General features: G+C 36.5%; 1 protein-coding gene across 1 annotated transcript; it reads right to left on the bottom strand.

The window, feature by feature from the left end:
• Nucleotides 1-26109: 26109 nt before the first annotated feature.
• On the bottom strand, nt 26110-60609 carry ZSWIM2 (zinc finger SWIM-type containing 2). Its single transcript, XM_077780227.1, has 9 exons — nt 60388-60609; nt 59147-59223; nt 57071-57111; nt 50691-50901; nt 42588-42839; nt 39117-39201; nt 38303-38415; nt 27841-27994; nt 26110-26926 (listed from the first exon to the last, which is right to left on the bottom strand). Exons 1-9 carry the CDS (start codon nt 60550-60552, stop codon nt 26123-26125), a joined length of 1902 nt encoding a protein of 633 aa, XP_077636353.1. The 5' UTR covers nt 60553-60609; the 3' UTR covers nt 26110-26122.
• Between the last annotated feature and the right edge of the window lie 11480 nt (nt 60610-72089).

Here is a 72089-nt window from a genome sequence, read left to right as displayed (position 1 = left end):
TAACCCTAGCTACAATAATCTATTGTTACACAATATAAAATATATAGAAACTAATAGAGACAACCTAAAACGTGAGGTGGAGTAGAAGTAAAAGTGTAAAACTTAGGCACCATGTTGAATTTAAGTTGTTATCAGTTTAAAATAGGGTTTACAATTTTAAGACATATATTTTTTAAATTTAATTTTTTAATGTTTATTTTTGAGAGAGAGAGAAGGACAGAGTGTGAGTGGGGGAGGAGCAGAAAGAGAAGGAGACGCAGAATCCAAAGCAGGCTCCAGGGCTCTGAGCTTTCAGTATAGCTCCTGATGCAGGGCTTGGACTCATGAGCCATGCAACCATAACCTGAGCTGAAGTTGGACGCTTAACCAACTGAGCTACCCAGGTGCCCCCAATTTTAAGGTATTTTATATAGTCCCCATGGAAACCACAAGGAGAAAATCTGTAGTAATTACACAAAAGAACATGATAAAGAAGTTAAAGCATACCAATAGCAAAGACATCAATCTAAAATAAAATTTTAAAAAAATTAAAAAAATAAAATAGGGGCACTTGATGGCTCAGTCAGGTAAGCATCTGACTTTGGCTTAGGTCATGAGCTCAGGATTTGTGAGTTTGAGCCCCACATTGGGCTCTCTGCTGTCAGCATGGAGCGTGTTTTGGATCCTCTATCCCCTTCTCTTTCTGCCCCTCCCCAGATCATTCTCTCTCTCAAAATAAATAAACTATAAAAATAAAACCAAAAAAACCCCAAAATTAAACAAAAAACGCCACTATGAGATATTGCCTTATGCCTTTTGGAATGGACACCACCAGAAGAATAAGAGATGACAAATGCTTACATGTTGTGGAAAAAGGAACACTTGTGCTCTATTAGCAGAAATGTATATTAAAAATGTATATATGAAAAAAAGTATGGAGGATCCTCAAAAAATTAAAACTAGAACAACTATATAATCCAAGCAATTATACTTCTGGTAATAAGGCAAAGGTAACAAAAACACTAATTCAAAAAGATATCTGTACTTCCATGTTCATAGAAGCATTATTTACAATAGCTCAAACAAGGAAACAAACTATGCTTCCCTCAATGAATGAATTGATAAAGAAGTTTGTGTGTGTGTGTGTGTGCACGTGCGCGCGCACACACACACACACACAGGAATATTATTCAACCACAAAATTGAAAATTTCCTATCATTGTCAACCACATGGAAGGACCCTGAGGACACTATGCTTAGTGAAATAAGTTAGAGAATGACAAACTCCATGATTTCATTCATATGTAGAATCTAAAAACAAAAGCAGAAAACAAAAAAATCCCATCCCAAATGCATAGAAAAAAAGATTACATTTGTGGTTGCCAGAGGCAGGTAGTGGGGGAAGGGGGAGGTGGAGGAGGGTACTCAAAAGTACAAACTTCTAGTTGTAAGATAAATAAGTGCTTGTGATGCCATGTGCATGATGATTATAGCTAATGTTGCTGTATGATATATAGGAAAGTTGTTTAGAGACTAAATTCTGCGTTCTCAGTACAAGGGGAAATTTTTTTCCTTGTTCTTTCCTTTCATTGTTTCTAGATAAGAATGGATGTTAGCTGAAGTTAGTGTTTTTATCATTTCACATTATATGTAAATCAAACCATTATTTTGTATGCCTTAAATTTATACAGTGATGTGTGTCAACAATTTTTCAGCAAAACTGGGAAAAAAAAGATTGAAACCATACCACATTTCTTTTCTGGCCACAATGATATGAAACTAGAAATTGTTAACAGGAGGAAAACTGGAAAATTCACAAATACATGCAATTAAATGACACTCTCATGAATAACAAGTGTAGAAAAAAAGAAACGTAAAAAAAAAGTATCTTGAGACAAATGAAAATAAAAACACAACATGGCAAAGCTATGGAATGCAGTAAAATGAGTCCTAAGAGGGAGGTTTACAGCAATAAACACCTACTTAAGAAACAAAAAAGATCTCAAACAACATAACTCAATGTTTAAGGAACTAGGAAAAGAGAACAAAACAAAACAAAACAGCCCTAACTTAGCAGAAAGAAAGAAATAATATAGATTAGAGCAGAAAGAATTGAAATAAAGAGCAAGAAAAAAATAGAAAACATAAAACTACAATGTGAGATTCTTTGAAAAGATAAAAAAACATGACAGACTTTTAGGTACACTAGCCATGGAAAAAACAGAAAGGACTCAAAAAATTATAAATAAAATGGAGATATTACAGACTGATATCACAGAAATATAAAGGATCACAAGAGGCTAGCTACTATGGAAAACTATACAACTATGAATTGAACAACTTAGAGTAAATAAAAAATTTACTTAGACTGAACAAGAAATAAAAAATCTGAATAGACCAATTACTAGTAAGAAGATTGAATCAGTAATAAAAAAAATCTCCCAATGAAGAAAAGCTCAGGACCAGATAGATTTACTGGTGAGTTTTATAAAACATTTAAAGAATTAGCAACAATCCTTCTCAAACTTTTTCAAAAAAATCAAAGAGGAGGAAATACTTCAAAATTCATTTTATGAAGCAAGCATTACTTTCATGTTAAAGCCAGAAAAGACCACCACTGGAAAACTACAGCCAATATCCTTGATGTATATGGATGTAAAAATGCTCAAAAAATTAATAAAATATAAGAAAAAAATCATATGGACATTTCGATAGATGCAGAAAAAGCATTTGACAAAATACAACTGATTCATGATGAAAACTCTTAACAAATATACACATAGAGGGAATCTACCTCAATATAACAAAAGCCATATATGACAAACCCAAGTTAACATCATACTCAGTGGTGAAAGGTTGAAAATTTTTCCTCAAAGATCAGGAATAAGACTAAGATGCCTACTCTTACCACTGCTATTTAATATAGTAGTAGAAGTTCTATCCAGAGAAATCTGGCAAGGAAAATAAAATGCATCACAATTAGAACTGAAATAAAATTGGGGTGCCTGGGTGTCTCAGTTGGTTAAGTATCTGACTTCAGCTCAGGTCATGATCTAATGGTTTGTGGGTTTGAGCACTGCATCTGGCTCTGTGCTGACAGCTCAGAGCCTGGAGCCTGCTTCAGATTCTGTGTTTCCCCTTTTCTCCACCTCTCCCCAACTCACATTCTCTCTCTCTCTCTTAAGAATAAACATTAAGAAAAAGTTAAAGGGCATGGATTTAACATGGTGGAGAAGTAAGGGGACCTGAATTTCCCTTATCCCTCAAACACAGCAGGATTAAGGCCAGAAGACTTGGAATTTCAGGAATCTTAGCTAGAGTGTCAGAAACATCTCCAGGGGCCCACAGGGAAAACTTGGCGGGCCATAGGCGCGTGCTTGTACACTGGGAAAGATAAAACAGGCAGTGCAGGCATGGAGGGGAGGGATCTCCTTCTGTGGAAGGAAAAAAGGAAGAGAAAGAGTCTGTGGAAGTGTAGGACTGAATTTGGACAAGAGAAAAACCACAGACTGGGGAACTGAAAAAAAATGGAGAAAGAATCGATTTCTACCTCATTCTAGGGTTGTGGGGCTTTCTCTGGACTGCGGCTGGCTGCCCTGGTCCTGGTCCTGGGGAGAAGGCGAGCCAGCTCTGGGCTCAGTAGTCAGCTCAGAGGCACAGTTGGAGAAAGCAGTCCACTCTCTTGAGTGCTGTGGGAAGAAGGCATATAGCCTGCAAGGACAAGAGGCCCTACAGGTGCCCACCAGCCAGAGACTCTTAGTTGATGAGCTGGACAGACTGGCACTTCCCTAGAACCATGGCATGTGGAGCTGGACCCTTTAAGACATTGAGGTTTGATTGGGGGGAGACGATGTGGGGTGATGGGCATGGAGGAGGGCACTTCTGGGGATGAGCACTGGGTGTTATACGGAAACCAACTTGACAATAAACTATTAAAAAAAAAGACACTGAGGTTTAAATCCCAGTTGAGCACCTGGGAGGCATGGAAGACTGTGGAACAGAACAAACCAGCACACTTGTGCCCACAGGGCACTGTGAGGACTGACTGCCTGAACAGAGTGGTGTGGGACACCTGGTGTGGTAGGGAGAGACTGGGGTGTCACCATTTTTCTCCCCATCACCAACAAGGTGGGGCTTCAGGGAACAGACAAAGGGCCCACAGTGGAGGTGGGACCCACCTACACCAAATCACACCCCTCCATGCCTGGTAACTGCATATCTACCAGAGCAAGATAGAAACTGTCCAATCCAGACAGCCCCTCCCCCAGATCAGCACAGCCACTGGTTCCCAGGCACCATCATATATCAGTCCAGTGGTTTTGCATTTTCTGATTTGATTCTTGGTCAATTCTTGTTTTAAATAATAATAATAATTATTATTACTATTATTTATTATATATTATAAATTATTATTATTATTTTCTTCTTCTTCATCATCTTCTTCCATTTCTTCCACTTCCTTCCCTTCTCTGTTCTGGTTATTCTGGTTGTTGGTTTGTTTAAGCAGAAATTTTTAAACTATTCTTTTTACACTCTTCTGTATCTCCTCCTTCTTTATTTTCCTTTTTCTCTCTAGATTAAGCCCTATACATTCTCTGATTGTCTGCCTGGTCAATTTTTTTTCTTTTCTTTTTTTCCACCCCTGTCATTTCTCTCTTTGTATGGGATAAGGCTTCTTCCATCACTCTCCCACCCTTTAAAATTTTTTTTCCCCAGGGTTACTTCAAAGAAGAAATCAGAGCACACCTGGTGGTAACCCCAACCCACCACCATGAATAGGGAGATAAAGAACCAGAGTCACAACATCAGAGAGCATACAACACACTCCAAAAACACCTCTTGAAGGGTCAGGTCCTGGACAGTGTATGACCCCCTTTTAATATAATAGTGCTCACAGGTGCAAGACACACAATAAGCTACTAAAACACATAAGGGATAGAAAACTGGCCAAAACGATGAAATGGAAGAATTCTCAAAAAAAATTCCAGGAAGAAGTACCAGCTCAAAATGGATATAAACAATATATCTGACCAAGAATTTAGAATAATAGTCATAAGATTAATAGCTGGGCTTGGAAAAAGCATAAAAAGACAGCAGAGACTCTATTACTACAGAGATCAAGGAACTAAGAAATAGTCACGACCGATTAAGAAATGTTGCAAATGAGGTACAAAATAAACTAGATGCTGTGACATCAAAGATAGAGGAAGCAGAGGAGAGAATAAGTGAAATAGAAGATAAAATTATGGAAAACAATGAAGCCAAGAAAGAGAGAGAGAAGAAAATACCTGACCATGAAGGGAGAATTAGAGAATAAGTGATTCAATGAAACATAGTAATATCATAGGAGTTCCAGAAGAACTACCAGAGAGAAAAGGGCAGATTTACTTGAACAAATTATAGCTGAGAACTTCCCTAATTTGGGGGAGGGGCAGACATCCAAATCCAGGAGGCACAGAAAACTCCCTTCAGATTTAACAACAATATATCTCCTCCACAGCATATCATGGTGAAACTGACAAAATACAAAGAAAAAGAGAGAATTCTGAGAGCAGCTAGGGATAAATAGGACTTAACCTACAAAGTTAGACATATAAGGGTAGTAGCAGACCTGTCCACTGAAACGTGGCAGGCCAGAAAGAAGTGGCAGGAAATATTCAATGTGCTGAATAGGAAAAATAGGCAGCCAAGAATCCTTTATACAGAAAAGCTGTCATTCAGAATAGAAGGAGAGATAAAGACTTTCCCAGACAAATAAAAACTGGCAGAGTTCATGATCACTAAACGAGCCCTGCAAGAAATCGTAAGGGGGACTCAGTGAAATGCTGAAAAGACTACAAAGGACCAGAGACATCACCTACAGATAACACAATGACACTAAATGCATATCTTTCAATAATAACTCTGAATGTAAATGGACTAAGTGCGCCAATCAAAAGACATAGAATATCAGAATGGATTAAAAAAAAAAAACCCACAAGATCCATCTGTATGCTGTCTGCAAGAGATTCATTTTAGACCTGAGGACACCTTTAGATGGAAAATAAGGGGATGGAGAACCATCTATCATGCTATTGGAAGTCAAAAGAAAGCTAGAGTAGCTATATTTCTATCAGACAAACTAGATTTTAAACTAAAGGCTGTAAAAAGAGATGAAGAAGGGCATTATATCATAATTACAGGATCTATCCATCAAGAAGAGCTAACAATTATAAACATTTATGCCCCCAACTTGAAGGAACCAAATATATAAATCAATTAATCACAAACATAAGCAATCTTATTGATAAGAATACAGTAATTACAGGGGGCTTTAATACTCCACTTACTGGACAAATCATCTAGGCAGAAAATCAATAAAGAAGCAATGGCCTTGAATAATAGACTAGACCAGATGAACTTGACAAATATATTCAGAACATTTCATTCAAAAGCAGAATACACATTCTTCTCCAGTGCACATGGAACATTCTCCAAGATACATCACATACTGTGTCACAAAACAGCCCTCAATAAATATAAAAGAATTGAGATCATACTATGCATATTTTCAGATCACAGTGCTATGAAACTTGAAATCAACCACAAGAAAAAATTTGGAAAGCCTCCAAATGCACGGAGGTTAAAGAACATCCTACTAAAGAATGAATGGGTCAGCCTAGAAATTAAAGAAAAATTAAAAAATATATGGAACCCCAATCAAAACATGACAATCCAAACCCTTTGGAATGCAGGAAAGGCAGTCCTAAGGGGAAAATACATTCCAGGCCTATCTCAAGAAACCAGAAAAATCCCAAATACAAAACCTAATTGCACACCTAAAGGAACTAGCTGCAGAACAACAAAGAAATCCCAAAGGCAGGAGAAGGGAAATAATAAAGATTAGAGCAGAAATAAACAATACAGAATCTAAAAAAACCCTGTAGAATAGATCAATGAACCTAAGAGCTGTTTTTTTAAATAAACAAAATTGATAAATCCCTAGCCAGATTTCTCAAAAAGAAAAAAGAGGACCTAAATAGATAAAAACATGAATGAAAGAGGAGATATCACAACCAACATCACAGAAATACAAATGATTATCAGAGAATATGATGAAAAAAAAAATGCCAACAAACTGGACAACTTGGAGGAAATTGACAAATTCCTAGACACCCACACACTACCAAAACTCAAATGGGAAGAAACAAAAATTTTGAACAGACCCATAACCAGTGAAGAAATTGAATCAGTTATCAAAATCTCCCAACAAATAAGAATCCTGGGCCAGATGGCTTCCCAAGGGAATTCTACCAGTTATTTATTTAAAATTTTTTTTAAGGTTTATTTATTTTTCAGAGACCAAGCATAAAGGGGGAGGAGCAGAAAGAGAGGGTAACACAGACTCTAAAGCAGGTTCCAGGCTCTGAGCTGGCAGCACAGAGCCCGACATGGGGCTTGAACTCATGAATTGCGAGATCATGACCTGACCTGAAGTCGGATGCACAAGCAACTAAGCCACCCAGGCTCCCCTCTACCAGATATTTAACACAGAGTTAATACCTATCCTTCCCAACCTGTTCCAAAAATAGAAGAGGAAGGAAAGATTCCAGACTCATTATATGAAACTAGCATTACCTTGGTTCCCAAACCAGACAGAGACCCCACAAAACGGAGAATTATAGGCCAAATATCCTTGATGAACATGGGTCCAAAAATTATCAACATAACTAGCAAATCGAAATCAACAGTATATTAAAAGAATTATTCACCACGATCAAGTGGGATTCATTCCTGGGCTAAAGGGCTGGTTCAATATTTGCAAATCAATCTGATATATCACATTAACAAAAGATAAAGGATAAGAACCATATAATCCTGTCAACAGATGCAGAAAAAGCATTTGACAAAATGCAGCAACCTTTCTTAATAAAAATTCTCAAGAAAGTCAGGATAGAAGGAACATATCTTAACACCATAAAGGCCATATATGACAAGCCCATAGCTAACATCCTCAATGGGGAAAAATTGAGAGCTTTCCCCCTGAGATCAGGAACATGACAGGGACGTCCATTCTCAACAGTGTTGTTTAATATAGTGTTGCAAATCCTAGCCTCAGCAATCAGACAACAAAATGAAATAAAAGGCATCCAAATTGGCAAAAAAGTCAAACTTTCACTTTTTGCAGATGACATGATAGTCTACATGGAAAATCTGAAAGACCTCACCAAAAAGCTGCTAGAACTGATACATGAATTAAGCAAAGTCACAGGATACAAAAATCAATGTACAGAAATCGGCTGCATTTCTATAAACCAATGATGAAGCAACAGAAAGAGAAATAAAGAAACTTACCCATTTATAATTGTAACAAGAACCATAAAATACCTAGGAATATCCTAACCAAAGATGTAAAAAATCTGTATGCTGAAAACTATAGAAAGCTTATGAAAGAAATTGAAGAAGTCACAAAGAAATGGAAAAATGTTCCATGCTCATGGATTGGAAGAACAAATATTGTTAAAATGTCAGTACTTCCCAAAGCATCTACACATTCAATGCAATCCTTATCAAAATAACACCAGCATTCTTCACAGAACTAGAAGAATCCTAAATTTTATATGGAACTGCAAAAGACCCTGAATAGCCAAAGTAATATTGAAGAATGAAACCAAAGTGGGAGGTATCACAATCTCATACTTTAGCCTCTACTACAAAGCTGTAATCATCAAAACAGTATGGTATTGGCACAAAACAAGACACATAGACAAATGGAATAGAGAACCCAGAATTGGACCCACAAATGTGTGGCCAGATAATCTTTGACAAAGCAGGAAAGAGTATCCAATCAATAAAAGACAGTCTCTTTAGCAAATTGTGCTGGGAAAACTGGACAGTAACATGCAGAAGAATGAAACTAGACCACTTTATTACACCAAACACAAAAATAAAGTCAAAATGGATGAAAGACCTAACTTGAGACAGTAAAGCATCAAAACCCTAGAGGAAAAAGCAGGCAACAACCTCTTTGATCTTAGCTGCAGCAATTTCTTGCTCAACACATCTCTGAAGGCAAGGGAAATGAAAACGAAAATGAACTATTGGGACCTCATCAAGATAAAAACTTCTGCATTGTAAAGGAAACAACCAACAAAACTAAAAGGCAAAGGACAGAATACAAGAAGATATTTGCAAATGACATATCAGATAAAGGGTTAGCATCCAAAATTTATAAAGAATTTACCAAACTCAACACCTGAAAAACAAATAATCCAGTGAAGAAATGGGCAGAAGACATGAATAGACAATTTTCCAAAGAAGACATCCAGATGGCCAAAAGACACATGAAAAGATGCTCAACATCACTCATCATAAGGGAAATACAAATCAAAACCACACTGAGATAACACCTCCCACCAGTACAAATGACTAAAATTAACAACTCAGGAAACAACAACTGTTGGTGAAAATGTGAAAACAGGAACCCTCTTGCACTGTTGGTGGGAATGCAAACTGGTGCAGCTGCTCTGGAAAACAGTGTGCAGGTTTCTCAAAAAATTAAAAATAGAACTACCCTCTGACCCAGCAATAGCACTACTAGGTATATATCCAAAGCATACAGGAGTGCTGATTAATAGGGGCACTTGCATTCCAATGTTTATAGCAGTGCTTTCAACAATAGCCAAATCATGAAAAGAGCTCAAATGTCCATCAACTGATGAATGGATAAGGATGTGGTTTATATATGCATGGAATATTACCTGGCAGTGAGGAAACATGAAATCCTGCCATTTGCAACAGTGTGGATGGAACTGCAGGCATTATATTAAGTGAAATAGTCAGAAAAAGACAGATACGTTCTTACTTATATTAGAACTTGAGAAACTTAACAGAAGACCATAGGGGAAGGGAAAGGAGAAAAATAGTTTCAAACGGAGAGAAAGGCAAACCCATAAGAAAATCTTAAATACAGAGAACAAACTGAGAGTTGATGGGGGGGGGCAGGGAAGAGGGGCTAATGGGTGATAGCCATTGAGGAGGGTACTTGGGAGGAGCACTGGGTGTTGTATGTAAGCGATGAATCATGGGAATCTACTGATGAAACCAAGAGCACACTGTACATACTACATGTTAGCTAACCTGCTGATACATTTTTTAAAAAATTTAAAAAGTTAAAAAAAGAACTAAAGTAAAATTGTCTCCATTTGCAGATGATATATTTTATATGTATAAAATCCTAAAGACCCCACCAAAATACTAGACCAAATAAATGAATTAAAAAAATTTTCAGGATACAAAGTTAAATTGAAATCAGTAGCATTTCTAAACACTAACCATAAATTATCTAAAAAATATAGAAGTTGATCCCCATCAAAAACAATAAAATACTTAGTGATAAACTTAATCAAGGAGGTAAAAGATCTCTATACTGAGGACTGTAAGACATTAATGAAAGAAAAGGAGGATACAAATAAATTATCCCATGTTCATGGATTGGAAGAATACTATTAAAATATTTATACTATGAAAAGCCACCTATAGGGGTCCAATGAAATTCCTATATAGATTCCCATGGCATTTTTTACAGAGTAGAAACAAATCCTAAAACTTGTATGGAACCAAAAGAGTCCTAAATAGCAAAAGCGATCCTGAGAAAGAAAAAAACAAAGCTGGAAGCATCATTCTTCCTGAAGGCATCATTCTTCCTGATTTTAAGCTATATTATAAAGCTATAGTATTCAAAACAGTAAGGTGCTGGCACAAAAACAAATACAGAGACCAATGGAATGAACAGACTAAAGGTGTCACAATGGAAATAGATATTCCATGCAAATGGAAACTAAAAGAAAACTAAAGTTATATTTATTTCAGGCAAAATAGACTTCAGGATAAAGACTGATAACAGAAAAGAAGGTCACTATAAAATTGATCATTGATCCTGAGAATATAGAAATGACTCCCCCATACTACATGGTTGATAAGTGATAAAGCCAGCATCTGAACTTCAACTTGGTGACATTGCCTGGGATGGTTCTTTTGCACCATGTTCTACCTTGACTCTTGCCTTGCCTGGGCTATAGCAACAATCTCACTGGTATTCGTATCTCTTGTATTCCACCATCCCCAACCTATTCCCCAGACTCCTGCAAGCTGAACTTCCTAAAATACTACATTATTTACCTTGACTCAACATTGACTGGCTTCTCTTTTTTAATAAGGGTCAAAACTGTTTGACATTTAATGATGGCAAGAATTTTTGTGACCTCAAGTAAATCATTCTCTAGTAAACTGTTCCATGACAATTTGCACAATATTATTGTATTAATTTCTAATAATATTAATTATGTTATAATAATATTTAAAAGATCATTATTATCCCTGAGGAACATTGATGCAATAATCATCAACCAAATATTAGCAAACTGCATTCAAGAATACAGTGAAAAGTATCATTCAGCAAAGTGGTTCAGTATTTGCTAATCAGTGATATACCACATTAGCAACGATAAAAATCATATTATTTCTTCAATAGGCACATAAAAACATTTGATAAAATTCATAGTATTGATAATAAAAACTCAAGAAAGTGGATTTAGAGAGAATATACCTCAATGTAATAGAGGCCATATGTAAAAAAGACACAATTGACATCATACTCAATGGTGAAAAACAGAGCTTTCCTTGCTAAGATCAGGAATGAGACAAGAATGGCAACTCTTGCTACTTTTATTCGTCATATTATTAGAAGTCCTAGCCACATCAATCAGACAAGAGAAAGAATTAGGAAGGCATCCACATTATTAAGGAAGACATTAAATCATCGCTATTCACAGATAACATGGTACTATACAGAGAAAGCCCTAGATTCTGCCAAAAAACAACTTTAATAAATGAACTCAGCAAATTTGCAGGATACATAATTAATACACAGAAATTGGTTGTTTTTCTATATTCTAATAATGAAATATCAGAGAAATAAAAAAAAATTCATTTACAATTGCACCAAAAAGAATAAAATGCCTAGGAATAAACTTAGCTAAGGAGATGAAAGACCTCTATTATGCAAACTTTAAAACACTATTGAAAGAAATTGAATATGACAAATAGAAAGATATTCCATGCTCTAGGATTGAAAGAATTAGTATTAAAATGCCCATACAACCCAAAGCAATCTATAGAGTCAAGGCAATGTCTGTCAAAATACTAACAACATTTTTCACAGAACTATAACAAATAATCTTAAATTTTTTTTTTAATTTTTTTTTCATGTTTTATTTATTTCTAGAAGAGAGAGAGAGACAGCGTGAGCAGGGGAGGGTCAGAGAGAGAGGGAGTCACAGACTGAAACAGGCTCCAGGCTCTGAGCTGGCAGTCAGCACAGAGCCCGACGCGGGGCTGGAACCCACGAACCGCGAGATCATGACCTAAGCGAAAGTCGGACGCTTAACCGACTAAGCCACCCAGGTGCCCCATAATCTTAAAATTTTTATGGAACCACAAAAGACCCTGAAATCTAGAGAGGCCAAAGAAATCTAGAGATAGAAAAAACAAAGCCAGAGGTATCACAATTCCAGATCTGAAGATATATACAAAGCTGTAGTAATCAATACAGTAAAATACTGACACAAAAATAGACACATAGATCAACAGAACAGAGACCCCAGAAACAACCCAAATCTCTATGGTCAATCTATGAGAAAAGAGAATATACAATGCGGAAAAGATGGTTTCTTCAACAAATAGGTGTTGGAAAAACTGGACATCTACGTGCAAAAGAATAAAACTGGACCGCTTTTTTACACCATACACAAAAATAAATTCAAAATAGATTCAAGATCTAAAGGTGAGACCTGAAAACCATAAAAATCTCTGAATAAATCAGGCAGTAATTTCTTTGACATTGACCTTAGTAACATTTTTCTAGATATCTCCTCTCAGGCTAGGGAAACAAAAGCAGAAATAAAATATCAGGACTACACCAAAATTAAAAGCTTTTGCACAGTGGGAAAAAAAAACAAAATGAAAAAGCAACCTACTGAATGGGACAAGATATTTGCAGACAACATATCTGATGAGGAGTTACTACCCAAAATAAATAAAGAACTTAAAATCAACAGCAAACAACAACACAACACAACACAACCAAATAATTGATTTAAAAATGTGCAGAGGACTTGGATAGATATTTTTCCAAAGAAGACATGCAGATGGCCAATAGACATATGAAAAGATGCTCAACATCACAATGAATTCAAATGTAGAATTCAAACGAAAACTACAATGAGACATCACCTTATGCCTGTCAGAGTGGCTAAAATAAAAAGACAAGACATAACAAGTGTTGATGAGGATATGGAGAAAAAGGAACCGTCATGCACTTTTGGTGGGAACGCAATTGGTACAGCCACTATGGGAAACAGTAGGGAGATTCCTTAAAAAATTAAAATTACAATTACTGTATGATCCAGTAATTCCACTACTGTGCATTTACCCGGAAAAAAAATGAAAACATTAATTCCAAAAGATATATGCACCTCTGTTTACCGCACAGTGTTTACAATAGCTAAGATATAGAAGTAACCCAAGTGTCCATTGACAGATGAATTGATAAAAAAGACATGTGCGCACGTGCGCGCGCACATACACAGGGATATTACTCAGCCATGAAGAAAAAAGAGATTTCACCATTTGCAATAACAAGGGTGGACCTAAAGGTATTATGCTGGGGAAAACATCAGAGAAAGACAAATATCATATGATTTTACTTATATGTGGAATCTAAAAAACAAATGAATAAACAAAAGCAGAAACAGGTTCATAAATACAGAGAATAAACTTAAGATTGTAAGAAAAGGGGGTGGGGGAATGGCAAAGATGGGTAAAGGGGTGTGGGAGATACAAGCTTTCATTTATGGAATAAAGTCATGAGGATAAAAGGCACAACGAAGCGAATATAGTAAGTGGTACTAGCACTGTAGCTACACTTGGTAGCGAGCATAACATAGCATATGGGTTGGTAAAGCACTGTGTCATATATCTGAAACTAATGTAACATTGTGTGTCAACTATACTTCAAAAAGAAAGCAAAGTAAAAATTTAAAAGTCATTATGTAATGATAAAACTGTCACTCTAAGATTATAATATTTGTAAATATTTATGTATCTCATATAGAAGCACCTAATATACAAAGTATTAACACAACTGAAGTGAGAAATAGATAGCAATACAGTAGTAGAGGGCCTTAATGCCCACTTTTATCAATGGATTAATCACCCAGACAGAAAATCAATAAGAAAACATTGGACCTAAACAACACATTAAACAAAATGAATTTAACAGACATTTACAGGACAATTCATTGAACAGCAGCATAATATACATCCTTCTCAAGAATACATGGAACATTTTCTAAGATAGATCACAAATAAGTCTTATAAATTTAAGAAGATTGAAATCATATCAAACATCTATTCTGACCACAGTGGTATGAAATTAGAAATTATAAGACAATTGTAATGCACAAAAATACAGAGACTAAACAATATGCTATAGTCAACCAATAGGTCAAAAAAGAAGTTAAAATTTAAAAGAGAAGTCAAAAAGACCTTATAAGAAATGAAAATGGAAATATAATATACCAAAACTGTACCTGCATTTTCATTGCAGCATTATTTACAATAGCCAAGCCATGGAAACCTGTTTCCATTGATGGAAATAGCCAAAGAAAATGTAATGTGAGTGAGTGAGTGAGTGAGTGTGTGTGTGTGTGTGTTTGGAGATTTTGGATAACATGGATGGACCTTGCAGGCATTATGTTAAATAAAATAAATCAGACAGAGGATAACTACTGTGTCATTTCACTCATATGTGGAACCTTAAAAACAATCAACCAACCAAACTTACAGATACAGTGAACAGATTGGTGGTTGCTGGGGGGTGGGTTATCTGTGAAATAGGTGGTCAAAAGATACAAAGTTCCAGTTACATATAGGCAATAGGGTTGTAATGTACTACATGGTGCTTTAGTTAATAATATTGTGTTATATACTTGAAATTTACTGAGAGTAGTTCTTAAAAGTTCTCATAAGAGAAAAATATAACTATGTGTGGTGATGGATGTTAACTAGACTTATTATAGTAATTATTTTGCAATATATACATATATCAAATCATTATTCTGTACACCTGAAACTAATACAGGGTTTAGGGCAAATTTTATTTCAATAAAAACAACTTTTTTTTTTTTAATCCAAGGAAAACCAGGTTAGATGCCAAACAAGTTAGCTTTCACTTTCATACTAGGTCTTAAAAACTTTCCAGGTTTCTTAAATCTTGCTTTAAGGAAATGATTCCCCAGACCCTCAACTTTTCCCCACCACCTTCTCTAAGTAGCTGCTGAAATGTACCATTTGGAGGCTAATGGACATTAACTCATATTCTTTCTAGAAATGTATAGAGTAAGGATGCATCCTTAGCCTTGGTCCGGAGAGCATTATCTGGGCATTAACCATCACCATCAAAATGCTCCATTTCAAGGGGCTGTGTAACTCCTGGCATTGGGACAGAATAGGACAAAGGAAATAAAACATTACCCTGTAGAAGCAGTGTGCTCCTTCCTAACATCAGTAAGCTGAGTACTATTCCTTCAGGTGGCTCCTTCTCCTTTCCTATCCCCATTCATTTCATAAAGTCCTACCAAACACAAAGACAACGCACTCCAAAAACCGTTTACTGGTTCTACTTGGTTGAATCTTAAAAGCAATTTTTCTAGGTCTTGTAACTGCAAAACATTTATAGCAATATAAGAATTACACATATTGGCAAAAACTATAAGGCCATCATCTCTAAAAAGATTACTTTCAAGCATCAAGAAGCAAACGGCTTTTTAAAAAAATCTCAGAATATCTAATATGGTGCAATGTTTGTGTCAGACTAGTTAAGTGTTGACTAGATTTCCTCACCTGGTTTATCTTACAAATGCAAAATATTTAAAACTCAAAAATATTTTACAATATTTCCAGTTCAAAAACACATCATGATGCTATGTAAACAGGATATTAATGCCTTAATTAATGCCTTAATTTTTAAAAATTATCTTGGTCAAATCTCTAATAGAACAATAAATGTAATTGTGTATGCTCTTGAATGCATTTTCTTTTTTCTTTTTAATTTTTCTTTTTTTTTTCTTTTTGAGAGAAACAGAGAGAGAGAGACAGAGAGAGAGAGACAGAGAGACAGAGTGCAAGCAGGGGAGGGGTAGAGAGGAAGATACAGAATCTGAGGCAGGCTCCAGGCTCTGAGCTTTCAGCACAGAGCCTGATGTGGGGCTCTNCTTAATTTTTAAAAATTATCTTGGTCAAATCTCTAATAGAACAATAAATGTAATTGTGTATGCTCTTGAATGCATTTTCTTTTTTCTTTTTAATTTTTCTTTTTTTTTTCTTTTTGAGAGAAACAGAGAGAGAGAGACAGAGAGACAGAGTGCAAGCAGCAGAGGGGTAGAGAGGAAGATACAGAATCTGAGGCAGGCTCCAGGCTCTGAGCTGTCAGCACAGAGCCTGATGTGGGGCTCTAACTCACAAACCGTGAGATCATGACCTGTGCAGAAGTTGGATGCTTAAGCGACTGAGCCACCCAGGAGCCCCTTGAATGCATTTTCGGAATTGAATCAGAGTTTTAACTATTACTTTAGGAAAGGTATAAAGTTCTAAAATATTCAGTGTGAACAACTGATATTATCTGTAATTAACACCAACTACTTTGTGTTTTTTTTTAAAGTTTATTTCTTCTTCTTCTAATTCTTTTTTTTTTTTTTTTTTTTTTTTTTTTTTTTTTTTTTTTTGGTGGGAGGAGAGATAGAAAGTGAGTGCAAGGGAAGGGCAGAGAAAGAGGGAGACAGAGAGAATCCCAAGCAGGCTCTTTGCTGTCAGCATAGAGCCTGATGCAGGGCTCAATCTCAAGAATGGCGAAATCATGACTTGAGCAAAAATTGAGTCAGATGCTTAATCAGCTGAGCCACCCAGGCTTAAGAGAATCTTAAGCAGTCTCCATGTTCAGTGCAGAGCCTGATGCAGGGCTTGATCTCATAACTATAAGATCATGACCTGAGCCAAAATTAAGAGTCAGATGTTTAGCCAAATGAGCCACCCAGGCACTCTTTTTTCAGATATTACTGAAATATCACTGAAATACCTCAGGTTAATTATTGACATTTTAAAAAATGTTTTATTTATTTCTGAGAGAGAGAGAGGCAGCATGAGCAGGGGAGGGTCAGAGAGAGAGGGAGACACAGAATCTGAAACAGACTCCAGGCTCTGAGCTGGGAGCACAGAGTCTGACGCGGTGCTCGAACCCACAAACCATGAGATCATGACCTGAGCCAAAGGACCCTTAACTGACTGAGCCACCCAGGTGCCCCTGACATTTTTCAAATAAAAGCAACTACTTAAAATATTTATTTTTTTTTAACTACCTTGCTCCTTTACACTATAAGAATAACATGCTAATTAAGTTGCATCTGAAGCACAATTTTATCTTTAGTGTTTCATCTTCCAGTTCTTTCTCTCAGGATTTCAAATATTTGAACAAGTATACATCTAACGAATGTGTTTCAGTTATGGAACAGATGGCCACAAAATAGTAAAATTTATTCACCAGCTGAAATTTAACTCTCAAACACCAGAGTCTCTTCAATGATTTAAACATCTAGGATATGCCAAATTGTCTTATATGAATCAATGTTTCCTATTCCAACTTGAAAAATGCTCCTTCCACCCCAAAGGGATCACTCACTCATCCAGCCATATGACAGTTTAACTTAAAAAAAAAAGGTCATCCTCTTCAAAGAACAGATTAAAAGTTGTTTCACAGTAGACATCACTTAGTAAATAGTTCCATCAGTTCGAATCTTCTAATTGCTTTTGGAAATGTTGCAAATGTGTACCTCTGAATATTTCATTTTAATGGCTTTGAATAAAATATTTATTACCATGTGTAAAGGAACACATTATATACGTGGTGATTGAACATGATAATATTCATGAAGGTATGTGCTTTATATAACACTGACTCCATAACTACACTTCACTGTTAAGAACAATATTTTGTCTTTACAATCTCTAGAAAACATAAAATTTAAAAAAAAGGTTTAAAATGGGATAATATAATACTTCCTCAATTAAAAACTAAGGGAAACTTGGAGAAAGAGACTGAGAAAGCACACTATGCTCTAGTTTCAGACTAGAAGCAAGAAAATTGACTTTTTGTTCTTGTTTTGCCTTCTCACCTTGGGTTTGACATTAAAACCCTTTAAATTTTCTTTTCCTCATTAAAAAAAACCCCCAGGCTTCCTCCAAATTCTTTTAGCTCTTACACTCTGACAGGTGAAATTAAGAGACACAGGAGAGGGTTTGAGCCAACTAGCCAGCCAGCCCCTTTACACCCAAGTCTCCTGCCATGATCCCCCTGGGTTCTGAGCTACTTTCCACCAGGGCACAGCCGCACCGCCCAGCAACCTTCCATTGATTTAGACTCCTGCCGCCTCACTACGTGCCTTCGTTACCATAACACCTGGCAACACTACTGAGCCTCAGAAATTTGTGACTGAGATATTGAGTGTAAAGATCATCCAGTGCTGAAGGTCACATCTACCTGTGAGTCTCCCCACCTGTCCACAACAGAGTGGCAACTAACCAAGTCAATCTTTGAAATGAACTGTTAACTCGGCCTCAAATTTCCATTTGTTGGTCATTTCTAAGCAAAGTCCCCTTTATTTCTATAATACCTTGTGTTTCCTTTCTTCCCCACACTTCCCTAACAGCACACTCCCCTTCCCAACTCAAACCCCTGCCTTTTTTCTCTGAACTTCTGATTCCACTACAAGAGCTCGGTACACCTGTAGTCTTTTCATAAAATGCTGCATTCCCGTCCCCCCTCCCCTCTTGCTTTAACCTGCATTCCATCTGAGAACTTTGCTTCCCTGCAGCCTTGTCAGAAAACATATTTTCTCATACTGTCCTTGCATCAGGAACAGGGAGTGGGGAAGGGACGCCTGGGTGGCTCAGTTGGTTAAGCGTCTGACTTCACCTCAGGTCATGATCTCCTGGTTCATGGGTTCGAACCCGCGTCGGGCTCTGTGCTGACAGCTAGCTCAGAGCCTGAAGGCTGTTTCAGATTCTGTGTCTCCCTCTCTCTCTGACCCTCCCTTGCTCACACGGTCTCTCTCTCAAGAAATGAATGAAACATTAAAAAAAATTTAAAAAAAGGAACAGGGAGTGGGTCAAGTTCTCTGTACTCCTCGTTGATGTTTTCAGATCACAGCTCCAGACTTTCTTATAAAAATGCCAGTTTCCTTGAAGGTTTACCATTTTTTGATTTCTCTCATTTTATACATATCCTTTCCTTTGTAGACACTCCCCTACTGAGGACTTTTGGCAACAGATTTATGAACTTTCTTCCTCCCTAATTCCTCTTATCAAGAAGGCTGTAATGTCTATGAGGTTGATCCAGTTACTGCCATTGCTTCTCATCTTCCTTCATGTTTTCATTCTTGCAGGTTCTTTCTGTCACCTCCACCAACCTGTGGCCATATCTGGAACCTCACTGAAACCTGCCTCTGTCTGAAATCTCTTCTTCGGGTAATACTTTATCTGACCCACACCTCCTATTTTTGCAGCTTGCCTGCCTAAGTACTTCTATTTGACCAATCTTAGCCTTCCAATTCATTTACTCATTTATCTTTTCTTATGAATCAGCCTTTTCTTATAATTTCTTCTAATTGGTTCAGATTTTGAGTCTCTTTGATCTCTCCCTTGTTGAGGCCTCAAACTCCTTTGCTCATTTTAATTGTATTGCCTGCTGAAATGCAAACCATGATGAATTCAACCCTCCAACTTCTCTACAGTTACACATAGATTGCATTGTGTAGCTGAACATCATCCAAATAAGTCAGGTTGGTAACACTGTAGAAATTCATAGCCAGCAAACTTAAAACGACCTTAAAATTGTCTGAATTGCTACCATGTTTCACCAGTTCACTTTCCATTTATTTCAAGAAAATAGTTTCTTTAATCCTTTTCCAGTGACCTTAAACCACTTCCTTCTTCATTCTCTGCTGACCTAGACTGCAATTTCACCACCTTCTGCATCTAAACCTATCTACATCTATAATAGGGACCACCCTCTTTGGTTCTATACCTGCATCCTGCTGTAGGCTATCCTGACACCTATGCTCTAGAGCCTTCTGTCTTTATCAATTATCATACACACCAGCTGTATCTGTCTGCTACCAATGATCACACCCACCAGATATATCTTTAATGACATTTAAATAGGTTTAAGTTGTAGCTTAAAAAAAACCAACAACAACCCTGAAACAAACATCTGTTTACAGTTACTTTTTGCGCGTCTCTCATTCATAATCTCTTGTCTTGAGTTGTATATACTCCGTTTCCATGTCACACCTGCCATTTTCTCTTCAACCCAATCCTATCTGGACTTTGCGCCCACCACCCACCAAAACTCTCCTAGCTAAGGTCACTAATATTCTCCTTATTGCTAAAACAAAATTACATTTTTCAGTCCTGACCTTACCTGACCAATACCTATTTAACTGACATTTTTTTTGCTTTGGTTTGCTAATACCACATAATTTTTTCTTTTTGCCTCCCTCCTATCTTGTCACTTGTCTTCATAATTCAGTGGTTCAACAAATACAGAATACTCATGTTTGTCAAGCACTGTATGCTAAGCATACAGCAGGAAGTAAGACAAGGTCCTTGCCCCAAATATCTTATATTTTAAGGGGTGGGGGGAAGGATTAAGTAATTTCAGAGTCTTCAAAGTTCTATGAAGATAGTAGAATAGTTATATTGTTAGATCCCACATGAGAACATTTCTCACTCTTTCTTTCTCAGCCTCCTTTGCTAGCCTATTCTCCTGAGTTTTAATGTTGGCATTCTTCAGAGCTCTGTCCAGTGTCACGCACTTACTGTGTTCACTCCTTGGCTAGTATCTATTCACCTAGGTTCCATCTGCATGCCCATGACTCTTAAATTTATATTTTCACCCCAAACTTCTTCTGACCTCCAAACTTCTGTTTAAATGCTTACCTCAGGGATTCAGCCTACTGGACACTCCACTCTTTTGTTGCTGTATCACCTGGAACAAACTTTCTGTGGCTGTGCAAGTACTGTAGCTGCAGAAGAGAGACTGGGTAGTGGAGGAGCTTTTCACTCTCTTTAGCAGGAAGTGACAGCCTTCACTTTTTCTTCCATTTCCTTCATCTGAACTAATCACAGAGTTCTACAAAAGGGCTGGGGAGTGCAGGAAATGGCCGGAAAGGAACCAAACATTTCTGAGCACAAGTAATAGCTACCACAGAAAAAAGTTCTTTAGACTTCTATTTCCTCCTTTCCCTTACAAATCACCTTCTAAGTATTTCTTTAATTCAATAATTTTCTCTATACTTACAGTGAACTGGAGATGCAGTACCCAGATCCGCCTTCAAAGAAGGGCTTGTTGTATTGGCTCCCGAGCGTGCAGTCTGCTAACAGCCTGCAGCTGTCTCTTTTAGAGTCTGCCTCAGCTGCAGAGCATTTCATTACCTTGGCCAAGAGCATACTCTTCCTGTGATGGCCTACATCCCATGACTGATTGTGGCAGGAGTATGAACAGAGCTTTACAGTTCTACTTCTCCCTCTGACAAATTTGCTTTTCTTTCCCCAGGAAAGGGACCAGGGTAAGAAGAAATGAAGAACATAAAAATTTTAAAAAAAGACAAGATCGTGCTCCTCATTTCCACAGGTGTTGACAGTTAATAAAAACTTTGCATACCAAATTCTATTTCTACATTTGCTTTTGGAAGATATAACCTAAGCCAGTTGGCAATGGGAGGGATATGAGAAATTAGGTGATATATTGGGATTTGGGAGATGAATCAGCTCAGCTGGCAATGAGGACCCTGTCATTGGTAAATGGAACACAGACATCCTGCACATAGGGTGTATGCCCAATTATTAAAATTCTCTTTGTTGGTGAGATATGAAGGTATACCCTGGGTTAGGAAAATATGCCTTACCTGGCAAATAGTATCAGACCTTTGAGAAGTACTGGGGAAACTAATTATAAGGACAATGAGAAGGGATGGCTATTGTCAACCCTATTCCTACCGAGAAAAAGATGCACGATGCAACTCCATGTGTGAAAGCCAATAGACATTTCTGGTGGCTTACAAAAACACTCTCCCACAGGGGCGCCTGGGTGGCTTAGTCGGTTAAGCGTCCGACTTTCACTTAGGTCATGATCTCGCGGTTCGTGGGTTCGAGCCCCGCGTTGGGCTCTGTGCTGACTGCCAGCTCAGAGCCTGGAGGCTGTTTCAGAGTCTGTGTCTCCCTCTCTCTCTGACCCTCCCCTGCTCACGCTGTCTCTCTCTCTCCTAGAAATAAATAAAAAAAATGTTTAAAAAAAAACACTCTCCAACAGGGGGGTAGAGGAAATACTGAGGATCAGGAGTTAGTGGAGTGGTAGAACTTCAGATAGGGTTAAATCCCCAATCAAGGCAGGTTAATTATGACAGGATCAGGGTCTGGTTGGGAAAAAAAGGGATCTTGACATTTGGGAAGAGAACATTTGGGTGGATGACCCTGCACATTTGGAACCACCTGACTCTTCTGAACTCTCTGAAAATGCAAAAGTAAGCCAAGCCTTCCTCTTAAGAGTTAGCCTGCCCACCTCCCTTGCTTAAAGGCAATGCAGCGTCCTCTCCCCACAAAACATCATTTCCCCCCTCCAGGATCTGCCCTTACATGTTATGGCCACTAGGCATATAATTAAGGTTAAGTCACAGAAAAGCTCAGGAAGATGCTGGTGCTAATAAGGCCAAATATCCTAAATAATATGTAAGACCTAGTCATTATGTACTGGCAGGTAGTGGAGGAGAACCTGTGGGTCTGAATGCTGAGAGTACTTAATCAAGGGAACCAGAATATATGATAGGGCAGGGGAGAGTTTATTAACTTAGGAGCTTTCTAGGGATATTGGATTAATCAGCTTGGTGAGGACTACAGGTGATGGTGTACTTACTATGGAGATGACTCCTAGAGACATGGAAAAGGCAATGCCCAGTGCTGAGTAAAGTTGAAATATCAGAACGCCATAGCAAACAGTAGACCAAGAGCTTTAAAAACTCATGGAAGTCAGCATGCTGGAGTAAATACACTTTGTAAGGTCAAGAGCCCCACCATGAAAGGCCTCCAAAATATACCATTTACCAAAGTTATAAACTGTGTTGCTTTGAGGCACCAGAATCACTAAAAGTTCAGCAGTGGGTCTGTTCTATACCCTAGGGCTGACAGTAGGAAAGGCTCTTACTAATAGGCTCATTGATAGCAATGAGGGGTGATTGGATCTAAGTTAAGGTCAAGTGGTGGTACTTAAATATCAAAATCCAGGTAGATGAAATCATTACAACAAGTGGCAATTTCAAAGTAGTAGCCAGGAAACCTGACCCTACTCCTTGGTAGACACATGGTGCTCCAGAGAGAAGATTCAGGGTCTTCTCATTCATAAAATTTGGGGGTTCCTATGGACAGAGGAATGCCAGGATATCCACTCCAACATAAAAGACAAGTGATCACATCTTGAACTCCCCACAACAGAAAAGGAAGTTTAATACCTGGTTAGTATCTTCGAGTTATAGAGCAGTACATTCCATTATGGGAATACTGCTGTGGCCCATATGCTGGCTGACACTAATGGCTACCAGCTTGGCACTTGGAGCAGAAAAGAGCTCTTTCACAGGTCTAGGCTGTGATATAAGCAATAATGTTGCTTCGGCCATCCCACCTGGTATTAGAAGTATTGATGACAAGTAACATGACCAGTGGAGCTCATGGCAAGCCCATGTAGAGGGGAATCACATGTGGTTTCTGAGGTTTTGGAGCAAGGCCATGAAATCTGACTTTTGAAAAACAATTCATGCATGCTCTGGTGGAGGAGCCTCTGACCATGGTATACCAATTGATTGATCATGTATCCACAAATGCCCATCATAAGCTGGAATCTGTTAGAGCCCCCATGTCATAAAGTTGGTTGGGCCCAGCAGCAAACCATCATAGTGTGGAAGCAGTACATCCAGTGAGCATTAGCAATATCAGAAGGCAAGCTGCATGAGCAGAGAGCCCAGACCTCCATGTTGTTCATCAATATTAATGTTGGACCAGTGTCTCTCCCTTGGTTAATAATCTATGACAGAGAAAAAAAATGTGGGTTCTGCATGGGTTGGCTGGATATATAGGTGCAGATTGAAAATGGATGTCCAACTGCCCCGTAGCCTGACTAGGAGTAGCCTTAAAAGGCAGTGGTGAAAGAAAATTCTCCCAATGGGTGGACCTTTGGGCAGGACCCTGTGTGTCAGGATGGGACACATACTCATGTGTCCATCCACACCTAACCTATTTGTCTGCAATCTTTAAATGTTTCTTCTTCTAGGTCCCTGACCAGTCTGCCAGGTCATTCATCGCTGCCCTCGAGTCTGTATTATCTTAGTCTCAGGCCATATCTTCTTCTTCATAAATAGGATTACCTTCATTCTTAGAAATCAGACATCTGTGAAATTTATTTTGTCTAATAAATAACAAACCAAAGAACTATTTAACCTCCTCTTCTTTGTCACCTAATTCATATCCCTGACTCTTTCAAGGCAAAGCTTGTTCATAATCTAAGAAATTTTTACTCCAGTACTTACCTACTCTCCTTTTAAAATCATGGGTGTAGTATTTTGTGTATAGTATACTACTGCAATAATAAAAACTCAAATAATTGCAGAATGATCATGATAAGTTTGACTAGTATAGGAACAGTGTTCATATTATATTTTTCTTTAAAGTAAATAATACACCTTTTTTTCTCCACTAGCATCCCAATTTCTTATGGTTCTTTTATATCTCTTTCATACATTTGCTTTCTAAAGCATTTTCTATACTCTTTTGGGGAAGAATTCTTTTAAAAAGAATATCAATTAGAACATAAATAACATTTGATTAACTGGAAAGTTATTTTGCAGTTTCCTTCACCCTAACGTACCAAAGGGGGAAAAGAGGCTAATAAAATTTTGGATTGCTGACAAATGTATTTGATCCTCCATTCACATATCAGAAATAGGCCAAATTTTCCATTCATTTAAATATGTAGCTCATGTTCTAATGAGCCTTCGGTTACTATTTCTGAACTACATTGCAGTGATTTCTGTCTATGATTAACTTCATCTTTAAATTCAAGTGCTATTTCAAAGAACTTTCTCTGATGTTTCCAGATTTGTTTCGTAGAACTATGTATTCCATTATCACTATGACAAAAATATTATGTGAGGTTTTTTCCTTATCATAGATAATAAAAATCAGTGAAATTACCAATGTTTTTAATATAAAAATTTGAAAAGATACTGAGCCATAAATTTTTTAAAAAATAAGCAAAATAAGAATTTAACGGTTATATTTTTCAAATAAATATTTTGAAACAATAGTTCATTATTTTGGAAATAGGGCTGGCTTAAAAAAACAGATGCTTTAATATTGATTATATCAGGACATTTGGTAGTACTTAAGTTTCTTGAAATAAGTGAAACCATTCTAAATGTGGCATAACTTATAGCACTATAAGTATATTTTACTTTCCTTTCATGTATAAAAATACCTTTATAGAGATAAAGTGAAAGAGACAACTACCATCTGGATTTTCTTATAGGTTTGTGGTGAATATTAATGCAAGAAAATGCAAAAAATACACAAGAACCTGGAGAGAATCCTTCCATGTTACATGTTATGAAGTGCAATGTTTAAAAAGAGTGGCTCCATATGAGAAAAATCTATTTCCTTAATTTAAGTAAAAATAGTTATTTTAATCAATATGAAATAAAATTTCTAAAAATTATTAATAATTAATAATATCTTAAACATATTGATCAAAACACCCAATGATTTAAGTCTTGTAAGGAGTGGAATCACTTAAGTGTAGCTAGTCATTCAGAGACAAGTAGGCAAAATGACAACAAAGAATTCTATACACATTTGTCAAGAGTATAACGATGTGTATGTATACATAAACAAATGAAACATTTTTATGTTCAAGATTTAAACATTTTATGATGTTAATAAACATGCATCTTCATAACTGAACTCCTTCCAATATTAAAGATAGCTCAGTACTTTTTGTATTTAAAGGGTGAGATGCAGCCTTTGATAGATTACATTTTTGTCTAATTTTTCTCATACAATTATTGCATCTTTCAGACAAACTAATTTTATTTGTACCCCAACTGACAAAAAGATTTAAATCTTCTTGTAGTGATGTATTTGATCTCTTGTCTTCTTTTATTCTAGTACCAAGAGTCTTCTTTGGATTGTGGTTAATATGTTTACAGTCCTTGGCCATCTTCTGGCTTTGACTAGGGTGGTATTTTTCTTCGATGCATGAGCTTTCCATTGCAGTGGGACATATAATATTCTTGTGAGCAACAGAAGGAAGAAATGTTTGAGATGACATTTTTCCAATGGGTCCAGTGGGTGAATCTTGAAGATACTCGGGGAAATGTTGGCTAATTTTATATTCATAGATTAATTTTCTTGAGTTTGAATCATCTAACTTGATGGAGAATAGATCATCTATTGTTATATTCTGAGAGGTATCTGTTGGACTTTCAGGTGTATTCAACTTTTCAGAATTGTGTTGAGGTATGCTAGGTAAAATTCCAAGTCTATTTGGTTTTAAGACTAATCCAGTACCAGGAATGAAAAGTTCTGTTTCTTCATGTTTTGACAGATGACTGATGTTTGCGTTTGAAATGGACTGATGGGTGTGTCCATTTACTTTTCTATCTTTCCAGATTAAAGGGTTATATATAACTTGTCCATCAATAGGGCATGAATTGCATTTGTGCAATAACCACCTGTCAATACATTTCCTATGAAACTTAAAAAAAAGTTATAAATTAATTAAATATATAATTGTCTTGTTTATAATGTACATTATGTAAGTTTCTCCCAGTTTCATTATTGTATTATTATTAAAACTTGCAAAATGGAAGATAATTATAATTTATCCAGTTTTATGGAAATATTTTGAAGAGGAAAATGGAATTGCTTATGGACTGATGTCTATTTTCAACATTAAAATGGAAAGCCTTTTATGGATATTATTTTTGTAATCTCATTAAATCTTACCACTTAAGTCATTAATTTCACTGTTGCTTTCTAATGAATGACATTTATTAAATAATAAAAACAGTTATAACCAACTAGACATGGAAACATATCTGGTAATAGAAAGGTATAAAAAAAAATCACATTCTTGGGAAGAAAACAATCTATCAGACATTTTAAATAAAAGTGACTCTAAAGCTATAAATATTTAGTTAAAGTAACTTTATTTCAGAAAAAAAAAAACCCTGGTTACCAAATATATAATGATCAAACATTAGACTTTAATTCTAGTGAATTTATTTGAAATAATAACTATGTCAAATTTAGCATGTATTTCATCCTAAGAATCACAAAGCACATTAAGTTATTATTCTATAAGCTTTTTCTTTCTGTGAGTAACTGAAGTAGATGAAATAATCTAACTTGAAGAGCCATTTATCTTTTCTGGATAGCATATACAAAAATGAGTCCTAATCAATAGATATCCATTGACAGGGGACAGAGATGCTTTCTCAATAGTCTCTGCTACAGCTCTTCTACACATACTGTTCAATATGAACATCTCTGCACATGATACAACTAAAAAGTGAAAGGAGAGACTTAAACTGTCCATTCATTTATAAACACATTTATATTTTCCTTTTCCCTATAAGGAAAGACAAACTAAAATGATGTGACCTCTACCTTGTGAGCACACGGTAGCAATCTTGTATGTTGACCAAGACGAAATGCCTTCAAACAAAGTCGACACTGGTAGCCTGGAGCAAGCAGCTTACTATTCTTTGTAATCAGTAAGAGAGGCAGTGACTTTACCACTTGTTTTGGTGTGTAAACATGGCTGAATGGGAATGAACGGAAATACATGAATGTTTATATGTGATTATAGATCAGGAAGTAATCAATAGCACAGGTAAATAACCTCCATATAATAATGTAAACAAATCTAATATTTTCTCAAACTGAAGGTAATAAATCTCATACATTATAAAGTTAAAAAATCTACTGTATTGATGCTGAACAAGATAGATCCAACTTCAACATCAACTTCACAAATAACAAAATTTAGTCATTTCAAATAAAAACCCTACCTGAAATTTTTTGATTGACACTTTTTAATGTCTATGAAACAAGACCAAAATTTTAATAAGAACCATATATTCAAATTATGTCAGTCTGAGCCAATACTTAAGCCATCTGGTAGGAAGTAAGGTGCACAGTAAGCCACATTAAATATTCCTAGCTACTACGATAAATTGGTAAATATGAATCTAGAAGGGAATTCACTTTTCCTTGGCATATATGTTTACTACATTAGTATTGTTAGACTATGTTAATGTGATTTTAAAAGTACAAAACCCGGGAGGGGGCAAGATGGCAGAGAAGTAGGGACCTCCGTACATTGCACTCACCCCCATATCTCACATGGAGAAGGCCTGAAGCCATAGGAACACTTACAGAATCCAGGAGTTTGGGAGAAAAAGGAGACAGAGTCCACTGAGAAAACCTTCTAGCGTGAGTGCGAACTGGGGAAGATAAAATCAGGCTGGGACCGGAGACACAGAGGGACGGGGGGCATCCCCCTCTGTGGAGAGTCTAGAGGGGAAAGAGAGTGGCCAAAACGGCTCAAGACACTGTCCCTGTTGCTGGAGAAGAGAAAGACCTCCACTCAGGACACAGAGGGATCCAGATTCCTGCTCTCCAGCTGACCCTAGGCGGGACGCAGGCCTCCCAGGCGACCCTCGGGAAAACTGCTCCCCCCTTGCCAGCTTGACCTGGAGGGGACGCGTGGCGCCTGCATCTTTGTGCTTCTGGCTCGGCTGAATCCCTAGAGGGGAGGCGAAGGGCTTAAAACTGGGAGATTTGCCAGCGAGTTTGTGTTTCGGGCAACAGGACCCAGTGGGACCCAGTTTCCTGCTCTCCAGCTGACCCTGGGCTGGACGCACTTGTCCCAGGCAACCCCCAGATGAAACTACTCCCTGCTTGCCAGCTCGACTTGGAGGAGATGGGAGCAGCGGCTTCTGGCTCAATCCCCAGGAGGAAGGCAAGAGGCTTGGACTTGCCCTGAGGAGCTCACCTGTGAGTTTATATTTCCAGCAATTTCAGTGGGGTGCGCGGACTGGAATCTGGAAACGAGGCCTGGCCTGGGATATAGAGCATGGCCCGCCTTGGCTGCGTCCCTGGCACAGGGAGTTTTACACACCCAAAAAAGTGAGTTGCAGCACTTGGTTCAAGAAGGGACTGGAGCGCAGTCACTCTTCTCCCCACAACCATCAAGGCAGAATTCCCACCTGATGCATAGGATCAAACCATGCCCATCACTGCTAGAGAGCTGCCCTCTTCCTTTTTCATTTATTTACTTATTTAAAAAAATTATTATTATTATTTTTTTACCAGAGCCGGGGCAAGACCAACATGGATGCACCGCCCTGATTAATTCTGGTCACTGGCTTGATTAAACAGTCACATTTAATCCATTCTCTAGATGTAAATTCTACACCTACCTACCTTTTCATCTCTTTCTCTCTGGAGTGATCAGAATACATACTTTCTCTGGATAACACCATCATCATTTCTTTCGCCTCTTCTCCAACCATATTCTACTCTTTCACTCTTTGAAAAAAACTTATTCCTTCTGCCTGTTCATTTCATTTCCAATTTCACCTCATCCCTGCCCTGTCATTTCTCTTTCTCTGTGCTCTTCAACCAGCACTGCATACACCCGGCTATTTATTTGTAGCTGGGAAATCTGGTTATAGGCTTTAAACTGTTCTTTGTCTATTGGGTTTCTTCTTTTTTCCTTTTCTTTTCTTCTTTTCTTCTTTTTTATGTATTTTTATTTCTTCTTATTCACCTTCCCTCCTTCCTCTTTTCTCTTTTCTTTTTCGTTTTCCCTTTCAGTTTGCATGTTTGTTGGATTTGTCTGTGCATTTGTGTGCCTTTGTTCCCTGTGTGTTTGTTTGTCTGTTTTCTTTTCCAGGGCTACCTCAAGAAACAAGCCAAAGTACACATGGTGGAGAGTCCCAAATACCACTACGAGTAGGAAAATAAAATAACCAAGGTCTCAACAAGAGAGACCAAGAAAAACCATTCAAAGAACACTTTCTGAATGGATAGGCCCTGGACAGTCAAAGAGCCTTCTTTGGTACAGCAGCACTCACAGGTGCAGAGAGCATAACAAGCTTTTAAAACTAACAAGAGATAGAAAGCTAACCAAAATGATGAAACGAAAGAGCTCTCCTCCAAAGAAATTCCAGGAAGAATTGACAACTAAAGAACTGCTCAAAACAGATATAAGCAAAATAACTGAACAGGAATTTAGAACAATAATCATAAAATTAATCGCTTGGCTTGAAAAAGAATGGAGGACATCAGAGGAACTATGGCTATAAACACTATAGAGCTTAAATATAGTTATGATGAATTTAAAAATGTGATAAATGAGATACATAATAAAATGGAGGCATTCAATGCACGGATTGAAGAGGCAGAAAGGAGAATAAGTGATTTAGAAGACATTATTATAGAAAAAGAAGAAACTGAGAAAAAAAGACATAAACTGATCCAGGAACATGAAAGAAGAGTTCAAGAGCTCAGCGATACAATCAAACGAAAAAATATCCATATCATAGGAATCCCAGAAGAGGAAGAGAGAGGGAAAGGTGCTGAAGGAGTCCTGGAACAAATTATAGCAGAGAACTTTCCCAAACTGGGGAGTGAACTAGACGTTGAAATTCAAGAGGCACAGAGAACTCCCCTCAGACGTAACTTGAATCGATCTTCTGCATGGCATATCGTAGTGAAAATGGCAAGATATAAGGACAAAGAGAGAATTTTGAAAGCAGCTAGGGAGAAAAGGGCCCTAAGAAACAAAGGGAAACCTATCAGAGTGGTGACAGACCTATCTACTGAAACTTGGCAGGCCAGAAAGGAATGGCAGGAGATCTTCAATGTGATGAACAGAAAAAATAGGAAGCCAAGAATCCTCTATCCAGCAAGCCTGTCATTCAAAATAGAAGGAGAGATAAAAGTCTTTCCAGTCTTTCCAAATAAACAAGAATTGAAGGAATTTGTCACCATTAAACCAGCTCTACAAGAAATCCTGAGGGGGACTCTCTGAGGGAAATGTTGCAAGGAACCCAAGATGCTAGAGACACACCACAAGCATGAATCCCACAAATGACACTATGACTCTAAACCTATTTATTTCAATAATAACACTGAATGTAAATGGACTAAATGCCTCAAGCAAAAGACAAAGGGTAGCAGAGTGGATAAAAAAACAAAATCCATCTATTTGCTGTCTACAAGAAACTCATTTTAGACAGCAGGACACCCTCAGATTGAAAGTGAGGGGATGGAGAAATATCTATCATGCTACAGAAAGTCAAAAGAAAGCTGGGGTAGCTATACTTATATTAGACAAACTGGACTTTAAAGTAAAGACAGTAACAAGGGATGAGGAACGGCATTATATAATAATTACAGGGTCTATCCATCAGGAAGAGCTAACAATTATAAATGTCTATGCAACAAATATGGAAGCACCTAAATACATAAAACAATTAATCACAAACAGAAACAGTCTTATCATTAAGAATGTGCTAATAGTAGGGGACTTTAATACTCCACTTACATCAATGGACAGATCAACTAGACAGAAAATCAAATAAGACACAATAGACTTGAATGACACATTGGACCAGATGGATCTCACATNTCTATACCATGGAATACTACATGGCAATGAGAAACAGTGAAATCTGGCCATGTGTAGCAACATGGATAGAACTTGAGGGTGTTATGCTGAGCGAAATAAGTCAGGCAGAGAAGGACAGATACTATATGTTTGCACGTATAGGAGGATTAGGAGGAACTTAACGGAGGATCGTGGGGGACCAGAAGGGGGGAAATAGTAGGGGAGAGGGAGGGAGGCAAACCATTAGAGACTTGAATGCTGAGAACAAACTGAGGACTGATGGGTATGGGGGGGAGGGGAAGGGAGGTTGATAGGTATGGAGGAGGGCACTTGTGGGGATGAGCACTGGATGTTATATGGAAACCAACTTGACAATAAACTATTAAAAAAAAGTATCAAAGGGCTATAAGGCTAGTGAAAGTACACTGGTTTATAATAAATCTTTTAAAAAAATAAAAGTACAAAACCCATTTTCGTAACGACATAACTAAGATCAATATAAATTAACTGCTATTTGATGCCATTACCAACTGATAAAATAGATAAATATTTAAACACACAACTTAGCTAAAGGTCAGACACATTCCTATTATTCAAGTCATTCAGAACAAAGTTCAAATACAGGGATATCTTGGAGATACTGTGGGTTTGGTTCCAGATCACCACAATAAAGTGAGTCTCACAATAAAGCAAAGCAAATGCAGATTTTGGTTTTCCAGTGCACATAAAAGTTATGTGTATGTTATACTATAATCTATTAAGTGTACAATAATATTATGTTTGAGAAAGCAATGTATATGCTTATAACAAAAATGCCTTACTGTTAAAAGTGCTAACATTATTTGAACTTTCAGTGAGTTTTTTCTGGTCTTGCCTCAATGTTAAAGACTGCTGGCTGATCAGGGTGCTGGTTGCTGAAGGCAGAGATGTATGTGGCAAGTTTTTAAAGCAAGATAACAATGAAGTTTGCCGCATCAACTGACACTTTCTTCCATGGATGATTTTTCTGTAGCATGTGATGGTGCTTGGTGGCAGTTTACCCACAGAAGAACTTATTTCAAAATTAATGAATACTCTTAAACCCTACAGCTGCTTTATCAACTAAGTTGATGTAATATTCTAAATCCTTTCTTGTCATTCCAAAAATCTTTATAGCATCTTTGCCAGGAATAGAGTCTATCTCAAGAAAACACTTTCTTTGCTCATCCAGAGGAAGACACTCTTCATCTGTTTAAGGTTTATCATGAGACTTCAGCAATTCAGTCACATCTTCAGGCTCCACTTCTAATTCTAGTTCTCTTGCTATTTCACCACATCCGCAGTTATTTGCTCCACTGAAATTGTGAACCCCTCAAAGTCATCCATGAGGGCTGGAATCAACTTCTTCCAAACTCTTGTTAATGTTAATATTATGACCTCTCCCCATGAATAACGTTCTTGGTGGCATCTACAATGGTGAATTTTTTTTCCAGAAGCTTTTCAATTTACTTTGCCAGATCTATCAGAGGAGTCAATATGACAACTAAAGCCTTATAACATGGATTTTTCTACACTTCCAGGAAAGAGGGAAGAGTAGGAATCTTAGGTTCACCTTGTCCCATGTGTACACCTTGATAACACTCACATCAGGTTAAATAACCCAAAAAATGACATGAAAACTGGCAGAACAGACTGTTCACAGCTAAATGTAGAGAAGGGTCTGCATCAAAGAGGGTAAGAAGGGTGGAGATACAGTTGGGAGCCAAACAGACCTGTGGGACTGTTCAGAGTGGGGAGGGGTGCCTAGTGTATAGAGGGGGGAGGACCAGACCCCAAACCAGGCAATTGAGGCATGGGGAATCTGCACTGGGAAGACAAATCCGCATAACATTTGGCTTTGAAAACCAGAGGGGCCTAATTTTGCGACTTTTCAAAAATCAGTGGGGCTTAACCACTGGAACTTTAAAAATCAACAGGCTTGATTCTGGGAGAGCCAGAGGGATAAGAAACTGAGTTCCCACCCTAAAAGAGAAAGCAAAACAAACAGCCCCACTGAGATCAGCATAGAAACAGCAGTTTTAAAAATGCCTGGGATATACAGGAAGGAGATATATTTGCGAATCTCAGAGCATGTGCTGGAGAAGCGGCTATCTTTGGGAGATTATTCTAAGAACCAAATACCTGGTGGGCACCATTTCCCTCCCCTAACCCCCAGTCTAGGTACATAGACGTGTGTGGGAACCAGTGCAGCGCCAACACTGAAACGGGAAAACATCCCATACTCATGGATTGGAAAACAAGTATTGTTAAAATGTCCATATTATCCAAAGCAATCTATGGCATTAATGCAGTCTCTGAAAATACTAACAGGGGCATCTGGATGGCTCAGTCAGGTAAGCCTCTCACTTCAGCTAAAGTCATGATCTTATGATTTGTGGGTTCAAGCCCCACACTGGGCTCTCTGCTGTCAGCACAGAGCCTGCTTCAGATCCTCTGTCTCTCTCTCTGCCCCTGCCACACTTGTGCATACACGTTCTCTCTCTCTCCAAATAAATAAATAAACTTAGAAAAAATACCAACAGCATTATTCACAGAACTAGAAAAACCTTAAAATCTGTATGGAACCACAAAAACACTGAATAGTCAAAGAAATCTTGAAAAGGAAAAACAAAGCTGGAGGTATCACAAATCCAGATTTCAAGTTCTATTACAAAGCTGTAGTAATCAAAACAGTATGGTACGGGTAGAAAAACAGACAGGTCAATGGAGCAGAACAGAAAGTCCAAAATTAACCCATAATTATACGGCCAATTAATCTTTGACAAAGGAGGCAAGAATATGCAATGGAAAAAAGTCTCTTCAATAAATGATGTGTGGACAGTTGGACAGCTATATGCAAAAGAATGAAACTGGACCACTCTCTTACATCATACACAAATATCAACTCAAAATGGGTTACAGACCTAAATGTGAGGCCTGAAATCATAAAAATCATAGAAGAGAGCAAAGGCAGAAACTTTTCAAACATCAGCCATAAGAACATCTTTCTAGATATGCCTCTTGAGAAAAGAGAAGCGAAAGCAAAAACAAAACAAAAGAAAAAAACAAAAGAAAAAAAAACAAAAGAAAATAACAAAAAACCTATTAGGATTACATCAAAATTAAAGAACTTCTGCACAGTAAAGTAAACAACAAATAAAACTAAAAGACAACCTACTGAATGGGAGAAGATATTTGCAAATGACATATCTGATAAACTATTAGCATCTAAAATATATAAAGAACTTACACAACTCAACACTAATCAAATAATCTAATTAAAAATGGGCAGAGGATATGAACAGGTATTTCTCCAATGAAGACTTCCAGAGGAAAGATGCTCAACATCACTAATCATTAGGGAATCACCATGAGATATCACCTAACACCTGTCAGAATGGCTAAAATAAAAAAATACAAACAACAACATGTGTTGGTGAGAATGTGGAGAAAAAGGAACCCTTTTGTATTTTTGGTGGGAATGCAAACTGGTGCAGCCCAGTATTGAAGACAATATGGAGGTTCCTCAAAAAATTAAAAATAGAAGTACCCTATGATCCAATAATCACACTACTGAGTATTTACTCAGAGTATGAAAACACTAATTTGAGAGAATATATGAACCTCTATGTTTATTGCAGTATTACACACAACAGCCACATTACGGAAACAATCCAAATGTCCAGTGATAGATGAATGGGCAAAGATGATAGATAAATGGACAAAAAAGAAGTATACACACACACACACACACACACACATACACACACACACACACTGGAATATTACTCAGCTATAAAAAAGAATGAAATCTTGCAATTTATGACAGCATGGGGTGTCATAAAGGGTATAATGTTAAGTGAAACAAATCAGTCAGAGAAAGACAAATACCATGATTTTACTCATATGTGGAATTTAAGAAACAAAACAAAGAAAAAAAAAGACAAGCAAAAAACCTCATTTTTTTAAGTGTTTACTTATTTTGAGAGAAAGAGAGAGAGTGTGTGTGAATAAAAGTAGGGGAAGGGAAGAAAAAGAAGGAGAGAGAGAATTCCAAGCAGGCTCCCCCAGCATGGGGCTGGGACTCATGAGCCAAGAGATAGTGACCTGAGTCAAAACCAAGAGTTGGACACTAAACCAACTGAGCCACCAAGACACCTCAAAAACTCTTTTTTTTAAAAAAAAATGTTTATTTATTTATTTTTGAGAGAGAGAGAGAAAGTGTGAGCAGGGGAGGGTCAGAGAGGGGGAGATACAGAATCTGAAGATAGGTTCCAGGCTCTGAGCTGTCAGCACAGAGCCCGATGTGGGGCTCGAACCCACGAACTGTGAGATCATGATCTGAGCCGAAGTTGGACGCTTAACTGACTGAGCCACCCAGGTGACCCAAGACACTTCACAAACTCTTAACTATAGAGAATAAATGGGTGTTTACCAGAGAGGAGGTGAGTGGAGGATGGGTAAAGTAGGTGAAGGGGATTAAGAGTACACTTATTATGAGAACTGAGTTATATACAGAATTGTTGAATCACTATATTGTATACCTGAAACTAATATAATACTGTATGTCAATTACAGTGGAATTAAAATTTATAAATGTATTTCTTAAATAATCAGATTTGAAAGTCAAAATTACTCATTGATTCATGGGTTGCATTCTATATTCTATTGCATTTCTTATCACTCTACAGACATATTTCCATCATATTACAGAAATTGCTTTTACCAAGATCATCTAATTTTCAACAAAAAACAAAATACCTGTATATTTTTATTATTCAATGTGGTTAAGTATTCCTTATCTTGAAACTCTTTCCTTTTATTTAATCCACTTTTTCTGCCTGGAATATTTTTCTATCCTAATGTTCTCTTGTCTCTACCTACAATTTATTAAAAACATTTAGTTATACAATTTATCATCCTAATAGGTTGAAGTGGGATACCTAGGTAGAGCCAGAGGAAATTGAGATGGAGAGCCTTTGTATAGGCTTATTACATACCCACAAACTATTTTATGCTCCATAAGAGCTGTGGTCTGCAAAGTATATGAAGCACCCATAGGACATGAGTAAATATCCACTGGCTTGGACAGAAACATATGTGTGTTTTTGTGTTAATGAGACTAAAGACAACTTTTATTTGGAAAATTCACTGAAATTATTATTATTATCATTATTATTAAATGAATTTATGTATGTATGTATGTACATATTTATTTATTTATTTATTTAACTTATCTATTTACTCAGAGAGAGAGTGAGTGCAAGTGGAGGAGGCACAGAGGGAGAGGGAGGGGAAGAATCTTAAGCAGGCTCCATACTCAGTGCAGAGCCCAACATGGGGCTCAGTCTCCTGACTCTGAAATCATGACCTGAGCCGAAATCAAGAGTCAGACGCTTAAATGACTGAGTCACCCTGAAGTTATTTTTAAAAAATTAATTTTATCCCATCCTTTCTAAATGATTTCTTTTATATATATTTTATAGTGTAGTTAATGCATTAATACACAGCACATTTAATTTTCTTTAATAAGTAATATGACAAAAAATCTGAAGGCCTGTCCACTAATAAACAGTCCAATCATGGTTGTGAAATACAACCAATCAACTCAGCATTCTTCCTCCATGAGGGAGAAATAGTGGGGGAATGAGGTGGAAAAAACTTCCTTCCCCTAGAGGCCAATCGCTTCAAAACAAATATCAAAATCCCCTGTTTTTAATAACTTATGTCATTTTTAATTTTACACTTAGTTAGATGATCATTTATTTACTGAGGAAATTACTATATCCCTAATGCCTAGCAGAATCTCTGGTAGTATTAATAATAACAGATAACATTATTTGAATATTTGCTGTGTGCATGAACTCATTTTACATTCACAAAAGTTCTAGGAGGCTGGTTTTATAATTATCCACAGTTAATCAATCAATCAATCAATCAATTATTATTATTTTTAATGTTTGTTTTTGAGACAGAGAGGCAGCATGAGCAGCGCAGGAGCAGAGAGAGAGGGAGGCACAGAATCCGAAGCAGCCTCCAGGCTCTGAGTTGTCAGCGCAGAGCCTGATATGGGACTAGATCTGATGAGCCGTGAGATAATGACTTGAGCTGAAGTCAGTTGATCAACTGATTGAGCCACCCAGGCACCCCATCCACATTTTAAAGATGAAAAAAATGCGGCAGAGAAGCGAAGCAGTTAACTAGCCCAAAAGTCACACTGCCAATTACAGTTGTACAAGGACTGGATTCAGACAGTCTGACTCTCAAGCTTTCCTTTTTACTTGCATAATAATGTTACCTAGGATATAATTAATACTTAGTGAATAAAGGGATTATTTAGTGAAATATATAATTAATACTTAGTGAATAAAGGAAAAATTACTTAAATGTTCTAAGTCATAAAAGAAAAGTAAGCTTCACTGAGAATCTCACCCTTGCTTTCCTTGAAAATGTGGCATCTTTCCTTCTGTCTCATTTTTAGTATCTAAATATTGTATAGTTCCATCTGATCTTTTTTCTAGTGAAATCCATCTTTGATTTCTCTTCTGTAATAGGTAAAAATGATGTTACTTTGCAAATCATGGAAGTTTTTAATTTTATGGATTAAAATCAGCTTCATATCAACAACATAATGTGAATAATACTCATTTAAAACACCGTTTTTAACCTTAAAAATTTATAAATTATCAGTGAGTCTAATATACTATTGTATAGCTACTATAATAGCATTACTTTTTGAGGTAAGAATATTAATGAATAATGGTAATTTCTTGTGGATGTTTTATCCTGTCTAACAGGTAAAGGGTAGCATTATTATTCAGCATCAGGAGACATTTACTTCTAAGTACACAGTACAAAGGATTGAAATAAAATTTCATTATTATTGATGTAAGAAATCTTAAAACCGTAAGTTGTTGTTAATAAGTTATGTCAATTAGAAATGTTGACATTTTTTAAAAATGAATTTTCAAGTTTAGTGGCTGTAATTCCTATACTTAAGATTTATGGGTAATGTCATCAGATGTTTGTTATTATGTTAGATTTTATAAACTACCCAATGTGAGAACTAGTTGCCTTGTATATCTCTATGAAAAAGAATTCTAAATATATGGTCTTAACTTTTTATTAAAAAACGATCATCTCTATTCCAAAGTGTTATCTGTTCTTATTATTCTTAGGTTTACTTTACTTAGATTTACAACAGGACAAATACAAACACCGTTTAAATTCAAGGTGGAAACTGTACCTCACGAAATGCAAAGGAGTGAGAAAGATGGCAGAAGCCAGCAAAACATTCATGGCATAAGTGATATTCTATGCATTTGGTGCACCTAAAAATGGAAAAGATTAAGACATACAAGAAAAAAATCCAATTATTTTGATGATTTTGGTGAAAAAATCCTGCTAAAACTTCCTGGGAATTAGGCAGATAGGACAAGGCCCATCTTGTCTCAGCCATTGTTAGCTTCCTACCACTACTGTAACAAATTACAACAAATTTAGCAGCTTAAACAATACAACTTAATTATGTTATAGTTTTGTAGGATAGAAGGCTGATATAGGTCTCAAGGGACCACAGTCAAGGGGTCAACAGGGTTGCATTTGTTTCTGGAGGTTCTAAAGGGGATCCCTTTCCTTGGTCTTTCCATTTTCTAGATGCTGTCTACCTTCCTTGGCTCAGGTTGTTGTCTTTTCCTCTATCTTCAAAGCAAGCAATGCTTTGTCTCTCTGGGCTTTTCTTCCAAAGTCACATCTCTCTCTGACTCTCTTTTTGCCTCCCTTTCCACTTTTAAGGACACTTGTGATTACATTGGACACAGGCAATAAAAAATAATCTTACTTCAAGGCCAGGAGTTTAGTAATCTTAATTATACCTGCAACCTTAATTCCACTATGATATATAAGTTCTGGGCATAAGAAAGTGGACATATTTGGGAGGGCATTATTTTTTCTACCACACAATCCTTCCATTATTTCTTCCCACAATACCTTAGCTTTCATTCTTTTCTTTATCTAAATTCCAATAGGATTTATAGCCTATTGGATATTCTCTCATGTGATTAGCCAGTGTTTTCCAATTCTTTCAAGAATGCAAAGCTTTACTTAGCAGAATACTTCTTAAAAATAGAAATTACATTCCCTTTCTTTCCTCACAATATGTAAAAAGGTATATGCACAAAGAGTTCTTAAACAGATAAACAGAAACTTCACTTTCCACCAAAGCTTTATCTCAAACTTATGTAATTTATAAAAAATTTTTGTAATAGTAGAAAATTTTAATTTACTTGCAGCAATATTCACCAAACAAATAATATTCTGAGCAGTAATCAAATGAACTTATTTTCATCAATAGTTATCAAAGATTTAGAAAACTATTTGCATGAGAAATTTGGGAAAATATGTCCTTTAGACATTTAGAAGCACATGTGCTAATTTATTTATTATTATTATTTATACTTACATGGAAGATTCTTAATAATTAACAATAACCAATCATAGCAATGGAGCAGTTTATTTGATACACCTAATTTTGCTAGGCAAGAAAAAACTAGGCATCTCTATATTTCAACACACACACACATACACACACACACACACACACACACATAATTCTTAAAAGAGAAGTAGCTCTACTGTGAAACTCTAATGAAGAAGGAACTGAAAAGCTTTCTAGTTTGTCTCCTACTCAAGCCATCCTAGTTTTAGAGGCTAATGACTAAAATGTCAGTATCTGAGGGAATGAAATGAGGGTGAAGTCACAAATATTGAAATACATTCTTTAATATGTAAGAGGACTGATATGGAGGTAAGCAATTGTGAGCCAAACCTAAAGTGGAGAAATTATTCTCCAAGCAGAGTGTAGGGTGGTAGGCAGGGAGCAAAATGGTGGAGAATTTGGCCCTGTATTTGGAATAAGCCTCCCCAGAGTGTGCCACTTTGGCATGTGGATTATTTTGGGCTGAAGTCAATCAAGGCCCAAAAGAATCTGGAAGAGCTTTTTACTTCCCCTCAACTATCCAAAGGAACCCAGATAGAGGTCCAGTCCAGGAAGAATGCTATCAACGGAGATAACTACAAAGAGTATGGACTAGGTATGGTAAGCTGGAGGGAGCACAGCAGGGCCTCTTTATTCAAATTCCCCTCTGTGTCCCATGGTCTCCACATGGCTTGACAAACATTTGTTTTTCCCATCTTCCCATAAATCGTCCTCTTTCCCTTTGAAGACCTAGATCCCTACCCCTTTCTCCTCAGCTCAGGATGGCTTCTAAGCCTTAACTGCTTGTCTCTGAAATTTTCATGTCAGTGTGAGGCTCCCGCATAAACAAATTTAAACCTGTTTTTTCTGCTATTAATCTGTCCTATGTCAGTTTAATTAATGGACCAGATAAAAGAACCCAGAAAGGTATAGAAAAAATTTTCCTTCTGTGCAAGGGGTAGTGTGAAAAATCATCCACAAAGATAGAAAGGCAGTCAGAAAACTCAGAGTAATAGAGGAGTGCACTACCATTAATGAAATACTTAAAAGAAAGATTTGAAATTAGCTACTAAAGTCAGCCACTAATCATTTGAGGAACAGGCAACAATGAGGACTGAGAATTTTATACTGTATCTGTTTCATGTCCTCATCTGTCACAGCTGTTCCTCCCAATCCCCTCTTTTACATGTTAGCTTCTTGCTGTTTGGATCTGTACCTCTTGAAAACAATGGCTGCTAATATGAAAGATCAAGTCCTTCCTTTTTCTGGAATTCTACTTAACTAACATTCCAGATGCTAGATGAATACCTGCTAAACCTCCACAAAAATTCTTCCCTTCTTCCTCAAGTTAAAATGTTCCTTTGGAGCCTTCTCAGGCCAGTCATTTTCCAGTAAAGACTCTTACTTAGAGTGATCCAGTTGATTTTATTCTATATAACACATAGAGAAAACAAAGAACTATAATAGTTCAAAGCAGAAAAGTTACCATTTGCTGACAGGAGTGATTAAAAATTATGGTTTTATGAGAGGGTTCTAAAAAACATATTAATTGGTCTCATCATAATGTATTTCTAGGAAGACTATAAAAATATTTTCTTTACATACAGTTAAGCTAATATTTTAATTAAAACACATTTCCTAACCATAGCAATTAATTGATGTTTTAGTGTGGCAATTGTGGGAAAGTTTGGGGATTAAGTATAAAAGTGACAAAAATTCTTTTCTCTAATAATTATCTTATTGCCGTTGAAGTATAAGATTATAAAAATACACATGTCCTCATTGCAATTTGGAGTTCAGGAAACTCAATTAAATCTTCAGTCAATCTAGCCAATATCCCTCTAGCTCAATCATGGAAGTTTTTGGCAATGTTCTCAATGCTGGTTCAAAGAAAGTTATAGAAGCTGAGAGGTCTAGAGGTTGAGGTTCTGAATTTGGGAACTCATTTAGGTCAAAGCAACAAGCCTATGTCCAGAGCTTCCAGGACAGAATGCTGTTTCAGACTCTCAATCTAGAACTGGAGTGCAAATCAAATACCTTGTGTCAGTGAAGAAAATGAAACAGAGTTTTTGAGGTACTAGGCTGACACAGAGCAGCAGTCTGGGAATCCCAAACAAGCAAACACACTACATACAGACAGAAGAATCAGGACTAAATGATTAGTACTCTAATGCTCCAAGTTTCCTAATGTTAAAAAAAAAGGTTAGAAAACATGTTTATAATTTTACTGATGACACTTACTTATAACATCTCCCCTCAATTGGAAATTGTTTACAGTTATTACAGGGAATTCCAAGGTGTTTGTCCAGTCGTTCTTTTTCAGCTGCAGTCACAAGTTTGCTAGAGTTTTTGAATTCCTCTAAAATAAGTTTCATCGGTGCAAACTCTTTCCTACACAGAGGACATTTCAACATGGAAGTATCTGATATCATATCCTGATAATTAGCTAGGATCTTCATGCATTTTATATGAACGCTATTGCCACAGCCAAACCTGTTAGAAATAAAATAAGTTTACCATTTGTATCCATCAAAGTTATATATATTTATATAAATAAAACTATCTGTGCTGGATTATAAACATACACACTATTTTAACTACCTAATTAATCTATCAGCTTTAATTTATATGTCAGAATTCCTAACAAATTCTCCCCCATTCCAATGAAATGATGGTAAAAAAAGTTTTGCATCAGTAAGATCTTTTTCTTTTTTTTTAAGATTTTATTTTTGAGTAATCTCTACTCCCAACCTAGGGCTCAAACCCACAATCCTGAGATTAACAGTTGCACACTCTACTGACTGAGCTACCCAGCCATCCCAATATTTGTCATTTTTAAAGTGAGGATAAATATAATCTTGACCAAAAAGAAAATGATAACAATAATTATTATTTTTGAAATAAAAAGCATCACTGAGAGCAGGGGTATCACCTCATTTTCCTAGATATCCCACAGTCTTTGGTAGTACCTGACATATATCTACTGAGAGAAATAATATTTTGGGAAATAGTTAACAATTTAAAAATATGCAATAGAAGCAGCCATATGAAAAACTACATGGATGAAAATTTTGGCAAACAATCAGGAGTAAGAAAATGAGAAATTCAATAGGAAATGGTTGCCCAAATATCCAAATCCACCTTTACAATGTCTTGAAGAATAGTATGAATATGAGACTCTCAAGAAATGTTTGTGTATATGTACAAATTTGAATTATTTAGGTTGAAAGATAGAGTTTGAAAAACTGAAAGGAATGTTTATAATATTAAAAAAGTACTATCTTTACTCTCAGAAAATTCTTCATAACTCGTCTAAGCCAATGGCATTTATTCACATGTATGAAACAAAAATGTGAAAATTATCCTACCTTAATAGCTTAAAGTGGACAAAGGAGAAGGGAATAAAGTGGAGTTAGATTTTAATTTTCACCCTTTATATTGTAGCCTAGAAATATTTAGAGTAAGAACAGGACCTCCTACTATATATATATTAGGAAACAAAAGAAGGCCATTTAAATATAAATTAAGCAATAGGTAAAGCTTTTTGTTGTTTTTCTATCAACATGTCTCATAACAATCAATTAAAAAATATGTTAAATTAGTATTTTTTCATAAGCTTTAAATCTCTAAAGGAAGAAAAAACATGTAGAAGGCTGGGAAGATGGCAAAGTAGGGGAATCCTGAGATCACCTTGTCCTACAGACACACTGAGATAACAGGTACATCAGTGCAATTAACTTAGAAACAACCCAAAGACTGGCTGAACAGACTTTTCACAGTTCATCGTAGAGAGGATGCAACATTGAAAAGTGTAGAAGGAGCAGAGACATGGTCAAGAACTCAATCCATGGGGAGGCTAACCACAATGGGAGGGACACCACAAGCATGGAGAAATGAGAGAATCAGACCCCACACCAGGCACCTCAGGCACAGGGACCTGCATTGGGAAGACAATTCCCCAAAACATTTGGCTTTGAAAACCAATGGGACTTAACATTGCCAGGTTTTACATCAGCAGGGCCTAGGAGAGCCAAAGGATGATAGGAAACTGAGTCCCCGCCCTTAAAGAGCCAGCATAACAAATAACCCAGCCCAGATATAGCAATAAAAGCACCAGTTTGAAAAGCACGGCGGGGGAGGGGGGGCTACACATGAAGGAGATTTATTTACTAATTTCAGAACATGCCCTAGAAGGGCAAGGATCATTAGGAGACTTCAAGAACAAAAGGGCTGGTGGGTACCATTTCTATCCTCCCCCCAGCCCCATAGGCTAGATACCTGGATGTTTGCAGCAATCAGATAAACACTCTCCACCTTATCTTGCTATCACAGTGCTTCCTGCCCTCACATTATCCTGTGGATCCATGTCAACCAACTTGCTCCATTCAGTAGTTGTCCCCCATAGTGGCTCTTGCCCTAACACACTCTGCATGCAGCCCTGCCAAGGACCAGAACCATTCCAAAGTGACTCCTGCTCTCAGGAGAGGAGAAGATAACTACACACACAAGTGAACCCACCATCCCAGCAGCCAAACCTTATAGTTGGCAGCTCAGGGACTTCCCTGTCAATCAGTGCAACAGTAGCATGGGCATACAGACTAGGGGCAGGCAAGGGGTCTGACTTCTGGCCCCATCAACCCATGAAAGCCTCTCAGGAGTGTACCCTGCAGACAGGTGTAACAACAGCCCCAACAGATGGACTGGAGGTAGGCATCAGGTCTGACTTTTGGTTCCATTTACCAATGAAGGTGACAACACAGGAGAGTGCTCTGAAGTTCAGCATGACTGCAGTTCCAATAGGCGACTACTGAGAGTGAATACTGATGCTGCCCAACTACAAGCCTAGCGCTTTTAGATGGGTTCAAATGAAAGCAACATTAACTTATATAGACTATAATAATCATAGGATGTTATATATGAACCTAATGACAATCATACACAAAAAACACCCTTATAATCGATATAGAAAAAATAAAGAGAAAGGAATCCAAGTGTAACCCTAAAGGAAGCCATCAAACCACAAGGGAAGAGAGCAAGAAAGAGGAAAGGAACAGAGAACTACAAAAACCACCATAAAATAAATAACAAAATGGCAAGAAGTACATACATATCAATAATGACTTTTAAATGTAAGTCAACTGAATATTCCAATCAAAAGACACAGTAGAAAAAATATATATAGACTCATCTGTATGTCACCTTAAGAGACTCACTTCAGACCTAAAGATATATGCAGATTGAAGATGAAGAGCTAGAAAACCACTTACAATGCAAAGGAAAGTGAAGAGAAAGCTGAAGTAGCAATGCTTATAGTGGACAAAACAGATTTTAAAACAGACTGTGACAAGAGAAAAAAAGGACACCACATAAAGGGAACAATCCAACAAGAGGATAGAACAACTGTAAGTATGTATGCACCCAACATGAAAGCACCGAAATCCAGAAAGGAACTGTTAACAGACATAAAGGAAGAAACTGACAATGATACAATAATAGTAGTGGACTTTAATGCCCCATTACATCAATAGAAACATCAGCCAGATGGAAAATCAAGGAAGGAGTGGCTTTGAATGACAGAATTGGCCAGATGGACCTAACATATATTCAGAACATTACATCCCCAAACAGCAGAAAACACAGCGTTTTCAAGTACACATGGAACGTTCTCCAGAAGAGACTTCATGTTAGGTCACTACATGACTAGTTAGGTCACTATAGATCATCTCAATAAATTTAGTTTAGGATGTTAATGTGATGTGTCATAGTTAGGTCACTATAGGTGATCTCAATAAATTTAGAAAGAATGAAATCTTATCATGTACATTTTCTGATCACGGCAGTATGAAATTAGAAATCAAATAGAACACAAATATATGGAGGATAAATAACATGATACTAAACAATGAATGGATTAATCAAAAAAATAAAAGAGAAAATAAAAAATACATGGAGACAAATGAAAATGAAAACACAATGGTCCAAAATCTTTGGGATGCAGCAAAAGCTGATCAAGAGAGAAATTTATAGTAATACAGATATACCTCAAGAAGCAAGAAACATTTCTAATAAACAACTTAACCTTATGCCTAAAGGAGCTAGAAAAAGAATGTAGCCCAAAGCCAGCAGATGGAAGGAAATAATAAAACTTAAAGTAGAAATAAATGAAATAGAGACAACCCCATTCTCCCAAATAATAGAACAGATCAATGAAACCAGTAGTTGGTTCTTTGAAAAAAATCAATAAAATTGATAAACCTTTCATCAGACTCATCAAGAAAAAATAAGACAGGACTCAAATAAATAAAATCAACAAAAGAAGGAGGAGAGGTGCCTGGGTGGCTCAGTCAGTTAAGCATCCTACTTCAGATCAGGTCATGATCTCATGGTTCATAAGTTCGAGCCCTATGCTGGGCTCTGTGCTGACAGCTCAGAACCTGGAGCCTGTTTTTGATTCTGTGTCTCCCTCTCTCTGCCCCTCCCCTGCTCATTCTCTGTCTGTCTTTCTGTCTCTCTAAAAATAAATAAAATATTAAAAAATTAAAAAAAAAAGAGAAATGAAGAAGGAAAAATAATCAATAGCACAAAAATATAAAGGATTATAAGAGAATATTATAAACAATGTATGCCAACAAACTGGGCAATCTAGAAGAAATGGATAAATAATTTCCTAGAAATATCATCTTCCAAAATGGAATCTATTTCCAATAAGTAATAGAAAATTTAAATTTAAATAGACCAATTACTAGAAAGGAAATTGAATCAGTAATTAAAAGGCTTACAACAAAAGTCCAGGACCAGATGGCTTCACAGATGAATTCCACCAAACATTTAAAGAAGAGTTAATACCTATTATTTTCAAACTATTCCAAAAAACAGAAGAGGAAGGAAAGTTTCCAAATTCATTCTATGAAGCCAGTATTATGTTGATACCAAAATCAGATAAAGATACTATAAAGAAAGAGAGAGAGAGAGAGAGAGAGAGAAGTACCTGCCAATCTCTCTGATGAATATAGATGAAAAAGTCCTCATCAAAATATTAGCAAACTGAAAATAACAATACATTAAAAAATGATTCACCATCATAAAATGAAATTTATTCTAGGGATACAAGGGTGGTTCAATATTCATAAATAACTCAACATGACACCACATTAACAAGAGAAAGGACAAAAACCATATGATCATCTCAACAAATGCAGAAAAAACATTTGACAATGTACAACATCCATTCATGATAAAAAGCTCTCAGCAAAGTAGGTTTAGAGGAAACATTTCTCAATATAATAAAAATCATATATAAAAAACACACACTAAAATCATACTCAGCAGTGAAGAACTGAGAGCTTTTCCTTTAAGATAATAACAAGACAAGGATATCCACTCTCACTATTTTTATTAAATATAATACTGAGGGTCCTAGCCACAGCAATCAGACTAACATAAATAAGTGACACCCAAATTAGTAAGGAAGATATAAAACATTCAGTATTTACAAATGACATAATACTCTACATAGTATTTAAAAATTTTTTTTTTTAATTTCTGAGAGAGAGAGAGAGGGAGAGAGACAGCGTGAGCAGGGGAGGGTCAGAGAGAGAAAGGGAGATACAGAATCTGAAGCAGGCTCCAGGCTCTTGAGCTAGCACTCAGCACAGAGCCTGATGCGGGGCTTGAACCTATGAACTGCGAGATCACAACCTGAGCCGAAGTTGGACGCTTAACTAACTGAGCCACCCAGGCGCCCCATACTATACATAATATTAAAGACACCACTAAAACCCACTAGAACTAATAAATGAATTCACTAAGTTCACAGGACACAAAATCAATTTACAGAAATCTGTTAAATTTCTGTATACTAATAAGTAGCAAAAAGAGAAATGAAGAAAAAAATCCATTTTTAATTGCATCAGAATTAACAAAATACTTAGGAATAAACCTAGCTATAAAACATTGATCATGGGGCACCTGGCTGGCTCAATCGGTTAAGCGGCCAACTTCAGCTCAGCTCATGATCTCACAGTTCACGAGTTCAAGCCCCAAGTCAGGCTCTGTGCTGACAGCTCAGAGCCTGGAGCCTGCTTCAGATTCTGTGTTTCTGTCTCTCTCTGCCCCTCCTCTGCTCACGCTCTGTCTCTCTGTCTCCCTCTCAAAAATAAATTAAAAAAACATAAAAAACCCCCAAAAACCCAAAAAACATTGATGGAAAACTGAAGATGACACAACAAATGGAAAGATATTCCATGCCCTAGGACTTAAAGAATTAATACTATTAAAATGTCCACACTACCCAAAGCAATCTACAGATTCAATGTAATTTCTATCAGAAGACAAACAACATTTTTTTGCAGAACTAGAACAAAGAATCCTAAAATTTGAACGGAATAGCAAAGATAGCCCAAGAGAGCTTGAGAAAGAAAGACAAAGTTTGCACTTCAAATTCCAAGTTTGAAGATATATATAAAGCTATAGTAATCAAAACAGTAAAATAGACACACAGATCAACAGAACAGAATAGAGAGCCCAAAATTAACACACACTTGTATGTCAATTAATCTACAACAAAGGCGGCAAAAATTTACAATGAGGAAAAGACAGTTTCTTCAACAAATGGTTCTGGGGAAACTAGATAGCTATAGGCAAAAAGAATGGAACTGGACCACTTTCTTACACCATACACAAAAATCAATTCAAAATGGATTAAAGATCTACATATAAAATCTGGGGTTGCCTGTTTGGCTCAGTCAGTTGAGCATCCAATTCTTGATTTTTGGCTCAGAGAATGAATCCAGGGTTGTGGGATCGAGCCCAGTGTTGGGCTCTGCACTGAACATGGAGCCTGCTTGGAATTCTCTCTCTTCCTCTCTCCCACTCCCCCTGCTCATGCTCTCCCTTTCTTGCTCTAAAATATTACAGAACAAGAGATCTGAAACCATAAAAATCCCCGAAGAAAACATAGGTAGTAATTTGACTGAAGCCATAGAATCATTTTTCTAGATATGTCTCCTCAGGCAAGGAAAACAAAAGCCAAATTAAACCATTTGGGACTACATCAAAATTAAAAGCTTTTGCACAGCAAAGGAAACCATCAACAAAACCAAAAGGCAACCTACTGAATGGGGGGAAGATATTGCAAGTATCGTATGTCTGATAAGAGGTAATATCCAAAATATATGGGGCGCCTCAGAGCCTTAGTCAGTTAAACGTCCGACTTTCGCTTAGGTTATGATCTCGCGGTTCGTGGGTTTGAGCCCCGCATTGGGCTCTGTGCTGACTGCCAGCTCAGAGCCTGGAGCCTGTTTCAGGGTCTGTGACTCCCTCTCTCTCTGACCCTCCCTTGCTCACGCTGTCTCTCTCTCTCTCTCTCTCTCTCTCCTAGAAATAAATAAAAATATTAAAAAAAAAGAACTTATTTAACTCAACACTAAAAAACCCCCAAATAATCTGATCAAAAAAATGGGCAGAGGATTTGAACATTTTCCAAGGCAGACATACAGATGGTTGATAGATAAATGAAAAGATGCTCAACATCACAAATCATCAGAGAAATGCAAATGAAAACCACAAAGAGATATCACCTTAAACCTGTCAGAATGGCTGAAATACAAAACACAAGAAATAACAAGTGTTGGCAAGGATGTGGAGAAAAAGGAACCCTCATTCACTGTTGATGGACATGCAAACTGGTGCAGCCACTGTGGAAAGCAGTATGGTGGTTCTTCAAAAAATTAAAAACAGAATTACCATGATTTAGTAATTTCACTAAAAGTAATTTACTGAAGGAAAGCAAAAACATGGATTCAAAAGATATATGTACCTTTATGCTTATTGCGGCATATTTACAATAGCCAAGATATGAAAGCAACCCAAATGTCCATCAATAGATGAATGGATAAATAAGGTGTGGTTTACACACACATGCACACAAACACAGAATGAAATATTACTCAACCATAGAAAAGAATGAGACCTTGCCATTTCCAATAATATGGATTAACCTAGAGGGTATAATCCTAAGTGAAATAAATCAGCCAGAGAAAGACAAATACCATATGATTTCACTCATATGTGGAATTTAAGAAACAAAACAAATGAACAACAGCAACAACAAAAAGAACAGCAAAATACCAGACTCTTAAATACAGAGAAGATACTGGTGGTTATTGGAGGGAAGGTGAGTAGGGGAATGGATGAAATAGATAAAACAGATTAAGAGTATACTTATGTTGATGAGTCCTAAGTATTCTACAGAATTATTGAATCATAATACTGTATACCTGAAACTAATATAATGCTGTATTTTAATTATACTTCAATAACAAAGAGAAAGAAAAAACATGTCACCTGCAAAATGTGACAGGAAGTTTTTTCTCTAAAAGTACTTCTTGACAAATAGAGCAGATATCATCTGAACCAATTTCCTTCTGTTTAATGTGTCCATCTTCTTCAACATGCACAGTTTCATCATTTGTTCCTTGCTGCGGAGTTTGAACTCGATGTATCCCTCGAAGCAAGTCACTGATTTCTCCTTCCACGAGACCTAACTGCAAAGCACCTGTGAAGAATCCCAGAGTATTAAAATTCAGTGGCAAAATTAGAGATACAGAAATGTAATTAACTTATGCTGAAAGTTGGACTTTTCTTTCACATATCAGACAGTTTTGATTGAATTATTACACTGACATTTACCACTTCTTGTATTCATTTATAAAAAGAATGGAGGTGCCTGGGTGTTTCAGTTGGTTAAGTATCTGACTTCAGCTTAGGTCATGACCTTTTAGTTCATAGGGTCTAGCCCCACTCTGGGCTCTGTGCTGACAGCTCAGATCATGGAGCCTGCTTCAGATTCTGTGTCTCCCTCTCTCTCTGCCCCTCCCCTGCTCATTCTCTCTCTCTCTCTCTCTCTCTCAAAAATAAATAAACATAAAAAAATGAATGGACATTATCTTGTTTCTTCTTATAACTGAAAAGAGTCAGTGCAAATATTGTATTGTAAAGGTTTTATATTAATTATATTAGTGTTCATTCTTGGATTGGTGTTGTCTTAGATTTTAATCTGTTCAACTTGTCCATAAACACATATTTTATCAAGATAGAATCAAAAGAAATGGGCACAAATACATAAAGGGGAAACAGGGATATTTGAATAGTTAGTGAAATTAATCTTTGTTAGATGAATAATAAATGAATAGTTAACAGGAGAGCAAGACTCAATGTAGCTACTCTCTTGTCTTGGTTTTCATGTTTCTACAAGAGTGTCCTGGTAGCCACATCTTTCACAGATTTGGTCAGTATTTCTCTGGATAATCTATTAGGTACTGTTGCTTATAACCTTGGGATGGGCATTCTTTGAATTCTGAATTTTCTCCATCCTGCTGTCCTTATAAGAAATTGTTTCTAATACATCTAGTTTTGATCAGAGAACCCTAGATTGTTTATTCCCTACTCCATCCCAGGCTCCTTTCCTTTTCTCTCTCCTTAACATGCCATAATTTAAATGCCNATACATTATCCAATAAATTTTAAAAATACTTGCAAGATAGTAAAAAACCTTCATTTTTTTCTGAAAAGGCTTCCAAATTAAACACTAAGAATACTGAAAACACATTGAAGAATATAGAAATCTCTGTTCCTTGTATGAGGTGGAGTGACAGAGGGAATGTAAGAAGGTAACATAATTTAATTAACCATTACTTTGGAGGATGAGAGCTATTTGTCACAGAGACAGAGCAACATCTGCTATCTGAAAAAGATGGGGAGGAAAATGAAGAATAAAAATTGTGCTTTTGGGAATAAAGATTTCCTAGGGGAGTAGAATTATTGAAACATAAAAGTTCATAAGAGGAGCAGGCATAAATATCTGATGTGGTATAACATGACTTGGAAAATGAAACAGAAAAAAACTCTCTTGAAATTAATTTACAAAATTAATGTATGAGACTATGAAAGAATATTCTTTTATAGAGAAGAGCAAGACAGCTAATCTTATCAGAAGACAATGGAAGATGTTCAGTTTCATTAACATCAAAGAAAATTAGTTAAAATAAGAATGAGGCACAGACACAGAGTAAAACCTATTGAATAAGCAATAGTAAATCAATGAAATGTTATGTTTGTTGCCTTATGTTATTTCTTTTTTATTTAAAATTTTTTAAAACATGTTTTATTTATTTATTTCTGAGAGGGGCGGGGGAGAGAGAGAGACTGTGTGAGCAGGGAAGGGTCAGAGAGAGAGGGAGACACAGAATCCGAAACAGGCTTCAGGTTCTGAGCTAGCTGTCAGCACAGAGCCCAACTAGAGGCTCGAACCCACAAACTGTGAGATCATGACCTGAGCTGAAGTCAGACACTTAACCAACTGAGCCACCCAGGCGCCCCTGTATTTAAAAAGTTATATGAAGGTATTTTAGATCTTCTAAGGGTATGTTAGATGTATGGAAGAATGGAAACTTATTTAATTTGCTAGGAATGAACAGATTACATTGAACCTTGTATCTAGCATTTTTTCATGTTTTGTAGGACAACCTTTTTGTCTAATACCATAGAAATATTATTAACATTTCAAAATATTTCTACATATTTTAAAATTATTTTCTTTGGGACTTGAGTATTCTGTTCATGTCTTTCATTATATGCTTAAGTAATAATATGTACGTAACTGATGGATGTAAGGGGGAGGGGGGATGGGCATGGAGGAGGGCACTCGTGGGGATGAGCACTGGGTGTTATGTGGAAATTAATTTGACAATAAACTATTTGTAAAAAAAAAAAGTAATAATATGTACGTAAAATATGAGTCCTAAACCAAAACTAGCAGAAAATTGATATGTAGCTGAAATTGCAAATGAGCAAAAGTATTTTAAGACCAATTTGGCAATAAATATACTTGGCAGACATAAAAATATTAATACTTTTACTCCAAAATCTCACTAATGAGACATTAGGCTAAACAAATGATTGAAAGAAGAGAAAGCTTCATGTACAAAGAATATAACAAGCAGTTAGAAATAAATTATATGCCTAACAATAGAATAATCTTAAATAATTTATGATATACCATATTTAGCCATTGATGACTTCAATTGCAGAGATTACACAGCATTGAAAATGGGTATAAAGTAATAGTGTGTGATAAAAGGAGAAGACAAAATTCCCATGGACTATTAGGCATAAATAAACATAAAGTAATAAAGGAAAACAGAAGCCGAAAAGTTTATTGTATCTTTGTAGTGGAAATTAAAATTTTTTTCTTAATCATGGTTTTATCTGTAAATATTTAATTAAAAAAAGGAACAGATGACATTTACTAGACAAAAAGAAAAAGAGAAAAGGGAGAAGAGAAGAGGTAAAAAAAGTCTAGTTTATACTTTTGGTTTTGACTGCTGTTAGCTTTGGAACTTTTAGAATCTTCCTTATAAAAGAAGAGAGGGGAGTTGGATAAACCAAAAGTTTCTTTAATGCCAACATTTATAAAATGAAGAGAAGGATATGTTTTTGACTCTCAGCTATTTTGTCCCTCAGCTCCCTATTAAAAAGTAAACTATAAAAAAAAATAGATGTATTTAGAAGAACCTATTAGGTGATAAATGTAGGTTTTGCTGGAAAACATTTATTGGGTGATGGGAAAAATAATGCCCCATGTTAAAAAAACTGATGTCTTTATAATAAAAGTCCTTTGTAATCATCTTTGTAAATCTTCAAAAATAAAGGCCGATTGTTTTTGATATGCAACATTAGAATGCAAATATTTGTTTCCTGATTTGGTTTAGAAGAATCTACGAATGATATTCAAAACACTCACATAATCCAAATGAATAACCACTTATAGCTTTCTTTAAATTAATTTTCTTGTATGTTCGTTCTAGCTTTCATTAAAAAAATTGTTTTTTATGTTTATTTCTGAGAGAGAGACAGAGACAGAGTGTGAGTAGGGGAGGGGCAGAGAGATAGGGAGACAGGAATCTGAAGCAGGCTCCAGGCTCTGAGCTGTCAGCACAGAGCCTGACACGTAGCTTGAACTAATGGACAGTGAGATCATGACCTGAGCTGAAGTCAGTTGCTCAACTGACTGAGCCACCCAGGCACTCCGGTTCTAGCTTTCATTTAAATGATGAATTTTAAGATGATTAAGACTTCTACTTTTTTGAATATTTGTGCAAATAGGATTCTCTTAATGTTAAACAAAACTTCTTTTAAATACAGAGATATGAAAGATCTTTTATTTTCGTAGGCAGTATATGTTTTTCAAAATTAACATTTAGGATTAAACATTAAAAAACACTAAAAAAAATTGCCTACCATAGACTGATATTTATAAAAAGAACAAGACATGGTTTCTGCCTTTAAGAAGTAAAAAGGAGAGGGGCGCCTGGGTGGCTTAGTCGGTTAAGCGTCCAACTTTCGCTTAGGTCATGATCTCGCGGTTCGTGGGTTCGAGCCCCGCGTTGGGCTCTGTGCTGGCTGCCAGCTCAGAGCCTGGACCCTCTTTCGGAGTCTGTGTCTCCCTTTCTCTCTGACCCTCCCCTGCTCACGCTGTCTCTCTCTCTCTCCTAGAAATAAATAAAAAAAATGTTAAAAAAAAAAAGAAGTAAAAAGGAGAACAGAATATTAGCTATTAGGTTGATCCATATGAAATTCCTATTTTTGTAAATGAAAAACTCCACAAATGTTAATATTCATTTTTCAGTTTATAAAGAAGTATCTAACAGAGGCTCCTGGCTAATACATAGTACATTAAATATTTGTTGAATTTGGTTGTGTAGAGCTGGATTGTCTAATAGAGTAGCCATTCCACATGTGACTACTAAGCACTTGAAATGTGGTTCATGTGACTAAAAAAACTACATTTCTAATTTTGTTTCATTTAAATTTAAATTGAAAACTCATAATATATAGTTACTGAAAAATTTATAAGTATGTATGTGACACTTTGAGTATTACATGAATCTATTTTTCAACTATTTTATGAAATCTAAATGCAGATCAAATATTTCCAATGAAAATATAGTACCTAAATGAAATGCTCTGTAAGTATAAAATACTAAGACTTTGAAGCCAGTATCAAAAACATTGCACATTTTAAACTGATTACATGTTGATGTAATATTCTGATGTATTAGATTAAATTAAAACATATTAACTTTCCCTGTTTCTTTTTACTCTTTGTAATATGGTTACTAGAAAATTACATATGTGGCTTGCATTGTATTTCTATTAGACAGCACTAGTACGGAAGCTTGTGAAAATGAGATGTAAAACAGTGTGGAGAACAAGTAAGATTTGGAGAGGACGTAAGCACTTAACTTCAGGTGGGTAAAATATAGAAATAGAGAAATAAACAATCTATGTAATATCACACAACCCAATCATTGTATATGAAGGGATTGGGAGAGAAGATGAAGTAGAGAATTAAGTGACATTTCAGAAAGAAAATTTTGTCTACAATGTGAAGGAGGAAGAAATCAAGTGCAGGCACGGAAAAGAAAGAGGCTCTAGAAGACTCTGAAGGGCTGATGAAGGTTGGACAAAGGTGAGAATGAGGATGGAGAGATGAGAACACTGTTGAGAAGGAGGGAGAATGCAACATGAATGGGATTTATGAAACGACTAGAGGTAGGAGAGAAGAAATCAGGAGGTGAAAAATCAAGGAGAATCCCAAGGTTTCTAGTTTGGGAGACTAAAGAAAAAGGAAAGCCAATATATGAGATAGGGGATACAAGAAGAGAGCAGAAATGGGGGGAAATTTGGTATTTAAAATGTCTGCGGGACACCAAACCTGAGCTGCTCTGAAGGCAGCTGGAAATAGTGCTTTGTTGATAAGAGAAGTGTAAAATGAGAGAAGAATACAAAGGAAAAGTGCCTGTGAGACACTAATATTCATTTATTATCTAGTACAACTTTTAAATGTTTACTGTGATTGTACTTATTTGATAGTGGAGGGGGGGGACTGAACTTGGCTAAATAAAACCAATACTCTTTGAACTGAAAAAAATGGAAAACTGATTATTACTTTACTTCTGTATGAATATTACAGACATTTCCCAATACATTTGCCATTTCGTTCTTAGATGGGTCTATTGTAGGTCAAATAACCACATGACTACAGGAACAATTCCATAATGACAATACCTTTTTTAAATAAAATCTATAAATCCAAATGACCTATAGCAAAATTATTTTTGAATTCTCTAGAACTTAAAGTTATACAACTATATGTTTGACTCTAAACTCGATTTAAGTACTGTCATAAAAAACTATTTTACTCTTAAATATATATGTTTATATCTATATTTTTGCATATAAATTTCAGTCACTAGACATTTTTGAATGAAATTATGTGCCATGTCAACTGTCTATTGCTGGGATCTAAAAAAATTACATTTCTTATTTTTCCTGTAATTAAAGTAAATTTACCTCTAAATTTACATCTAGAAACCACTGTGAATCTTTGCTTAGAACACATGAAGGAAATTTTGCCTTCAGAATAACTGGCTATTGTTTCATCCCTTTTTTTGTTAAGTGCCTCTGAATTTGAAATGACATATAAAGTTAAATTTTTTTATTAAGGAAGAAAAATGTGCCAAGTGTCTTAAATGTAACAAACTGAGCTATGGGTACTTGTCACATTGCCTAGGAAAATAATTGTTTAACTTTAGAATATGTCTAAACAAAAAATTATTAAATATGTTAACTTCAAAATAATGAAAAAAGAAAACACAACTTACATTCATGATTTCTTGGAAGCTTGAATTTTTTCAACAAGACCCTAATATTCACAGGTGGAAGACCAAAATAAATATTTATTTATGACATAACTTAAAAAGATATATTTTAAGTTTAGATTAGGAGTAGCATTATAGATTTTATATTGCTGATGGTGTTATAAATAAACTTAACATTCTCATCAGTTTTCTGTTATAATAGTAGTTAACTGTACTGAAATTAAAATAAAAAATTCATACAAAAATAGTAGTTAAATATATGTTTTAAAGTAAGCATATACGAAAAAAGTATGATAAATGAAAATGAAAGACATATAATTAAGAGATTTGTCAGAGACAGTCCATGTATTTCTTTATAATATACAATTGTTCACGGAGACAGGTTAGTGAGGGAAGGAGATATTCATTGTAATTGCTTTAAACTTCCCTAGAAGTTTCTTAGTCCTGAAAATGGAGTAATTTTGTAGACAGTACCAAATACTGTTTTCCTACATATACCACTTGAATGTATGACAGAAAAAGTACTTCAAATATTGCCAATTGAAGTGGAACGTGACTTTTTTAAAATCAGAAATACATATAAAATTCTTACATAAGTGTATTAAATAAACTTTAGTGTATTAAATACTTGAATTATATTTCCATTTAGTTTGGTTAATATACTGTAAAAACCAGGTAACATTATACAGAAATCAGAACAGAAGGCCCTTGCCCTGAGGAAGCTAGCATTAAAACAATGAAAAAAAACTATTCTAATAAACATAACTTATTATTTTTAATATTAAAACCAAACTGCAAGTTTTTAAATATCTTCTATGCTAACGAGAGCAAACTGTTGGTAGCAATGTTCAATGAAAACTGATCAAAATAAAACAACAGAAGCTTGGTAAATACAAGCTTTGGAAACAAAGATATATACATATATATATTTTTTCTAATTATAAAGAAAAGCATTCAAAATGTGAGATACACACACTTCTCTCAATTCTTAGTTTGATTTGATTTACCTTCCAATTTCAGTCACAAACCTTCTATAATAATACAGTTCACGACTTGTTCATATAATTCATGACTGGTTTTACCTACAGATAGGTAAAACAAAATGAGTTGAAAGAATAAAAAAATGGAAAGAATGGAAAGAATTCCAAACTAATTCCAAACACCGAATGAAAAGAATTTTTTTTTTTAATTTTCATTTTTGGGATTTCCCTGCAAGTAGGTTCTGCCACTAGAGGAAAACTTTCAGATTCAACAGAAGTAATTCTCAGTGTAGTCCTACTATTGTCTTGAAAGATTCACAGTAAAATGCTTATTGAAAATAAAAATAATACACTAGAAAATATCATAATAGAAAAACAAAACATAATGAGGGGCACCTGGGTGGCTCAGTCGGTTGAGTGAGTTTGGCTCAGGTCATGATCTAACGGTTCCTGGGTTTGAGCCTCACAGCGGGCTCTCTGCTTACAGCTCAGAGCCTGGAGCCTGTTTCAGATTCTGTGTCTCCTTCTCTCTCTGACCCTCCCTGGCTCACACTCTGTCTCTCACTCGCAAAAATAAATAAACATTTAAAAAATTTAAAAAGTAATAAAAATTAAAAAAATAATGATTTTTTGTTATTAATTTGTTTGTTGTACTACATTTACAAAGAAAACAAACAATGCACCCAGCAGAAAGAATAAAAATAAAAATGTATTTGGGGATTTATTTTTAACTGACAGCAAATAGAAATCCTATAGTGAGAACATAATTATTATTATTGAATCACGGAGGGTTTTTTTTTTTCTGTTTTATAGTTAGGTTTCACATTTGTACATAATAAGAATCTAAAAAGTGATTTTTCATATTATAAATATTAACATTTAAACCTTGCAGAGGCGGTAGTATGTTTCTCAAGTTAAACTTTAATTTTCAGAATGAAATAAAATACCCCAAAATATGCTGAAAAAGTACAGCCATTTTACCTTTATCTATAGCCTTTTCCCTCCCAACAACAAATTTCTTTTACTTTCGGTTCAAATTATGAAAAAGGCAATATACCAAGACGTGCCTTTGTGGCGGGTCTTCATTACAGCTACTCACCAGCAGATGTGTCTACAAAGTTCCCCTCCTTTCAGAAACGTGGAACAGTTACAAACATGAGGATTTCCTAAAAAAACCTTTAAAAGAAAAATGCATACTTAAAAAAAAAAAAACCCCAGTTAATTTTTAGAGTTAGAGTAAAACTAACTTAATAGATGATAGGATTAAAAGATAGGTGACTCCAAAGGTTGAATATAATCTATGGACACATCTTAACTCCTGATACCCATCTCCAGGCAGATTTATCACTTTCTTATTGTCTTGGTTAGCAACCCGAAGCATCAATTAAGACTTCTTAGGTGACCTACACTCAGGCAGGTGAAAAGAAACCTAATTTTAAAAACTAAAAAATATATCTATATCTAACTAACTAACTATATACAAGTTCATTCTGCCTTGCAGTGGAGTTAAAGACATTTTGTAAATTAGCTCATCTTGGATTTCTGTTTGTTTTGTACACTTAATTGGTACATAATTTTACTTGAGAAGAATAATTATATTCACCAAGTTTATATTGGCTAAGATAAATTTTAAACTAAGTGTTATAAGGGACAAAGTAAAATAAATATCTTAAATAAGCACAGGCTAGTAATTTTATTCAGTACTTAAAATGCAGGAAACTAAATTAAAATTTTCCAAATCAACACCGGCAGGTGGCATAGTGGCTGACTTTGAGTGGCAAGAGTGGGATATGCAAATATAAAATATCTGTTGTTTTTCAGCAAACTTTAAAAGAATTTTTATTAAGACCTTTCCAAGGCATCACCACCTAAACGGTACTTTAAAAGGATCTTGGAGTTTGAGAGTGACTAAAGAGTAAAGAAAAATCGATTTTATTTACTTAGTAAATATTTCCAGTATGAAATAGGTCGTAGGATTTTCATTTCGTTTTAGTTACAGGGCTCGTGACTGCCAACAACGGATCCAAGGACGCACGTAATGCAAAGCATAGATTTATATAAAACGTCTCACATTTTCAAGCCTAAAGATCAAGCAAGTGCCATCATCTTACAAGAGTTGGATGCCGTTCTGGAGTCCTGACTTCCCAAAATGAAACTTTTCTGACAAAATACTATTGCCCTCAATTTGCACATCTTTAGAATTTGGATCTCGCTTGGCTGGGGTGAGTGTGGCAGCGAGAATCCGCTGGGATTGTGAAGGTGGCTAGAAACCAGGGAGGTCCAGGAGGACCGGGCGGGTGGGCCAGGCGGGGGTGGAGGCGAGCTGGAGGCGGTAATTACTCGGAAATCCCTGTTTTCCGGCTCCTCCTCCCTCAGCAGGAAGCCAGTGGGGCCCATCTCTCGTAGGAGGTAGATCCTGCCGCTCAGCGCCTGGTCCTGTTGCCCGCTGAGGTGGTTGTTCAAGTGTCTTCGCCTTTCAGAGGCTTTACAGCCTGGGCGATGCATCTTGCTTGGGAGCGGGTGAAGGCAGCTCCTCTACGAGACTCTCCGTGTGCCCGCGGTCTCCATGACAACGGCGTGCCGGCCGGTTGCCTTGGTGATGGAGGTTGAGCTTTCTGGTGTCCCAGAGTGCCTTGCGCCAAGCTGCAGCTGGCGACCGAGGCGCAAGGGGAGGAGGGTGTCGATTCCGCAGCTCAGAGCTGCCTCCACTCCTTCCTGCAGCCACGTTCCTGGCTGAGAAGTGTTTCTAATACTCACCTGCCCAGTTTAAAAGCTGGCGGCCAGAGGCATAGCTGTCAAATCTCTCGCTTTCCTTTTGCTGGTTCCCCGCAGGCAGGGTGGTGAATTACGTGTGTTAGGACAGTCGCACAACCTGGTTACTGTTTGGGCTCTGCGTGCTAAAATTATCCTGTGATGATTCATCATCTTTATCAGAAAGCCCAGAGTGACTGTTTTTGTTCAGCAATATTCCACCAACATTTCCCGAGTGCTCTTTATGTGCATAATCTAAGCGCGTCACTGGGGGAAGAGACGGGCATCTAACTCCTAAGGAGCTAAATCCTTAAATCGGGATGTGTGCAGGGGGCGGGTGTGGTTTTAAAGCTAGAGGAGCATTTCTAAATGGAATATTTAGATAAGTATGGGTGTTGGGGGGCGGGGGGTGGTGCTGAATCCATTGACTCTGTCTTCTAAATCCACAGTCTCTCAGTCTCTAAGGAATAAGATTTTTGAGGTATGCAATGTTGATTCAATAATTCACATTGTCTATGAACTGTGTTACCGCATTCTAGTGGAAGAGCTGTAATAAAGTTGAGTCAAGTAAAAAAGCCATGTCACTAGAATCTTCCTAAGAAATTGAAATCAGGAAATAGCTACTTGGTGATCCAGTAACATAAGCGAAGATGGAGGATACCTGTCCCATTTTATCATAGGAGGAAGCCATAACAAGACTATGTCGAGAGCAGAGAGGAGAAAATGGCAAAGGCCAAGATATGCGAGAAGATAATGGAAAATGTAGCTTGCACATGTGAAATGTGCAGATAAACTCCACCCAATCCTAGATCTAAGGTCTTAATTTACTAAAAATTATTCCTACATTCCTATTTCGTTAACAACTAACATATATGACCATAATCCGAATTTTACTGTCAATTTAATGGTGCTAGGTATTAAAGTAAAATATACATTAGGGGAAAACCTCATTGAAACCAAAAGAAATTATAAGTTGAATTAACTTAGTTTGTTTATTAATATTTATAATTTGAAAATTCAAAACAAATTACAATCTACACTTTGTATTTAACAAGAAGAGATGGGTTTCAGAGTGAAGGCATTTTATTCAACTGCCATTCCCCCCCCCCATTATATAGAATATCTCTTTGTATATAATATACACCTGAGGTATATATATATAGTTATTTAAGAATTACCTTGAAGAGAACTTTATAAAATAAACAATAGCAAATAATTGTTAAAACTGTTATTACTTATAATTAGATGATACTTATGTGTAAGTGATAAGCATCATTTCAGAAAGGTCATATGTTTAAGACACAAAAGACTTTATGTAAGCTAAATGTAGCTTCATAAATTCCATTTTGGGGCAGGTTGATAAACATAGGAGTATTCATACTTTCATGGAAGTTAAAAAGAGAAAGCACAGATTGTTAGACAGAACTTCAGTCTAGATGTAAGACATTTGTTTTTATATCTGTCAGTTAAGACTTTAAAAACGTCCTTATAGCCAGGTGACTCTCCCATATGTTTCCTTCATCACTTAAGAGTGTGGGACAAGAGTAATATTTGCAAATATTAAATCAGGGAATAAAATTTCTCCCATAAGTTTGTCATGTTCCCTTCCAAGTTACATTCTGAAGCATATTGCCCCAGGATGAGGAAAATGGTTAGTACTAGAAATGAGTCACTGATAACCTTAGAGTTTCATGAATTAAGTTTTAGCCCCTTTAGCAATACAATTTAGCCATAAAAGACAGGAATTAATACATTTTATAAATAAGTGAATCTTAACTATATAGGGTAAGATAGAAAAACCTGGGCCTAGATTATTAGACTTGGAATAGTGGAAGAGAATGCCCTTGGGGAACGGAAGGAAGACTAACAGAAGTCAGTGGAAGAAGTCAGCTGCTAATCTCAGTGTGGGTGTGTTTGTGTTGGGGCGAGGGTGGGAGTATGTGAGGGTGGGGTAAGGGATGGACTGAAACATTGAGATTGGTTTTGGGAAGAGGGAAAACACCCAGGGAAGGTGTGTTTACTTTTGGAATAGTGTCAGAGAGGTGCAGGTTACTGGGAAGCTTCAGCTTTTGGCTTAGTGTCCCCCAACACAAAGGGAGCAATATGCAGAGGTGCCAGTGGAAGATAGATAGTAAGTGAACTGCTTGTAATGTCCTGGTCCTCAAGGATTAAAGACATATACTGAATATAGGAGTTTGTGTTTACATGTAAAGAATGGGCACAAGAGGAAGAATACTAGTGTCTGATTAAGAAGATGCAGAACTCAACAATTTCAAGATACTAGATATTGGCAAAGAGAACCGAGGACTCCAATGTGGGTGCTTCAACGTGCTACCCCCCCTTTCTTTTTTTTAAATCAAAGAGTCTAATAGGGCCAGTTCCCAGTTGGTCCCTGACCCCTCTTTTCTTAGAGCATTTATTATAGCAAACTTTAAATTTTAATTTTTTCCTTTGTCCGTTTGAGATGTACCTCTTCTCCCAGCCTCTTGCCAGTTTTACAACACAGTAGTGTATTTCTGAAGGACCTGGGAGCCATCCTTTTGGAATGGAATCATCAAGAATGATAGTGCCCCCTGCCTGGGTGGCTCAGTCAGTTGAGCCAACCGGGATCTTGGTTTTGACTGGAGTCATGATCTTTTCAGGAGTCTGAGCCCTGCGCTGGGCTCTACACTGGCAGTGTGGAGCTTGATTGGGATTCTCTCTCCCCTTCTCTCTCTGCCCTTCCCCCACTTGCACTGTCTTTGTCTCTCTCAAAGTAAATGAAATAAACTTAAAAAAAAAAAAAAGAATGATAGTGCTTCCATCTCCCAGTCTTTGTGGCAGTATGAAACCTAACTTTGGCAATCACCAATTAGCAGTGACAGATGGCCTAATTGCATTGACCAACTCCCTTCCTAACAACCTTCTCCAATACTTTTCCACTAACTTGCTGCAGCCTTCAAAATGCTCCTTTTGTTTCAATGTAGTTGAGGTCAATCTCTCTCTCCCTTACTGCAATCTTTTTTTCTTTCTTTTATTTTCTCTCTTTTTTTTTTTTTTTTTTGAGAGAGCGAGCAAGCAGGGGAGAGGAGCAGAGGAGAGAGAGAATCTTGAGCAGTCTCCATGTTCACCTCAGAGCCCCATGCAGGCTCAATCCCACAATCCTAGGATCATGACCTGAGCCAAAATTTAGAGTTGAATGCTTAACTGACTAAGCCATTCAAGTGCCATTTTAAGTAAGTCTTCCTTGCTCGTTTAACCTTGTCCAGTTCAATTTTTCTTTATCAATAGATACTAATTTATCTAAAAAAGACTATTAAATCAGACTAAGCTTCATTCACTAGAGTTTTTCTTTTTTTCTTGTGCTCAAGTGGGATGGTAGCTAACAAAGGTGATTGGATCATTTACAGAGAAAACACACTTCAGTTTTTTGCACATCCAAGTGTAATAGAAATAAATTTGCAACCTACTGTGAGTGTGATTGGGACTTTTAGTTTAAGATGCCAGACCACATAGGTAATTTTGGTTCCTCTTCCATCTGAAGAGCCTTTGGGGGAAAAAAAAAAGTAAAAAGTTTCAACCTCTGCCACTGAAAAAACTAGGGAGGACTGAGGTAGATAGACTTCTAAGAATGACCCCAATGACCTTTGCCCTTCTATAATTCCCTATCCCGTGAATGTCTGTTACATGGCCACAGAGATTTTGCTGATGTAATTAAGGTTGCTGCCAGTTGACTTTGAGTTAATTAAGAAGGAGATGATTTGGGTCACCTGATTTAATCATACAACTCCTTTAAAATTAAGCACAGAGTTTTTTCTGGCTGGTGGCAGAAGGAAAGGTCTGAGATGAAGTGTAATTTTCTTGAAGATGAAGGATTCTGGCTTAAAGGAATGCTGGGGGCCTCTGGAGGAAGAAAGTAGCCTCTGGCTGAGAGCCAAAAAAAAAAAATAAATGGCGACTTAGACCTGTAGCAGTAAGGAATTGGATGTTGCCAGCAACCTAAATAAAGTTGAAATCAGATTCTTCCTTAGACCTTTCAGATAAGAGTACAGACTGGCTGACACCTTGATTTCAGCCTTGTAATACTCTCACCAGAGAACACAGCTGGGCCTGCCTCACCTTCTGACCTACTGAACTGTGACCTAATGTTGTTTTAAGCCACTGTTTGTGGTAATTTCTTTTAAACCGATAGGAAATGAATATATGGGGCCACTGGCAAAATTTCAGCAACTGCTATAGGAACAAATATGAATGGAGAGTGCTGATTGTCTTAGGGGGAATAAGTAAAGGTATGAACATGAAACAGTTTACTCCTTGTTATCTTGTAACATTCGGTTGGACAAGAGAATCACTCTGGCTGGTTCCAAGTACAAAATAATTTATTATAGGATCTAAGTTAGCTTGTAAAATGTCTAGTGAGGCCACAGAAATCAAGCTTTGATCATATACTAAAGTGGGGCACTCAGGAAAATTGTCCACTCATACCATGAGATTTTTTTTTTTTGCAGTGGAAGTACCTCTGAGTCACTCAAGAAGCTAGGGACTGGACATCAGTATCTCCACTATTGTTGCAGAAAACAAGACTTCAAAACTGTAATTGATAGTTGGGCTTCATGGTCTCAAGAGCTTCACTTCTACCTTTCAGGTCTTGGCAGAATCTAGTAATGTACTACTATCTGGAAGCCAAAAGAAAAAACATCTGGGAAATACGGAAAGGTGGTTTTAAGAAATTAGACAAGTAACAAAATGGGTAAGAGGGGGAGGTTAAAATAATCTGGTCAGCCAAAAGGGAACAATTAGAGAATCATCAGAAAGAGCTTTTTGGTTTTAAAAATGATTGTGAAATTAAAAAAAAAAAAAATCCCACTACAAAGGGAACTTACCTTCAAGTGGAAAGAGCTTATCAAGAGTTAACCAGGATAAATGACTAATAATCACTACCATACTTAGATTTTGAACACTAAATTTTGAACACTAAAGAGAATGAGAAAACCTGCTTACAGAATTAGAAATATAGGAGTACATGGGTGGCTCAGTTGGTTGAGCATCTGATTCTTGATTTTTGCTCAGGTCATGATTTTAGGGTGAAAATGAGCCCTGCATTGGGCTCTCTGCTGACGGCATGGGGCCTTCTTGGGATTCTCTCACTCTATCTCTTCCCTTCTCCTGCTCATGCTCACTCTCTGTCAAAATAAACAAACATTAAAAAAAGAGAATTAAAAAATTGGTTTAAAAAGGCAAAAATTAGATAAGTATCAAATTTTTAATTTGCATTTATATATAGCGAAGTAGGACTCTGAAAATCTATCATGCATGTTAATGAGTGAAGAACTAGAGGGTATATACTAGGAAAACGAGGGTCATTTTAATTTTATGTTTGTATATTATTTTGTTGCTAATTTTATGTTTAAGTGGTTTCTATTAATCAACACCTGTCCTTTTATAACATAGCTTCTCTGTTTTCTTTAGTTGATTCACTTCTTGATTGCTTTGAATAGTTTCTTGAATAGTTTTTGCAGGAACAGAATGTACGATGTATATTTTCTGTAGTTTTGAATAACCTAAATTGTCTTAAAATTGATTTCACAGGTGAATGACAATTTGGCTGGCTACAAAATACTTGGATAAGAATATTTCTCCTCTAACCCTAAAAATACTGCTATGTATTTTGCAGGTGATCCATGATATAGAGGGTATAAAGCTGAGACTAGTCTAATTTTTTATTCTGTATGTATTAGTAATATTTTAAAAAATTCTTTATAATCAACCAGGATCATTTCATAAGCTGTTTCCATTAATTTTTTCTTTTTTTTTGGCACTTGGTCAACATTGTGTCTTCGTCTATGATATTATTGCTTCTGTTGCATTGAAGAGAATACAAAATATATTTTGTATCTGATTTTATTTGCTTATTTTTGGTAATTCTTATCTATTATTTACTGTTTCATTATTTTTTTTCCTCAATGTTTTCTTCTGCTTTCTGCGAGAGCTTTTCTTTTCCAACTTTTATTGAGAAATAACTGCCATATATGACTGCATAAGTTTCAGGCATATGGCCTATTGATTTGATTTATATACATTGTGAAATAATAGCCACTATAGGTTCTGCTAACATCTGTCTTATAGTATAAATACAATAAAAGGAAAAGGAAGGAAGAAAAAAGGAAAAACAAATTCTCTTTGTGATGAGAACTCTTGGGATTTATTCTCTTAACAATTCTGTATGTCATACAGTGGTGTTTGCTATCATCATCATGTACATTCCATCCCTAGTACTGATTGGTAACTGGAAGTTTGCACCTTTTGACCACCTTCCTCCTATCCACCTAATTCCCCTCCCCCATCTCTGGGACCACAAGTCTGATGTCTTTTATGAGTTAGCTGTGTTTTATTTTGTTTTAGAGTCCACATATAGTAATTCTCTTTTTCTGTTTGACTTATTTCAACTAGCATAATGCCTTCAAGGTCCTTCATGTTGACACAAATGGTAGGATTTCCTGTGTTATTTATTTGTTTGTTTATGGCTGAGTAATAGTCTATTGTACATATATCCCTCAGCTTCTTTTTCAGTGATCCATCAGTGAATGCTTAGGTTGTTCCCATGTCTTGGCTGTTATAAATAATGGTGCTATGAATGTGAAAATACATTTTTTCAATTTAGTGTTTTTGTTATCTTTGGATATATTCTCAGAAGTGGAATTGCTGAATCATGTGGCAGTTCTGCTTTTAATTTTTTGAGGCTTCTCCATACTGACTGAGGATTTTCCATAGTGATGTTATCAGTTCTACTCAGATTTGCTATTTCTTCCTCATTCAGTCTTGGCCAATTGTGTGTTTCTAAAAATTTCTCTGTTTCTTCTAGGTTATATAATTTCTTCTGTTGGTGTACAGTTGTTCATGGTGGTCCCTTAGGATCCTTTGGATTTCTATGGTATCAATTGTAATGACAATTGTAATAATCAATTCTAATGTCTCCTTTCTCATTTATAATTTTGTTGAATTGCCATTTGGGTCCTTTGTCTTTTTGCCTTGTGTAGTCTAGCTAAGTGTTTGTCCATTTTGTTTACCCTTTAAAAAAACCAACTCTTAGGTCAGGTAATCTTTTTTTATTCTTCTGTTCCCTATTTCACTTATTTCTTCTCTAACTTTTATTGTTTCCTTTCTTCTGCTAACTTTGGACTCAGATTGTTCTCCTTTTTCTAGTTCATTAAGGCAAAGAGTTAGATTGTTTATTTAGGATCTTGTTTCTTAGTATAGTCATTTACTGCCTTGACCTCCCCTCTTAGAACTGCTTTTGCTGTATCCCACAAGTTCTAGTATGTTGTATTTTCCTTTTCATTTGTCTCAAGAAACTTTTTATTTTTCCTTTAATTTCTTTTTAATTGATTGGTTGTTAAGGAGAGTATTGTATAAATTTCAATGTGTTCATGAATTTTCCAGTTATCCTCTTATTGATTTATAGTTTCATGCCATTGTGTTTGGAGAAGATACTTGGTATGAGTTCAGTCTTCTTGAATTTGCTGACTTGTTTTGTGGCCTAACATAGAAGTCCATCCTAGAAAATGTTTCATGTGCACTTGAGAAGAATGTGTATCCTGTGATTGTTGGGAGCGAATGTTCTGTATACGTCATTTAGGTCCATTTGGTCTCTCTCTGGTGTTATTCAAATCCACCATTTCCTTACTGATTCTCTGGATGAGCTATCCATTGTTGAGAGTGGGGTATTAAAGTCCCCAGCTGTTGGGGCACCTGGGTGGCTCAGTTGTTAAGCTTCCAACTTAGGCTCAGGTCATCATCTCACAGCTCAGGAGTTCTAGCTCTGTGTTAGGCTCTGTGCTGACAGCTTGGAGCCTGGAGCCTATTTCAGATTTTGTGTCACCCTCTTTCTCTACCTCTTCTCAGCTCACACTCTGTCTTTCCCTTCTCAAAAATAAGTAAACATTAAAAAAATTTAAAGTCGCCAACTGTTATTGTATTACTCTTTATTTCTCCTTTTAGCTCTGTTAAGTTTTGATTTATATATTTGGATGTTCTGATGTTGGGAGCATGAATATTTATAATTGTTATATCTTTTTGATCTATTCACCCATTTATCATTATATAATGACTTTTTTTTTTTTTTACCATTTTTAGAGTGAGGTCTATTTTATCTGATATAAATATAGTGCCCTGCTTTTTTAAAAATTATTATTACCATTTGCCTTAAATCTTTTTCCATCCTTCATTCTCAGTCTATGTGTCTTTAAGGCTAAAGTGAATTTCTTATAGGCAGCATATTGTTGCATCTGGTTTTCTATTCATTCAGCCATTCTACATCTTCTAATTGAATAATGAGTTTAATTTGTTTATTTTTATTTANCCTAAGCGAAAGTCGGACGCTCAATCGACTAAGCCACCCAGGCGCCCCTAATTTTTTTATTTTTAAAGTAACTATTGATAGGTAAGAACTTACTATTACGTTACATTTTGCATTAATTGCTTTCTGGTTGTTTGTAGATCTGTTTTTTTCTGTGTTTCTTATCCTGCTGTCTTTTTTTGGTGTGTTCTGATGTCTTTTGGTATTAGTGTGCTTTGACTTCTTTATTGTGTTCTTTTGTGTAATTACTACAGGATTTTTAAATTGTGGTTGGTAAGGCTTACAGAACATAAATTTATAACACCCTATTTTAAACTGATAACACCTTGGGGCGCCTGGGTGGCTTAGTCGGTTAAGCGTCCGACTTTCGCTTAGGTCATGATCTCGCGGTTCGTGGGTTCGAGCCCCGCGTCGGGCTCTGTGCAGACTGCCAGCTCAGAGCCTGGAGCCTATTTCAGAGTCTGTGTCTCCCTCTCTCTCTGACCCTCCCCTGCTCACGCTGTCTCTCTCTCTCTCTCCTAGAAATAAATAAAAATATTTTAAAAAAATAAAAAAATTAAACTGATAACACCTTAACTTCAATAGAATTTTTAAACTTTATAATTTTACTTCTCCTTCTCCTCACATTTTAGGTTATTACTGTTACAATTTACATGCTTTTATTGTGTAACTAATAACAGATTATTGTAGTTATGGTTTGTTTTCTATTTAAACTAGAGTTGTAAATGAATTATGCATCAGTATTAACATATTGTAGAATCTATATTTACTATAATCAGTGAGATTTGTGCTAACTTTTTGAGTTTTTTAAAAATTATTTATTTTGAAAGAGAGAGAACATTAACAGGGGAGGGAGTGAGAGAATTCCAAGCAGGTTCTACACTGACAGTGGGGATCCATCCCACAGATCATGAGCTGAAATCAAGAGTCTGCCACTTAACCGACTGAGCCACCCAAGCACCATGAATTTTTATGATGTTCATTAGCATTCTTTTAGTTCCCCTCAAAGAACTGTCTTTAACACTTCTTATAGGGGAGAACCTCTATAGCATTTCTTGTAACTACTCCCTCAATCTTTGTTTGTTCAAGCAAATCTTTATTGCTCAGTTCCTGAAAGACAGATTTTCTAGGTTTAGAATTCTCGATTGACAGTTATTTTCTGTCAGTATTTTGAATACATCATCCCCTTTTTTTCCTGGCCTGAAAAGTCTCTGTTGAGAAATCCACTAATAGTCTTTTAAGGGTTTTTCTTGTATGTAGCTTCTCTCTTTTCTCTTTCTGCTCTTAAAGCACTTTCTTTGGCTTTTGGCAATTTCATTATAATGTGTCTTAGGTTAGCCATATTTGGATTCAACCTATTTGAGGTGTTCATTTCTCTCTTCAGGTTCAAGAAGTTTTCAGCCATTATTGCTTTATATATAGTTTCTGTCCCTTTCTCTTCTGCTTCTCTTCTGGAATTCCAATCATGCAAATATTGTTTCTTTTCATTGTGTCCCGTAATTTCCACAGGCTTTCTTCATTCTTTTTCATTTATTTTGTGTGTGTGTGTGTGTGTGTGTGTGTGTGGTTGTTTCTCTGACTAGGTAATTTCCAATGTCCTATCCTCCAAATAATTGATTCTTTCTTCTTTATGATCAAATCTACTTTTAAAACTCTCTATCAAATTCTTTAGTTCCATTCTTATATTTTTCAACTATAGGATTTGTTCTGTTTTTTTAATGGGTTCTGTTTCCTTGTGCTTAGTTCATGTGTTGTTTTTCTAAATGCATTTAGTTGTCTGGCTATGCTTTTTGATAGTTCACTAAACTTCCTTAAGAGGATTATTCTGAATTTTTTGTCTAACAATTAATAGATCTCCATTTCTTTAGGGTCAGTTATTGGAGGTTTATTAGTTTCCTTTGTGGTGCCATACTTAACTGATTTTTTTGTGATCCTTGATTCCTTATGTTAGTATGTGTACATTTGAGTAATCAGACTCTTATTTCAAACTATACAGGTTTTGACAGAGACAGTTCTTTGCCAGTCAGCTCAGCCTGGGTTTCTGGGTGTGTTTATTGATCATGTTCTTGGGCAGATGGGACCTGCTATGATGGTCTGTTTTGGGGTGAGGCAATTGTTTGAGCTCTGAGAACATGGATAGGTTGGGTGTGTCACTGGCTCAAAAGAGTTGGAAAAGACTGCTGGCTTGGTTCCTTTCCCAAATGAGGCTGAAGGATGGGCTTTGTGGTTGCCTGGATTCTCTGGTCAGGCTTAATAGATGATCACAACTGGGTATTATATTCAGTAGTAGATAGGGCTGTGAATTATCTTCCCTGCCTTGACAGGGCCCAAGGCAGGATTTGGATTAGGCCAGAATGTGCACTAAATCCCCTTGTCAGGTGAGGTCACTAGTTCTGCTTCGACAGGGGAAACCACGGGCTGTACACTCTGTTCAAGTGCCACTGTATACAGTGCTGTCGGGGGGGGGCTCTGTAGCTTCCTGTGTGCTGTCGGTAGGTTCTCTGGCCAAACAGGCTGAACACCTTGTTCAATAATGGGTGGGGCTAGAAATCAGACTCCCTGCCCAGGTACAGTGGGAGAAGCAGCTTTAAAGCTGGTAAAACTCTTTGTTGTCTTAACTCAAGCCAACCTACACCACAAATCCCCTGACTGGACGGGGCCACTGGCTTTGTTCTACAGACCATTGGCTCTGCCTGCCTCTCAGCTCCAGGAGTTGTCTCAGGCCTTTCTGATCAGGTGGGGCTAGAAGATACTCTCCACAGCAGGTGGGGCTATGTCTCAGTTGCCTTGTTTCCATGAGAGAGGCAGGGGCTGCTGCAGGCTACTCAGTTTCTCAAACAGACTCTCCAGGTGGAGGGGCCAATAGCTACACTCAGCCTTGGCCACGAGTTAATCCCCCTGCCACGCATAGCATGGAAATGGTCCATGCCCAGTACTGGCTTTACTTGGGGGGTAA

The sequence above is a fragment of the Crocuta crocuta genome, unplaced genomic scaffold (assembly GCF_008692635.1).
Source record: "Crocuta crocuta isolate KB4526 unplaced genomic scaffold, BGI_CrCroc_1.0 scaffold38, whole genome shotgun sequence".
In the NCBI taxonomy this organism is placed as follows: Eukaryota; Metazoa; Chordata; class Mammalia; order Carnivora; family Hyaenidae; genus Crocuta; species Crocuta crocuta.
Note: the sequence above shows the minus strand (reverse complement) of the source record. Positions and strands in the feature narration are given on the sequence as shown.

Bases quoted from the DNA above. Each gene is read 5' to 3' on its own strand.
- ZSWIM2 (XM_077780227.1), bottom strand. From the start codon at position 60,552: ATGCATCGCCCAGGCTGTAAAGCCTCTGAAAGGCGAAGACACTTGAAC. The intron at 59,224-60,387 runs GTAATTACCGCC...TTTCTTTTAAAG, and splicing joins CGGAAAACAGGGATTTCCGA to GTTTTTTTAGGAAATCCTCA. The intron at 57,112-59,146 runs GTGAGTAGCTGT...TGTGAATATTAG, and splicing joins CTTTGTAGACACATCTGCTG to GGTCTTGTTGAAAAAATTCA.